The sequence below is a fragment of the Taudactylus pleione genome, unplaced genomic scaffold, assembly GCF_031769625.1.
Source record: "Taudactylus pleione unplaced genomic scaffold, aTauple2 ptg000010l, whole genome shotgun sequence".
NCBI classification, from domain to species: Eukaryota; Metazoa; Chordata; class Amphibia; order Anura; family Myobatrachidae; genus Taudactylus; species Taudactylus pleione.
In genome coordinates, this window is record NW_028284413.1 from 12,763,918 (window position 1) to 12,836,006 (window position 72,089).

Here is a 72,089-nt window from a genome sequence, read left to right on the forward strand (position 1 = left end):
TTACTAAAACATATAATATGAACAACCCTGCAAAACACGTGCCACGGTGCACTCCACAAACACGTAGATGCACAACGCTAACTAGCGTCTCTTCTTAATATCCTTACACTTACGTATTACATACTTACATAGAAAGGTTCCCTAGCATTAAGGTTAATATTCAAGGTTAAATTATGTTATGAATTCACTGTATTTAAGATCTCAGGTTTAGTACATGATAAGCAAACCATGTTTGGTGCCATTCTGAACTACTGTTTATTTGCAGATTTCCAGCTCCATCGGCGAGGAAATTGCAACATGCGTCTACAAATTATGGATCATAGAGCTTTAGGCATTAAAATGTACTCTGTAATGTAATGTTTATTAGCCACTTTAGACTTGTTCTTCGGCGGAAAAAAGGACACAAAGAACTGTTGGAGGCTGAACTATAACAATACAAACTGACCTATGAACTGTGGGCCTGATTCAGAGCCGGACACTATTTGCGTTTGCTCGTTCAGAAAAAGGGGCCGGATATTTAAATAGAGCGCTCGCTCTTTGCGGTCTGTTGACGCCTCTATGTCTGAACGAGCGAACGAAACATGCGCTCGCTATTTTTAAAAAAACGCCCCCTGGCCGCTCGCATCCTGCATCATCTCCGCTATTTATTAGATTAATCGAGTACATCGAAAGGCGTATGAACTGCTCGCAGTGCTTGTGGTAGGATTTCCTACTGCAATCATGCGAGCAGTTCAGGCTAAAAGACAACCAAGTGACGTGGTCGATGACGCTGCTTTGTTAATTATGCACACCATTAAAACGCCCGTTTTGACCGTTTGGCACGCCTGCGTTCGGATCTCCACTCCCCGTTTTCAAGCACCTTCCCCTGTTACCACCCACAAACGCCTCATCCTGTCACTCAAAATAGCAGGCATTCGCTATTTTGCGAGCACACAATTTCCGACTGCAATGACTGGTTCGCGCATGCGTATTACAACCCATACGTATGCGCAGTTGTGCGAACATCGCTCGGAGCAAACGAGCGGCTCTGAATCAGGCCCTGTGGGCCTGATTCAGAGCCGGACGCTCTGACCAGAGCGCTCGCTCTGAATCAGGACCCTCCTACATGAAAATGGAGCGGCCTTATGGATGCTCGCATAGCTGTGGGTTACCACCCACAGCTATACCGAGCATCCATGATGATGGTCACGATGGTCAAGACCATCGCGACCTTCGGGCTTGCGATGGAGACCCTGCGGTAGGGTCTCGCTGCCGCAAGCCCTGGAGTGATTTTGGCTCTATCAGAGCCAAAATCACTCCCACTGACATCACTAGTGATGTCAGTGGGGCCGGCTTCAGACGGTAGGCGTTCCCATGGGAACGCCTCCGTCTGGCAGCCACGCCCCCGGCACGCCAACCAAAGGGGGCGTGCTGTCACTCAACATCGACAGCACGCCCCCTTTGGTGCAAAACCCGGAGCGACGGAGAGCCCGGAGCTTGCCGGGTCTCGCGCATGCGCACAACGGAGCTCCCTCCATTGTGTGCATGCGCAGTAGAGCAACATCGACCCGCTTGCGAGTGTTCTGCGCTCGCGAGCGGGTCTGAATGACCCTCTGTATCGTAACAGAAGTACCAGGAAGAAGAACCAATGGGATTATGCCAACTTGTTCTATTGTATTGCCTATCTCTGCAAGGGTTTATATGCAAACACCCTGGATCTGTTAGTTAGTCATCTTTCTTTGCTGTTGACGGAGGTTTCATAGTTGATGCCGGGAATCTGGATTCAGAGCGCATGCATATGTATTCGACTGTACCTTGTGATTGTATAATTTGTTTGCACTAATTGTATTTAGATCACAGCGTGTAACTATATGCTTTTTGTTGAATAATATCTTTTTGTGCCTTGGAACCACAATCAAAGTCTGGAAAGCAATTAATTCTTGTGCGACATAACGCTAAATAGTGACATTTAACGTGTAGAGATCATTAGGAATTCATAGTGCGTATTAGCAACTGTATTCCTTGCTGAATCAGGTCCAGTTTGCAATCCTAATCCATTCAGGGGTGTCTGAAAGGGCGGCCTGGCAGGTCTGTTGCCTGGGGAACTGCGGCCTATGGGTGCAGCCAGAGTCAACTCACCAGCACCGCCACCGTCAACCTGCCAGCACTGCCACCATCTTAACTTCTACCACCAATCAGGCACTAGGACCCAGTGGCTCTCAACAAAGGCATGCCTGACGTGCTTTGTGCTTTGTGCGGCTCACTGTCGTATCTTTCCTCCATGCTGCACCGCTGAGGAAGATGGATATTCAGGCTGTCCAAAGAGTAGGTAAGTTGAAGGGGGTTGGAGTGACAGGTGGAAGGAGCATGGAATGACAGGGGGCATGACTCTGGGTGATGGAGCATGGAGTGACTGGGAGCAAGATGCTGGGGTGATGGAGCATGGAGTGACAGGGGGCAGGATGCTGGGGTGATGGAGCATGAAGTGACAGGGGGCAGGATTCTGGGGTGACAGGGGGCTGGAGTGATGGAGCAGTCTGTGTAAGGGGGCACACTGCATGCTGATGTATGCTGCGCTATACTCTGCTGATTAAGTGGCTGTGTTGAGACTGTGTCCAGACTTACGAATGGCTGTGCTGATTAAGTGGCTGTGTCCAGAGACTCACAAGTGGCTGTGCTGGTAAAGTGACTGTATAGGGGCACACTGCACGCTGATGTATGCTGTGCCATACTCTGCTGATTAAAGTGTTGAGACTCACAAGTGGTTGTGTGTACAAAAACAACGTTTAAAAAAGTAAAAATGAATTAATAATTTGGATTTGTGCACTTTTTAATTTGTCTTTTTTTGTCTGCAATAATAGTCTCAACAAGTAGCACCTCCCATTATTTATATTCAGGGTGTGCAGTCTACTGTCCTTTTCCATACCCTCTGTGTATACAAACAACGTGACTCCTTGGGCCTTAGCCCTCTGTGTACACAAGCACCTTGACTCCTTGGGCCCTCTGTGTATACAAGCACCGTGACTCCTTGGGCAGTAGCCCTCTGTGTATAAATTAAAAGCAGCACTACTCCTTGGGCCTTAGCCCTCTGTGTATACAAGCACCGTGACTCCTTGGGCAGTAGCCCTCTGTGTATAAATTAAAAGCATTGTGACTCTTTGGGCCGTAGCCCTCTGTGTATACAAGCACTGTGCCTCTTTGGGCCTTAGCCCTATGTGTATACAAGCACTGTGACTCCGTAGACCTTAGCCCTCTGTGTATACAAGCACTGTGACTCTTTGGGTCTTAGCCCTCTGTGTATACAAGCACGTGACTCCTTGGGTCTTAGCCCTCTGTGTATACAAGCACCTTGACTCCTTGGGCAGTAGCCCTTCATGTATAAATTAAAAGCAGCACTACTCCTCGGGCCTTAGTCCTCTGTGTGTACAAGCACCATGACTCCTTGGGCAGTAGCCCTCTGTGTATAAATGAAAAGCATTGTGACTCCTTGGGCCTTAGCCCTCTGTGTATACAAGCACTGTGACTCTTTGGGCCTTAGCCCTATCTGTATACAAGCACTGTGACTCCGTAGACCTTAGCCCTCTGTGTATACAAGCACTGTGACTCTTTGGGCCTTAGCCCTCTGTGTATACAAGCACGTGACTCCTTGGGTCTTAGCCCTCTGTGCATGCAAGCACCTTGACTCCTTGGGCAGTAGCCCTTCATGTATAAATTAAAAGCAGCAGTACTCCTTGGGCCTTAGCCCTCTGTGTGTACAAGCACCATGACTCCTTGGGCAGTAGCCCTCTGTGTATAAATGAAAAGCATTGTGACTCCTTGGGCCTTAGCCCTCTGTGTATACAAGCACTGTGACTCTTTGGGCCTTAGCCCTATGTGTATACAAGCACTGTGACTCCGTAGGCCTTAGCCCTCTGTGTATACAAGCACGTGACTCCTTGGGTCTTAGCCCTCTGTATATACAAGCACCTTGACTTCTTGGGCAGTAGCCCTGTGTGTATAAAAGCACTGTGACTTCTTGGGCAGTAGCCCTCGGTGTATAAAAGCACCGTAACTCCTTGGGCCTTAACCCTCTTTGTATAAAAGCACTGTGGCTCCTTGGGCCTTAGCCCTCTGTGTATACAAGCACCATGACTCCTTAGGCCTTAGCCCTCTGTGTATAAAAGCACCGTGAGTCCTTGGGCCTCAGCCCTCTGTGTATAAAAGCACCATAACTTCTTGGGCCTTAGGCCTCTGTGTAAAAAAGCACCGTGACTCCTTGGAACTTAGTCCTCTGTAAACAAGCAATGTGACTCCTTGGGCAGTAGCCCTCTGTGTATAAATTAAAAGCACCATGACTCCTTGGGCCTTAGCCCTCTGTGTATACAAGAACCGTGACTCCTTGGGCTGAATCAGGCCAATTGTCCTGAGGAAGGCCAGGCTGTGGCCAAAGTGTCGACTGCACTGAGATGTTATACCAATTTTGAAGAATAAAGTTTGTTTATAAAAGGTGGTCTTAACTCTCTGTGTAAACAAGCACCATGACTCCTTGGGCCTTAGCCCTCTATGTATAAATTAAAGCACCGTGACTCCTTGGGCCTTAGCCCTCTGTGTAGGTCCATAACCTTGGCCATGATTATACTAAAACCTCTATTTATTGCAAAATTTTATTGCAAAATGTTTTGTATATAATTAATAATTTAGAGTTGTGCACTTGTAATTTGTCTTTTTTTGTCTGCAATAATAGTCTCAACAAGTAGCATCTCCCATTATATACAGTATATTCAGGGTGTGCAGTCTAGGGTCCTTTTCCATATACTCCCCTATTGGTTTAAAGCAGGGAGTCTGGCATTGTGACTGCACATTAGTAAAACGCACAATTTAGGTAAGTCCTACAAATTTATATACTGTAGTGCAGCGTTGGGTTAATCTTTGGAGCGTGGGTCCCCTGGATTGCTTTGGTTGTGCAGCTTTAGGGCATCGCATTATAACACTCTTTTCCTTTTTTGCACTTTTCGTCACTTCTATTGTTTGTTATTATATATGTATTTTCACATCTCTATTATTATATATGCAGCAGTAGCTGCTCATATCTATCCAATTTTACACTTCACTTTTCTTATTAGAGTGATGCCCTGGGGTGGCTCAGCTGGGCTGGTTTGGAGGTGTTCTGCGATCTGGATTTTAACCTCAGTATGTTAGGGACCAACCCTTAGAGGTTACCATGAAGTGGTGGGTAGGCCCATAACCTAGCCCTGATTATGCTAAAACCTCTATTTATTGCAAAATGTTTTTTATATAATTAATAATTTGGAATTGTGCACTTTTTAATTTGTCTTTATTTGTCTGCAATAATAGTCTCAACAAGTAGCACCTCCCATTATATATATTCAGGGTGTGCAGTCTAGGGTCCTTTTCCATACCCTCTGTGTATACAAACAACGTGACTCCTTGGGCCTTAGCCCTCTGTGTACACAAGCACCTTGACTCCTTGGGCCCTCTGTGTATACAAGCACCGTGACTCCTTGGGCAGTAGCCCTCTGTGTATAAATTAAAAGCAGCACTACTCCTTGGGCCTTAGCCCTCTGTGTATACAAGCACCATGACTCCTTGGGCAGTAGCTCTCTGTGTATAAATTAAAAGCACTGTGACTCTTTGGGCCTTAGCCCTCTGTGTATACAAGCACTGTGCCTCTTTGGGCCTTAGCCCTCTGTGTATACAAGTACTGTGACTCTTTGGGCCTTAGCCCTCTGTGTATACAAGCACTGTGACTCTTTGGACCTTAGCACTCTGTGTATACAAGCATGTGACTCCTTGGGTCTTAGCCCTCTGTGTATACAAGCACCTTGACTCCTTGGGCAGTAGCCCTGTGTGTATAAAAGCACTGTGACTTCTTGGGCAGTAGCCCTCTGTGTATAAAAGCACCGTACCTCCTTGGGCCTTAGCCCTCTTTGTATAAAAGCACTGTGGCTCCTTGGGCCTTAGCCCTCTGTGTATACAAGCACCATGACTCATTGGGCCTTAGCCCTCAGTGTATACAAGCACCGTGACTCCTTGGGCCTTAGCCCTCTGTGTATACAAGCACCATGAATCTTTGGTTAGAAGCCCTCTGTGTATAAATTAAAAAAAACTGTGACTCCTTGGGCCTTAGCCCTCTGTGTATACAGTACAAGCACTGTGACTCCACAGTGGGTAGTGATTAGTAGATACATAATACTACTAGTAGTAGTAAGTAGTTTTTGTACAACTTGAGTGTTTTCATCAATATGGATCATGACAACCAACTGAGTGGAGAGCAGAAGTAGCAAGCAAATGCTAGCACTGCAGCTGCAGGAAGCAGTCATGATGACGATTCTAGTCCTTCACTATAATCTAAAGCTGATGCTCAAGGGCGTAGAGGCTTTAAAAAATTAGGGTATTTGAAATAAAAAAAATCAAGATTGCACGGCAGTAAAGACAAATAAACCTCTAAAGGTTAGTGCACAAAAACAGAAAATTGGCAACATACCATTCACCACACGCAGTGGCAAGGAAAGGCTCAGGCCTTGGCCTTTATATCTAAGTGGTGGTTCTGCAACTGTCAGTGAGGCATCTTCTGTCTCTCATGACAATGAAAGACCTTTTACTCAGACTATCGAAGAAGTGTAAAAAAACTGAAAACCATTAAGGCAGTACATCAAACTGTGCGTTCAGAAACACAAATGTCAGAAATCCCTGAGGAAAGTCTATGTGCGTACACAAGTGCTATGTGTGAGCCCAACCTTTCAAAGAAGCCGACCTTCCACAGTTTTTGCTCCCTCTGTATTTGTGGGGATGAGCAGCATAAGCATTCCGGATGACATAGAAATTGAGGATGCCAACGTGGAATTGCAAGAGGATGAGGGGGGTATTTCTGTACCTGACGCTGGCACTAATGAGGATATTGAGGATGAGGATGTTGTTTGTGTAATTCAGGCACCAGTGGAAGCAGCTTTTGGTCATGATAAGAAGAAGGCCATTGTCATGCCTGAGCATAGGACCAACAAATCTTCCTCTTATGTTTGGAATTATTTTTACCCAAATCCTGACAACATTTGTCAAGCCATCTGTAGCCGTTGTGGAGGTACCCCCCACGCTATTGCGTCATTTGCAGCGAGCTCATGAAAATTATTTTATAACATCAGAAACTGGTACTAAAAAAATAATAAAGGGGCAGTCCAGCATCAGCTAGCTCCCTTCTCTCTACTAGATCCCAGCATCTGCAATCTCCTCCGCCAACACCTTTATCCTCAATATCCACAGCATCCAATTTGCTAGGTGACTCATCCCCTTTCCAGGACTCCTCAGAAAATCCTTGAGCACTAGGCCTGTTGTTACTGCTGCTGCTGGGGATGGATCTTCATCCCAGAAGTGGACCAAGAAGACTACTAGTAGTAGTTTAACAAAACAATTGACTGTTAAACAATCTCTTGCAAGGGGAAGCAAGTATGACAGCTCTCACCAAGTCGCACAGCGGATCACTGACGGCATGACAGTTATGCTAGTATTAGATCTGCATCCAATATCCGCAAAATAGTACAGTGGGTTTTACAAAGTTAAATGAGGTCCTTTGTCCCCGATACCAAATTCCATCTCGGTTTCATTTTACCCGAAAAGCCATTCCTCCACTGAACCAGGACATTAAAAAGAACCTACAGTCTTGCCCTACAAAATGCCTTTGTAACAACTGTCCACTTAACCACAGATATGTGGACAAGCGGTAGTGGGCAAACTAAAGAATACATGACTGTGACAGCCCACTGGGTGGGTGAATCGCCTTCAGCAGCAGCAGAAGCAGTATCTAACAAACTGCCAGCTCTTTCAGAGGCAGGCTACTCTGTGTATCACCGGATTCAATAGGAGGTAAGAGGCATACCACTGACAACCTCTTAGAAAAACTAAGAGATGTCATAGAAAAATGGCTTACCCCACTTGGACTCTCCTCAGGATTTATGATTTCTGATAACGCCACAAATATTGTGAAAGCATTACAGCTGGGTGAATTTCAACACATCCCCTGTTTTCCTCACACGATCAGCTTAGTGGTGCAAGTTTTTTTTTTAAATGACAGGGGCAAGCAGGAGATGCTGTCTGTGGCCTGAAAACTTTCGGGCCATTTTCGGCATTCAGCAACAGCATGCAGGAAATTGCAGCACCTGCAAGAACAGTTTAATTTGCCCTGCCATCAACTGAAGCAAGAGGTGGTAATAAGGTGGAACTCCACCCTTTATATGCGTCAGCGGATGGAGGAACAGCAAAAAGCAATCCATAGCTATACGACAAGCCATGACATTGGGAGAGAAGGGGGAATGTACCTTAACCCAACACAGTGGAGAGTACCTTCTGTCTTGTGCAAGGTATTCAAACCATTTGAAGTAGCCACATGTGAAGCGAGTGCTGAAACTGCTAGCTTGAGTAAGGTGATTCCTCTAATTAGGCTTTTAGAAAATCAGCTGGAGAAATTGAAGGAGGATATTAAACAAAGTGAATCCGCAAAGTATGCCAGACTTGTAGATCAAGTCCTTTATTCGCTTCACCAGGATCCATGGGTGGCCATGATCTTGAAATCTGATCACTACATTTTAGCAACCGTGCTTGATCCTAGGTTTAAGTCATATGCTGTGTCTTTCTTTCCAACTGACTCAGATCTTAAAAGATGCAAAGAGCTACTGGTGAGCAAGTTGGCAAGTGTCACAAGTACTATACGTCTCCTTCTGTTTCTTCAGCAGCAGCCAGAAATAAATTTAGCTTTACCAAAAGACCCAGTGGTGATGCAGATAAGTAAACCCAACATTTTGACATCTGGTAGTGTCTAAAAGAATTGCCCAACATTAGTGACACCTCTACCGTAACTCCATCTTATACGATCAGCATCCAAAGAGGATTATTTTCATGACACCGTACAAATACACATGTCACAGAGTTCCTTCGAGTACTGGAAGGAAAAAAAGTCAATTTGGAGGCCCTTGTATGAACTGGCTTTGCATTACTTAAGCTGCCCACCCTCCAGTGTGTACTCGGAGAGAGTTTTCAGCACAGCCGGGAACCATGTGAGCGAACGGCATAGGAGGCTACTTCCTCAAAATGTGGAAAAGATGATGTTCATCAAAATGAACTGGAAATTCCATGAGGAAGACCTTTCCAGTAAATTACGTCCATAGTCTTCCGTAATGGTGGATTCCAGCGGGGATGAATTAATATTGTGTGAGGCTGATGTACACACTGATAAGGGTGAGGATGGCAATGATGGGGACATCTTGCCACTGTAGAGCTGTTGCCTTAAGCCGATTGGTAGCTTGTTTTGTGGGGGGAAAATAAACTAAGCACTTCAGCCGCAAAAGTGGCAGTCCTTTTCTCTGAAATGCTTGGTTTGTTAAAGTGTGCATGTCCTTTTTAATATCCAACATAAGGGTTGGTGGGAGGGTCCAGGGACAATTCCATCTTGCACTACTTTTCATTTCTGCCACTGCTGTGTGGCAATATTTCATAAACGTGCTTTAAACTGTGGTGTCTGTGCCGCTGCTCTGTGGCTTAGTAACTAGCCAGCTCACTGCAGCCTTTGGCCAATAATGGTGGAAACAATATTATAAGCTGTGAGGTGGTCTAAATTGACTGTAAATGACTGGAAATTAATGTTATTGAGGTTAATAATACACTAAGAACAAAAAATAGCCCAAATTATGTGATTTTAGCTTTTTTGGCAATTTTTGTAAAAAATCCAAATCCAAAACCAGTTACGGCAGGTTTGGCAAATCCAAAGCTGGACGACGAATCAGAGCCAAATCCAAATAAAGGAAAAATGGTCCAGCGCACATCCCTAGTTAACACTGATGTCTCATAGCACTGGGGGCCTGATTCAGACCCGCTCGTTAGGCTGCGTTTGCATGTAGCCTGCTGATGTTTGCAATGTGCGCATGCGTATAACATGCAGTGTGCTTGCGCAAACCAGTCCATGCGATCAGGAAGCGTTCGCATGCATCGCATAGCCACCTCGCTAGAATGAGTGACAGGATGAACCGTTTATGGGTGGTGACAGAGAATGGAAATGGGGGTGTGGTGGTGCGAACACAGGCATGCCTAAGCGTCTTAATGCCGTTTCAGAGGCGTGCATAATTAAGACGCAGTATCATAATACACGTCACATGGCTGAATTACACACTGAAGCACTCACAGTGCTTGCGGTAGGGTATGGTCATCCACAAGTGCTGCGTATGGGTCCAATGTTACGCGATGTTACCGATTGTTGCATACACTTCCTGGAGATTACGTGTATCACTAAGAGAAAGTGGACATCTTAAGACAGGCTGGTGGGCATCTAAATACACACTGCTATCGCACGCCAAGACATAGGGCCGTATTCAATTAGCTGCGATAAGTCCATTTCTGCAGAAAAGTATAGCAAGTGACGTAATTTCGCCATGCAATAAGTTTCCTCCGTATTCAATTCCAAAGTCTTTTCGCCAGTGCGGAAACTCAATGCAATGTGACCTGCGAAAAAAAGTGCAGAATTGGGTTTTTTCGGGTGCAAAGCAGCGGGAACCCCCCTGCACCCTTGGGACAGTCCCCAAAAGGTAAACCTCATCAAAAAAGTTTAAAAAAGTCCTTAGATCACCCCAAAACAGTACTTTTGTTTTGGGGGTGATTAGGTTCAAAGTTTGGGGAATAAGCTTAAAAAGTAGCGAAATAGACTCCAGGGGGGTCCCCAAGTATGCCCCAGGTGTTCTTAAGTTTGCAGGTACTTGCGGAGGGTGGATTTTTAAAAATTTTTAAAAGTTCACTTTAAAAACTTCAAAATATGCTAGCACCCATTTTCAGGTACCCCAAATTTGCTGGGTCTACTTATTTTGAGCAAAAAAACTGGTAAAAGCTATTCTTCACCACTTCTGCAAAGACGCGAAATAGCAGCTATTGAGAGCATTTAAGTACCCCAAATACCCTCAGCAGGGCTATTCGGGGGTATCTAGAGTGATCCCCAATGTCAGACCATCTTTTGGGGGGTGTCAGGCTCATTTCCCCAAATCTGACAGTACTTTTCGCATATTACAGTTTCGCGGCTCCCTTTTTCGCAGATTTCCAATTGAATACGGCGAAAAGCAGGCACGTACACAATACTTTTCCGCATTGAAAACAGGCAAAGTAGTCGAAAAGTCCAGCATCCGAAAAGTACGGGACTTTTCGCCGTGAATTGAATATGCCCCATAGTGGGCGTGCTAATGCCTTGCCATGCAATCGAGGGATTTGCGAACGCATCTAGCGAGCGCATCTGAATCAGGTCCTGGGGTCATAAGTTTAATTCCTAACCAGAAATCTATATGTGTGAAGTTTGTATGTCCTCATCCTGTCTGTATGGTTTTGTTCCAACTTACTGTAAGTGCTCTGATTTTCTCCCAGCATTTTGACCACAACTGACCTTAGTTCATATCAGGTGGCACAGTGCGCTGTCCAGTACATGCCATTTTATTATTTTACCATTTCCTTAGGACTACTACTTGGAACAAAGAGGACAGAGCACATCCCTGGATTTGAAACAAAGGTTTCAATTATTCCAAAAGTTCAAATGGAGTGCCCTGTAAGGCCTGAAAAACCACTGATAAATCTCCCAGAGCCACAGGAGGGACAAAGGGAGGTTGTATGCGGAGGACACCTTGAAGGAAGGTGTGGACATCCAGCAGTGAAGCAATTCTACTCTGGAACCAAATGGACAGAGCAGAGATGTGTACCTTCAGCGAAGTAAGGTGGAGTCCAAGATCCAATCCAGCTTGGAGGAAGGCCAGGACTCTAGAGACCTGAAACACATGATGGTCATAGCTTCTGGCATCACACCATTGGAAGTAGGTATGCCACACTCAATGGTAAATCCTGGCAGAGGCCAGGTAACGCGCTCTGAGCATAGTCTGGACCACAGAGCGAGAAAACCCTTTTAGACCTCAGGAGGGATGTCTCAAGAGCCACACCGTCAAAGACAGACAACTCAGGTCCAGGTGAAGACAGAGACCCTGAGACAATAGTCCGAAAAAAATACTGTTTAAGTTAACTGGCTAGTGGAGAGAGTCAAAGTACCAATCTAGCAGTTTCTAATTGTCATTTTACAGGCTGTGCTAGGAAAATGACAGAAGCTGATTGGATGGTACTTTATTTCTATCCATTATTTGATAAATTTACACCACATATACACACACAGACACACACACACACACACACACACACACACACACACACAATGGACTGTAAGCTCCAACAGGCCAGGCACTGATGTAAGTGACAAATATATCTCTACCGCAATACATAGGGATCTATTCATGAAGTATTGAAAAGCCCTCTTTAACAGAAAATAGGACTTGCTACTGCTTCATTCTATTTATGAAGCAAGTTGCTGTGGAGAAGTTCATGACTTTGTGGCTTAATCGCATTCCCATACACTACCGTAGTATGGGGAAAACGATTCATAGAGGAACAGAAAGCTCAGCTTTCAGTTCCTCTGCTATGTACATATTTGCCATCTCAGAAGAGCAGAGGAGTACATTTCTCAAATGCCAGAATATGGGAAAATTATTGAATTCCTTTATTTTTCACATGGAAATTTCTACCATAGAAAAATTTGCTAAATGTTTTTCAAAAACCCAAAGTTAAGCAGCCCTAGCACTATGAAATAGAGAAAACTTAGGGGTAAATTTACTAAGATGGGACTTCTATTAAAAAGTGATGTTGCCCATAGCAATCAACCAGATTCCAGGGGGTAAATTTACTAAGAATCGAGTTTGGGTGAGTTTGCAATCTCACGTGAGTTTAGGAATTTTTTTCAACTCGCATATTTACTAAATACAAACTGGAGTGAGTTTGGAAGAGAGTTCTCTCTTTTCACTGTTAAAACTAGTGTGAGATTGCAAACTTGAAAAAACTCACCATCTGCCAAACTAGGAAGTACTTTTCATGAAAAAGATGCAACTCAGGAATTTAATAAGATTCGAGTTTACAATCTCGGGTGAGATTGTAGCAAACTCACTGTTAAATTGAAGTTTCAAATAGACCACCTCCTGAGCTGCGAGTTTGCCAGAAACATACACAGATCAATGTGATTTGTGTATGTTTCTGCCTCTATACCTAATGTATACAGTTTTTTTTTAAATGACGTAGGGTCCCCCCCCAGAAGCCGTAACCAGCCCCGGACTTGTCAGCCAGTCCTGGTTCCAAAAATTACGGAGGACAAAACGAGTAGGGTTCGACCGTAATTTATGAACCACCACCAGGCTGCAGGTGGTTTCAAATATAGGGGGAAAAAATTGCATATATTTAACACCAGCACCGGGCCAAACAGACCGGGGTGTAATGCCAGAGCCAGGAGACCCTATTACCTGGTCTCCAGGGCCAAAGCATTCTCACCCCAAGCTGGTCAGGCCAAGCTGGGGATCTCAGGGGAGGTGGGGACCCCTACAAGAAGAGGTCCCCCTCTCCCGAAACCCCAGGCTTGGTCTGAAGCCCGGGGCTCTTCCCAACAACCCTGGGCTGTGGGTACGGGAGTAATAAAGTGTAAAATCAAAGTAAACTATTGTATTTTACGGTGGAACTACAGGTGCCAGCATGCCTGCCCTTTGGCACTTGTGGAACTACAAGTGCCAGCAGGCAGCCGGCACACGTACCTCTACTGTAAAATAAATAATTAAAAGACACCACACACACCTTAGATAGTACAAATTTATTACACACATACATCAATCACACATACGTACCTCTACCAGCCGGTCGGTCCACTTGTCCCAAGTAGAAATCCATGTGCATGGCCCTGCAAAAAAGATTGTATATTCACCTCCATCCTGGCGCTGATCTCTGTAGCATCCAGGGTCTTGGCAAAACAATAAAACAACTTACTCGAACCAAGCTGAACAGATGTATTAATATGCTGTTACATATACTTACACCTCGCGAAATTGCAGAAATCATCTGTAATTTCTCACGGGCCGCTAGCCAATCAGCGTCCGCTTTACTTGAAGCGGCCGCTCATTGGCTGGTTCCACGTGGTCCCTACATCATTTTTTTTTAGGGGGGGACCCTACGTCATTTTTTTATTATATTATAACCTGTTTTTTACAGGTACAACACAAGCAGCCTTCACATATCTCACTGATATGTGCAGGCTGCTTGTTTGGGTGAGTTTAGCAGAGAAAAGACACTGCAATCTCGGGTGAGTAATCTCATCTAAACTCGCAACTAGGGGAAGAAATCTCTATCTACTTCACCATTGGAAAACTCACTTTCAGCTAAACTCACTTCTTAGTAAATTTGCGAGTTGAAAAACTGAAAACTTACCCAAGTTTTGGCTAAGTAAAGAGTATTTAAAAAAAAAAAAACTCGACCAAACTCGATTCTTAGTAAATTTACCCCGAGGTATTATCTTCTAGAAGGTGCTAGATAAAGGAGAAGTAGAATCTGATTGGTTGCTATGGGCAACATCACTTCTTAAATAGAACTCCCATCTTAGTAAATTTACCCCTTACTCTCAACACTAAATAATGATCTTGACTTTCTACTTTTTGAAAATGCACATGATGGCCTGAAAAATTATTTTTAAATAGCCATAAACATTAATGTCTGTATGACGATGTTCTTTTGTTGCATTTGTAAAATCTTAGAACACAGATAAAAAGATCATTTTGTATGAAACATAATTCCCACTGGGCAATTAAACTGTTTGTAAAGAGAGAGCAAATTGTTCCATTTTCATTTTAGAAATTAAAAACTTTTTACTTGTGGTTTAACACTTTGCTGCCATCATGCACTGGGAAAAACATGGTAAGCTTCTAGTTCAATGAAGTCTAACAACTTAATGCTAATAAATTGTAGTGGCATAATTAGATTCTTAGCCTGTATCTAACATTTTTTTCCTGGTGGGTGGATGTGGTATATTTCTCCATTACACATACACACATACAGAGTATCTGTAACAGAGGCGGATCACGTCACAGGCAATCTCTACTCCCTCTTAGAGCCTAATGATTGCTGATGTGCCCAGATTACTCTAACCCAGAGGTTCCCAAAGTCCGCCATTACAGTCCACCTTTTAGGGATATCCAAGCTTGAGTCTAGATGGTTAAATCAAATGGATTGAGGTACTAATTAAGTCACCTGTGCTCAAGCATGGATATCCCTAAAACGTGGACTGTAATGGCGGACTTTTGGGAACCTCTGCTAACCTAACCTCTTCCTGTTTTTATTTGTTGAGACCAAATTACTCTTTGTTGTTAAGCAACATTGGAGCTGATTCAGGGCCGCTCGCAAGCGCTGTGCTCTCACAAGCGGCCCGATGTTTGCACCCTGCGCATGCCGGGTCTGGCGTGCGCGAGCCCCGCTGAGCAACTGAAGTTCAGTCGCTGCGGGGCTCGCAACAAGATGGGGCGGCTGTCAATGTTGATTGACAGCTTGCCCCATTATGTGGGCGGGTAGGTGGGTTGGCTGCACAAACGCAGGCGTTCCCTTAGGAGAACCTGCCGTTTGTTAGGCGGTCCAACCGACATCACTATTGATGTTAGTAGTGGACTTCCTGCTCTATTAGAGCAGGAAGTCCACTCAGCCTTGCGGCACCTAGACCCTACCCCAGGGTCACCCACAGCTTTGCGAGCGACCGGAGACCAAAAGAAAAAAAACACACCCACATTCAGAGCAAGCGGCCGCCAGCAGCAAGTGGCTTTGAATGAGCTCCATTATCCACTATCGCTGCAGCTGCCTATTGCTTTCAAATGCTTCCACTCCACTACTAGTCAGGGGCGCCGAGAGGGGGGGCAGGTACAGATTGCCTAGATCCGGGCTTCCTGAGGGATCCGGCGCCGCCCCCCCCTCCCTCACAGCAGCCCAGCACACAGCGTGTGCTGTGCTGCAATGGAGACTGTTCAGCAGCCACAGCAGTCTCCTATGCCTGTGGGGGGGAGCGATCACAATGATCGCCCCCCCCCTGGCTTTGAGCAGGGCTGCGGGGGCTCAGATCGCCCCCCTCCCCAGCGCGCAGCACCGCTGCAAAACGGTTTTATTTTTCCGGGAAGGGGGCGTGGCCATGCCGCCACGATTAGGCCACACCCCCTATTACCCGGGCCCGCCGCGGCTCTCAGCGGGCCCTGCTACCAGTGCTTCCTTGTGTGGCAAACTAGAAGGCGGGAAGCTGGTGCAATTAGCAATGCAAAACATTTGGATCCCTCCATGGCCGTAACTAGGGTGGTGTGACCTGTGCCATGGCACAGGGCACCGCAGGACAGGGGGCGCTGTTTGGGCCTGTCAGTTTTCTATTTATTATCATTCTCACTTGTAGCTTCCTCTTATTTTATCCCCAGCATGTTTTAGCTTCCCCTATCTCTCCCTGGCTCTTCCCAATGAGGTCATGCGTTATGTGCCTATTTGAAATTTAGGAGGGGGGGGTGCCAATGCTTTCTGGCACAGGGCACCAAAAAGTCTAGTTACAGCTCTGGATCCCTCACACTCTTGTTAAACATACCTCTTAAGGCTGTACTACACCGCTAACATATCACAAAGAGCATGACATTCACTCATTCACCCTCTCTACCCCTACAAAAAAATAAATCACAATCCCTCAGTCCTTACATGCTTTTTCATTCAGTACAATCCATGGCAATCTTCTTCTTAGACAGCCGCCAGATGGCCCTGCAATGACTGGTTCCCAGGGGCATTTTAATATATTAGTTTGCCAGCAACCCCCCTCCTCTCACCAGCACCTCCCTCTTCTCACCAGCACCCCTTTCCTCTCACCAGTACCACCTATCACCAGCATCCCCTACTCATCAGCATCCCCCTCCTTTCACCAGCAACCCTCTCCTCATCAGTGCTCACTCTCTCACCAGCTTCCCCCTCACACCAGCATGCACATCTCACTAACACTCCTCTTTTCACCAGAACCCCCTCTCATCGGAGTCCATCATCCCCTCACCAGTAGCCCCTCCCTTTGCCAATCGCACCGCCACCAAACCAGGATCCCCATCCTCTCACCAGCTCCCCCCTCTCAACAGAGTCCCCCCTCACCAGCACCCCCTCTCATTGCACCTTTCTCTCAACAGCACCCCTTTCCCCCACCATTATCCTCTCCTTTCACAAAGACCCCCTCACATTACACTGCTGATACACCAGCATCCCCATCCTCTCACCAGCACCACCATCTCCCTAGAGTCCTCCAGTTCCTCTCAACAGTGCCTCCACTTCCTCTCACCAGCATCTTCATTCTCTTACCAGGTTCCTCTCCTCTCACCAGTGCCCCCTCCTCTCACTAGAGAATATACTTCTAACTAGTGCCTCCCTTCTCTCAGCAGCACCCCCTCTCATTGCGCTCATCACCAGCATACACCTTTCTCTCATTGGCACCCCCATCTCACCAGCACTCACCTATCCTTAGAGACCTCCACTTAATCTTACCAGCACCTCCCTCCCCTCACTAGCAACCCCCTCTTCTCACCAGCAGATTTTCTTAAGCAGGAGGAGTGGTTTCTACCCCTCTATCCCCTGCCTTACACCACTGGGTTAAAGACTTGCACTCACTTCCACCACAGAGCAGTTACTCACAGTTGAATAATAGAAAAACTGTTGAGGTTTCTGCTGGGGTGAATTAATTACTTGTTGATGGGTTGACCAATGCGGAACTACTTGGCCAGTCTCTAGGCAAGTGTGGCTGGGTCCCTGTCCTAATGCCAGCTCCCCCCCATACAAACACACACACACACACATACACTCCCTCCACATGGCCTAGATGGCATTTAAGGGGTTAGTACTTCATTCCGTGGTGCCATTTTTAAATGGACTATTGATGCTAGGAGCTAATATCAAACAAATTATCAGCGCTAGGCACCATGTGTTTTAAAAAAAATTGTTTTATGTTAGGTGCTGCAGTCCTGGATCACCTACGGTAGTAATTTGACCCTGAGTACGCTGCACCGTGGAACAGCATATGCAAAACCCCAGCATTGAAATATGTGGACAAATGGAATAGGGCAAATGCAAGATTACATGACTGTAACAGCCCACTAGGTGGGTATATTGCCTTCAGCTGCACCAACAGCAGCAGCATCTAAGAAAAAGCAGCTTATTCAGAGGCAGGCTACTCTGTGTTTAACCGGTTTTACTAAGAGGCATACTGCTGACAACCTCTTAGAAAAACTCAGGGAAGTCATTGTAAAATGGCTTACCCCGCTTGGACTCTCCTCGAGATTTGTAATTTTTGACAACGCCACCAAGATTGTGAGAGCATTACAGCTGGGGAAATTCCAACACATCCCATTGCTCACACTATTAACATGGTGGTGCAAAATATAAAAAAAACTGACAGTGCAGCATGGCCCGCAAAATTTCTGGGCATTTTCAACAGCAAAATTTCTGGGCATTTAGAATGTAGAAGATTGCAGCACCTGCCAGAAATGTTGAATTTGCCCTGTCACCAGATGAAGCAAGAGGTAGTTATGAGGTGGAACTCCACCCTTTATATGCTTGAGTGGATGGAGGAACAGCAAAAAGCCATCCAAAGCTACACAACAAAGTATGATATAGGAAGAGGAGGGGGACTTTATCTTAATCAAGCTCAGTGGAAATACTTTCCGTGTTGTGCAGAGTGCTGAAGCCCTTCAAAGTAGTCACCTGTGAAGTGAGTTGAGACACTGCCAGATTGAGCTAGGTAATTTCCCTCATTAGACTGTTGGAAAAGCTTCAGAAACTAAAGGAGGAGCTGAAACTAAGTGATTCCTCTAAGGGTTGTCAGGATCTTCCAATCGGAGCAATATTTTTTGGCGACTGTGGGCCTGATTCAGACCCGCTCGCGAGCGCGTCGATGGTGGCCCAGTGCGCATGCGCAAGATGGAACTGGCTCCGTCGTATGCATGCGCGAGAGCTGGATAGCGACGGGCAAACCTTTGCTCCGGGTCTCGTACCTAATGGGGCATGCTGTCGATGTTGAGTGACAGCACGCCCCCTTTTGAGGGCGGGCCGGGGGAGTGGGTGCCCAAATGGAGGTGTTCCCTCCGTTTGGGGGCGGCCCCACTGACATCATGAGTGATGTCAGTGGGAGAGATTTCGGCTCTGTGAGAGCCGAAATCTCTCTGGGGCTTGCGGCAATGAGACCCTACCACAAGGGTCTCATCGCAAGCCCGATGGTCACGATGGTCTTGACCATTGCGACCATCTTCCTGGCCGCTTGTTATAGCTGTGGGTGGTCACCCACAGCTATGCGAGCGGCCAGGAGGCCGCTCTAAAAAACAAGAAGGCCGGCCATGATTCAGACCGAGCACTCTGTCAGAGCATCCGGCTCTGAATCAGGGCCTGTGGGCCTGATTCAGACCCGCTTGCGAGTGTTATGCGCTCGCAAGTGGGTCGATGGTGGCCCAGTGCGCATGCGCACGATGGAGCCGGCTCCATCGTGCGCATGTGCGAGACCCGGATAGCGACGGGCAAACCGTCACACCGGGTCTCGTACCAAAGGGAGCGTGCTGTCAATGTTGAGTGACAGCACGCCCTCTTTGGTGGGTGGGCCGGGGGCGTGGCTGCCCAGATGGAGGCGTTCCCATGGGAACGCCTACAGTCTGGGGCCGGCCCCACTGACATCACAAGTGATGTCAGTGGGAGTGCTTTTGGCTCTGGTAGAGCCAAAAGCTCTCTAGGGCTTGCGGCAATGAGAACCTACCACAAGGTTCTCGTCACAAGCCTGATGGTCGAGATGGTCTTGACCATCGCGACCATCTTCCTGGCCGCTCGCTATAGCTGTGGGTGGTCACCCACAGCTATGCGAGCGGCCAGGAGGCCGCTCTGAAAAACAAGAAGGCCGGCCCTGATTCAGAGCGAGCGCTCTGTCAGAGCGTCCGGCTCTGAATCAGGGCCTGTGTTCGAACCCAGGTTTAAGTCATACATTTTGTCTTTCTTCCCAATGGACACAGATCTGAAGAGATGCAAAGAGCTGTTGGTAAGCAAATTGTCAGCTCAAGTGGCACGGGATGCAGCGATGACTCCTTCAGTTTCTCCATCAAGCGTGGCTGCCAGGAAAAAAACTAAACTTTCCCAAAAAAAGACCCACTGGTGATGCAGATGAGTCAACACAACCAAGTTTTGACATCTGGTCGGGTGTAAAAGAATTTCCTACAATTAATGAGACCTCTACCATGACTCCAACTTGATACGGTCACTATTCAAAGAATGGTTGAGGACTATTTTAATGATAGGCTCCAAATAGGCATGTCAGACGGTCCGTTTCACTACTGGCAGGAAAAAAAGGCGATTTGGAGGCCTTTGCACAAAATGGCTTTGCTTTACTTGAGCTGCCCACCCTCCAATGTGTACTTAGAAAGAGTTTTCCGCACAGCCGGGGACCTTGTCAACGATCGGCGTAGGAGGCTACTTCCTCAAACTGTGGAAAAGATGGTGTTCATAAAAATTAACTACAATTTTCACGAGGAAGACCTGGCACCTGAGGCTGTAATTGTAGATTCCAGCAGGGACGAATTAATATTGTGTGAAGATGATGTACACATGGATGAGGGTGTGGAATCGGATGATGATGGCGACACCATCTTGCCTCTGTAAAGCCAGTTTGTGCACGGAGAGATCATTGCCAGCAATGTCAGTTGCCCGTTGGTAGCTTGTTTTGTGGGGGCCCAAACTAACCAATCGCTTCAGCCACAATTGGCTGTCCCTGTCGCTGAAGTGATTGGTTTGTTAAACTGTGCATGTCCTGTTTACTATATATAACATAAGGGTGGAAGGGACCAAGGACAATTCCATCTTGCACCTCTTTTCTTTGCATTATGCGCTGTTTGGGGCATTGCTGCCTGACATTTTTAATTTTATAGTTTATTAAACTGCCATCCTGTCTGCCACTGCAGTGGCACTCTGTGCCATGTTGGAAGCTGAACTGCCACATGTTAGTGCCACCCACTGCTGTCGCTTGGCTTATTCAGCCAGCTAGCTCGATGTAACCTTTTGGCCTAAACTGGATGAAATTAATATTGTGAGCTGTTAGGTGGTCAAAATAATGGAAATGACTAGAAATAAATGTTATTGAGGTTAAAAATACTGTAGGAATAAAAACAGGCACGCATTATGTGATTTCAGCTGTTTTTATGATTTTTTAGAAAAAATACACATCCAAAATCAAATGTAAACTACAGTATAAGTAATTACATATCACAAATCATTCAGGACAACTATACAAAACAAAATGGAAGAAACTGTGTCTGTTCTGTAAGGTTGCTGCCTATGGGCTGAGAGACAATGGTTCAAAACAATAGAAAATAAAAATCACAAAATATGGCCAAATGCATGCCCTTATAAGTCTCTGGTACACAGATAAAACAATTCTCCCTTTAAATAAAGATGCAACCCCATCAGCAAAACAATAACTTTCTATGACACTGGCTTTTAGTTTACTTTTAATGCAATAACTTGTCCCCAATCTACCTTGAGACACTGCGATGCACCCAGTATTATCTTATGCTGTCTAAAGATTATCAATGCATTTCAGGTGATTTATCTGTTTGCTGGAGCTTGCATTGTTGATCTGTAATGACCGGCCATGTGCGATGCTGCTTAGGACATCATGGCTACCAATACAGATTAAATTGACAGATTAAATTGACAGATTTGGGATGCTGCACATCTGGGCTTCCGGATAACGACACGGACACATTTCCACATCAATAAAGAGAAGAAACGGTATAGAATGAATCAACAGAGTGCACAGACAGAAATATGGAATGCTGTGCATTAGCACAAACAACATTGAAACGTGCACAGCAGGGGTCTTAGAACAATATAATAATACAGCAGATTGCATAGAGTAACTGGTGAGATGTAAAACTTTTAGGGACATATTCAATTAGCTGCATTATCTCGCAATTCAACTTATTAGGGCCAGCTGCACGGTTTTTACTATTCAATTAGGCGGGCAAATTTAGCCACGGTACTTTTCAATAGGATTTTATTTGGCTTTTTTCTCACAGCCCTTGAGCAGGTAAAAAGTTTCTGAAAATCCCAGTTTTTTTATAAGTATGTCGGGACTTGGCTCAGAACCCCTGAGACTCCCCCATCCCAATTATAAGTAGGCACTTATTAGATTATAATTAGTTTCATTTTACCAATAGTTACATGTAATTTTTGGGGTGATATTCTGCAAACTGGAGAATAATGGGTTAAAAGATGAGGGACAAATATATGGGATGCTGTATAGATGGGACAGGTGTTTTTAACTGTGCAGGTGGGAGTTACAGGTATGTTTTCACAAATTGTTATAAGTGGCTTCAAAAGACACAAAAATCAATTTACAGAAATTTTATTAAAAAATTCAAATATTAGCCATTTGAAACACTTTAAGAGCCCCAGATATTATTATTTTGCCCACCAGCAGACATCTATACTATTATCCAATACTTTATTGCACTACAGGGTGATTTCCCCAATTTTCCCCACCCTTACTGCTGCTATTAACAGCCAAAATTGCTGTGCGAGCGCTTGTTCCAATTGAATTTGTAGAGAATCAAGGCCCTCATTCAGAGCCGTACGCTCTGAGCAGAGCGCACGCTCTGAATGAGGGCCGGGCTCCATTTTCATGGAGCGTCCTCCTGGACGCTCGTATAGCTGTGGGTCACCACCCACAGGCTATACGAGCGTGCATTGTGATGGCCGCGATGGTCGAGACCATCGCGACCATCGAATTTGCAAGTCGGAGCCTGCGGTTGAGGTTTTCAACCGCAAGCTCCGGAGTGATTTTGGCTCTATCAGAGCCAAAATCACTCCCACTGACATCACTAGTGATGTCAGTGGGCCGGCTTCTGACGGGAGGCGTTCCCGTGGGAACGCCCCCGTCAGGGAGGCACGCCCCCGGCACGCCCACCAAAGGGGGCGTGCTGTCAATCAACATTGACAGCACGCCCCCTTTGATCGGACACAACGAGCGAAGGACTTTCCTTCGCTCGTCGCGTCTGGCGCATGCGCACGACGGAGCTCCCTCCGTCGTGCACATGCTCAGTCCATAACATCGACCCACTTGCGAGCGGATAGCCGCTCGCGAGTGGGTCTGAATCAGGCCCCAAGAGCGCTCATAGACGCAGTAATAGGAATTACCACAGCAAAAATGTTTTTACTGCGGACAAGTAAATATTCCCCTTAACTATTTAACTGGTGTTGTCACATGGGATGCGACCACAGCCAGCTGTGCTTTAGGTGACATGGTCGCATCCCATGTGACCCCGCTGTGTCCCCCAGCTTTTAAAAAGGAGATCAGTTCTGCACATGTGCAGAACTGATCTCCTCTGACTCCCCAGACCAGCAGGCAGTGATGCAATGGTCTGTGACTGCCAACATCAATATCGGAATTGCACCCCAGGATGCCATGCAAACAGCATTCTGTATAGCATGCGCCAGGGACAAAAGTGTCAGTGGGGGATCTTTGTTCCCCCTGAGCACTATTCAGCTGATCTCTGCAAGTGCAGAGATAAGCTTCAGCAGAGGGGACTTATACATGCTCCGTTGCGCTCTGCATGTGTGGAGGGGGAGGGGTAATGCCTCATGGGGATGGGAGTAATACTGTGGGGAGGGGTTCTACTTTCAAGCAAATGACAATCTCCAATTGGCTCCCAAATGCCGTAAAATGGACAAAAACTGTTGTTTGAACAAATTGTTTAGATCAAACATTTACAAACTTGTCTGACGCCATTTTCATCTGTTTTCATCTGTTTTCTGGCATTTAGGAGCAAATTGCTGATCATCAGTTACTCCCATACGTTACCAGATTTTCATTCCAACCAATCAACTAGTTGGCTGGTTGGTACAGATAATCTTTAGAAGTGTGGCCAGTTTTAGTTACTGTAGGAGAGATATAGTAGAGATTGAGTGGATATCCATGGAACTGGGACCAGGTAGACAGAGTTAGGTTTACAGATAAAGAGGGGTATTCAATATGGGAGCGAAAAGTCCGTGCTGGACTTTTCGCTCCACATCGGAGATTTTCCTGGGATAAAGTATCGGGCGCGCGCCCGCTTTATCCCAGTATTCACTATAAAAGCTACGAAAACGGCAAACTGCGAAGTGGGATCTGCGTAAAAAACCCGAATTTTTCCTTGAATAATTTGTAGGACCCCCCTAAAGTTGTTAAAACATGGGGGATCACTATGGGTACCCCCGTTTTAGCTTGCAAATGAAAGTCGGGGATTTAAATAGCCGCAGCAGGTGTTTTTCCCGACATTGAAGAAGTGTTGCAGAAGAGCACTTAGGTTATTTTTTTCGTTTCTTTAAGTGGTCCCATCAAATTTGGGGTACATGAAAATGGGTACTAGCATATTTTTATGTCCCTAAAGTAAGTTTTAAAAAATTCTGCAACTATGCACCTGCCGCTAATAACTTATTCTAGAAAACACCTGCCGCATATTTGCAGAATAGCCCTGAACCTATTTCCCTATTTTTAAACACTTTTTTCCCATTTTTTTTTTTACCCCAATTTTTAAATTAATTTTTTGGGGTGTCCCTATTTTTTTTTAAAACTTTTTTGACAGTTATTTTTAAAATGTCATTCCCAGGGGTGCAGGCTATTTTTTTAAAGCCTGCACCCCTAAGCCCCAATTCTGCACTTTTTTTCGCCACCTATTCAGTGGTGAAAAGTTATCCCCGTTTTTTTCAAAGACTTCGAACCTGCGAAAAGTCTTTGAAATTGAATACAGTGTAAAACTAAAACCTGCGATAATGACGTCGTAGGTGCGATATTAACAAAAAAAACGGAGTTTTCGCTCCATATTGAATTCCCCTAATAATATACTAAAAGAAGGAAGAGTTTTGAACCCTCCTCTAGACTTACCATAGCAGAGATTATTATAGGGATTTGTGGGATCATTTGAAGCTAGAGCCTATATTGTTATCATTACTATAATAACCATATCCTGGGACTGTGATCCACCTTTAGAAGGAAGATAAAATTGTGTTCACATGGATGCTGTTCAAGCAACACTATAATTTGGAGTCAGTATTACAATTATTTTATTTAGTCACTTTGCATTTGCAACTGTAACCGCAAACTCCATTATGAAAAGAAAAGATTAAATCAGATTATTTGTTATACTACCACAGTTCTAGCACAAGATACTTACCAACTCACACATGGAAGTACATTCCTATAGCCAAAGAGAGGATTGGATCATAATTTATTTGTAATTAATATATTACTTTTAAAAGGATACAAGCCGACTACCATCTGGGATCTTTTATCAAACTAAAACTGGTGCAGAACTGCTACCGATTGTTATACTGTATTTAAACTTCACTCGTTATACTTTGTGATAATCTTATGTTGGAACAGAGGAAATATGTTAAACTGATATTGTTGCTTTAGGAAAGAGGTTAGTAGAGTAATAGGTTGGTTTATATGTGATGGTTTAAATGTGATGCTATGTAGCAATCATATAAATAAGTACTGAATTTTATTATTCCTCACATGTTAAGATATTTAGAAGCACTTCAAATTGTCAAAGGGAACTACCATTTTGTTCAATGATCTGTTCTTTTATGTTATGCATATAGCGCATCTAAATCCTGAATATTAATGTTAATGTAATAAACTTATCACATCCATTTATTATCTAAAGTATATCTATTTAATTCTATGTCACTTACCTGATGGTTAAGGATTGATGGTGAAAGAAAAGGTCTGTAAGGAAAGTAATATACATTAGACCTCATCTCTTTTAAGTTAAATAATATTACATCTGGCAGACGTATTTGGGTCTTCCCAAGCAGGACCAAACCACAGTTTACTTTACTACCATATTTAGCTTGGGTGGAGGCACTGAAGTAAATACTTACCCTACTCAAAAAGGGGTTACAGGGGGATAAGAGGTAAGTTTACAATGTAGGCCAAATATAATTAATTAAATATATATATTTTTTATACTGAAATACTTTTTAAACTTCATTAAGTAAAATAATGACAATTTCTGACTCGTTTTGGGGGAAATAAATCATCAGTTACAGTAAGTGGTTATTAGGAATTACTGCTTGGAAGCATGTTGCCGGAACTTTATAGTCCAAGCCCATGTCTAAGTTTTTTTCCCCCATAGACCTAAAGGGAGGGAAATATAACATTAGAAGGATTTCACACCTCAGGCCATTGGGTGATTGGAACCTGGTTACAATTGTGGTCTCAGTATTTACCGTCATTGCTAAACCACAATGTGCTGTCTGAGACAGCTTCTGCAGTTGCCTCACTGTAGGTGCCACCATTGGATGCCTGATTTATCAGCTTCTCTGCAGTACCAAGGGTTACCTGTTTTTAGACAGCTGCAATGTTGTTTTATCAGTAAACAAGTGAAGTAACAGTAGTCTTGGCTTCCTGCCAAGTCGTTCTATTTTAATAACTAGGGAAGGAGGGGAAGTGAGAGCTCTGACACTCACATGAAATCTCTCAGTAGATAAATTAGAAAACATCTTTAATATACACTTATTTTTCAGCCAGAAGGCAGAAGATAAATGTGTAACAATGAATGACAATTTATCTAACATTCAACTGATTTTATTTTATTATTTATTTCATGTATGTGGAGATCCCTTTTATTAAATTGATTCATGGCACTTTGACCCACAAAAGCTTCATCCTGGTGATATCAAATTGACACATATACCCCTTTTACACCAAACAAATAACCCGGGTTATTGCCAGGTCGATCCGGGTTGAGGCTCTGTGTGAACGGCTCCCAACAAAAAAACCCGGGTTGATTTACCGGGCAATCTTACTCGGGTTGAGAGCAGGGTTGAAAACGGGTTGTTCCCGGTCATGAGGCAGTGTAAACGGGTGCTACCCTGCTTATTTGACCCGGCTAGCTCCGAAAGATGCTGATTGGAGCTTCTGGGGCACCAGCAGATGATGTAATTTGTCAGTGAGCTGCAGAGAGAGACGCACATGAAGCCATCGCTTGTCTGCCTAACCTCCTGCACCACAGCAGCCTGACCAGCAGCCACAAAAGCAGGCAGGCCAGGGCCAGATTAACAATGGGGCGGATGGAGCTACAGCTCCAGGCCTTTACATAAAAATAGGCCCATTGTCATGACAACATGATGTTGACTGGCCATCTGCTCTCCACACGGTCAGCCATAAATCATAAGTAGTAAAATTTGTATTTCTATTTACCTCACAAAATGAAGGATTTTTTTCCTTTACATATTTAGGGAGACATTGGAGAGTATAGGAGGTACTCCCACATGGCACTGGCCACACACACACAGCACTGGTCACGCCTCCTCTGCTTCTCATAATAGGCACTTGGTAATTTTCAGCTCCAGGCCCATGTGACCATCAATCCGGTCCTGAGGCAGGCACACAGCCTGCCACAGCCAGAACTGCAGCCTGCACCACAGCCTGACCAGCAGCCACAAACGCAGGCTGATACACAGCCTTCCACAGCCAGAACAGCAACCTGTAGCAATGCTGTAAGCAGTCCCCACCTCTCTCTTTTGTTGCCTTTTGTGACCATCTTTGTCAGACCTTAAAACAGACCATTTTTAATGACTTCTATAAAGAAAAGCAGGGATTACCCGGTTTCAGTGTAAACGGGGCAAACCCGGGAATAACCCGGGCCGAGTTGCAGTGTAAATGGGGTCTGAAGCAGAGTTCAACCCGGCATTGACCAGTGTTCAAATTCCAGGGTCGGACCCGGGATTTTGGTGTAAAAGGGGTAATACAAAGTTTGATGCACTCAAAGATTTTGTTGCAAACCGCCCCGCCCCCAAACTCGCATGCACACATATCAAGATATGTCCACCTGAAAAGCAGCAGTAATTCTGCATCAGATGGACAACAGAAGCACAAATGCATACACATGTGACCCATGATAGTGTAGAGGTCTTGACAGTAAATGTTAAAGTTGCAATGGCTGGGAGGTTCTTGAAAATCGGGTGCTTCTGGCCACCCAGAAAAGTGGGCAAGTCCCCGGCAACCCCCTCCACCTGTCTGCAAATTCCACATGCTTGCACCGAACCCCACATCCGTCCGCGGTTGCCCACTTACAGTCCACCTTTCCAACCGCCATGCCCCCTCTGTGCCAACCTGGCTCCCAGAAGAGGGTGCAGCAAGGTCGTTAAGTATGTATGTTGTACAGACTGCAGGGTGCGTGCCTGGAGCATCCAAAGGATACTCCAGGTGGCAGTGCAGCAGTGACACTGGCTACAGGATGCCGTTCCAGGCACCCAGCTAGCCAGAAGCAAGGGGTGTGGGGCAGTGACAGTGCCACAGCAGGGCCCTGCACTCTGTGCGACAGCACCACTTGCACACCTCTAGTTATGTCACTGGCTGCAATACCCTATGTTTACACTACATAGGGCAGGATGCACTAACATCGGAAATGCGATTTTCGGGGATCTGACCGCATTTGTCATATGCATCAAGCACCGGAATGTGATACATTCTGGGGCTTTGAAGTCGTGGCCAACTTAATGTGGTTATTAGGAATTACTATCCAATCCAATCAGATCCCTCCAAGCACCCTGCACCCATGGCGTGCTTCCATCTGTGCATGCACAGAAAGACACCGGAGGGACTTTTGGGTCTCTTACTGAGAGAGCTGTCCTGTGCGTGCTCCTTTATGCATACTGGCGTAATTAACACCGGCATGCATGCAAAGAGTAGCAGGAAACATCGCATCCCAAATGAGATGCATCATGCTTCCCGTCCACAATGTCACATACACAAGAATATTGTCATGACAGTGTTATCAATAAATGTTAAATTTGCATTCTCCCTATTAAATGTAATGAAGTACAGAAAACCCTGCAACTATTGTATACCCCTTTAATAATTTAAATGGAATTCCACTTTCCAGAGTAGGCAATATTGAAATGAGAAATAAATAGTCCAAATAGATGTCCACAAATTCAAACAATATGGCATTGACATATAATGAAATTAAGCACTATCGTCTGGAGGGGTCAAGCAGCCAATCAGGAGAAGCTTGATAGTTCTGCTGACATCATCATCATTATGTATCTTAAAACCAGCTACCAGTTTCAGCAAAATATATGCCCTAAGTGGTATATCTCTGAATGTGTACGAGTCTCATCAGGTTGCATATGCAGGGGGTGTACTACACTTGCATGTCACAAAAAGTGTAAAACACACAAATCTAAATGAAGCGCATTGTATTATCTGCACCTTACCCTCATTGATGTTACTAGAGCTCAGGGACGGCTTTTCCATTAGGCAGCTTTAGGCAGCTGTCTAAGGGTACTGGGACCTGAGGCGGTGGTGTGCTGATGCTGAAGACTAGGGGTCTCCAACCTATGGCATGCGAGCCACGGAGCCACATGTGGGTCTATTTTGGGTGGCAATCAGTGACGGCAGGAATGGATCTATGAGATTCGTTCTCTTTCTCCATTAACTGCTACTTGCAGGCTGCGACGACGAATGCGCTCACCTCTCTCTCTTCCAATTGGCCAGAGGGGACATCTGTGGGACTGCATTCGTATGTCAAATGGTCCCCTCATGTACTCCATACCATGACCTGACGCTCTCCTCCTGTACCTAGAGCTCTTCCAATCAAGCTCAGGGGACAGCAACTTCCACCGGGACCCCCTGCACGTTAAGATGAACACTGGGATGAATTCGCTGCTGCACAGCTTCACCCTGTACTCTGAGGTGGTCATCGTGCTCCTCCATCCCAGCAGCTATCCGGGCACCAGCAGGAGACTCACGAACAGCAGTAAGCCCCTGAGCAGCACCATATGGACTCAGGTGAGTGTGACAATGCCAGCGACACTGAGCGTTTCCTCCTCAACAGCTGGAGCCTGGCTTGCTGTCTTATACAGTATCCTCCCTCACACACCGTTACTCTTCCCTCTCCACCCATGCCTTCCATCATCAGTCTACCTCTCTCCAGGGCTTCTAACTTTCCAATGCATTATTATTTATCTTTTCCGGACATAGTGATATCACTCCTGTCACATAGTTATCAGCTGCTCATATGTCTAGCTACACTGTGTAGTCAAAAATGATTGAACGCTGACAGCAAAAAGATCTATGAGATTTGATTGATGTCAGTACTTTGTAGGTCCACCATTTGCAGTGATTACTGAAGACATCCTTCTTGGCAAACCATCCACAAGTTCCTGGACAACAGCAGGTGGTATGTTTTGCCATTCTGCCCTAAGTACAGTGACCAACTGTGACCAGGGCCGGCGCTACCACTATACAAGCTTAGGCAGCTACCTAGGGGCGCCGGCCCCTTGACGGCGCTTCTGAGACCGCCTAGCAATGGAGGATGCAGGGGGTGTGGTTGCTATGGGGCCCACCAGCCCAGCAATCGCACCCCCTGCACCCTCCATTTGCCAGGCACTCGCTGAGATTGTGTTACCAGCGGACGCCCCATTCCTTTTCTCCCCCCCCGGCGCCAGCAGCAGCCGGAGGATGGAGCTCACTCCTGAGCTCCAGCTTCCAGGTCCCACAGTGCACTATGGGAGTGACATCATGACGTCACTCCCATAGTTCCGAGGAGCGGGAGCCGGGGACGGACGACAGCAGGCACTGGAGCGGGGTTTAAAGTAAGTATTTTTTTTCGTGTGTGTATGTGTGTGCGCGGGGGGGGCTTACTACAGGGGGCACTACAGGGGCTTTACTACTGGAGGCATCATATGGGGGCACTATTGGGAGCACTACAACTGGGGGGCACTACAGGGGCCCTTACTACTGGAGGCACTTCAAGGGGCATTACTACTGGAGCACTGCAGGGAGCATTACTATTGGGGGCACTACAAGGGCATTACTACTGGGGGCACTGCAGGGGCATTACAACAGGGGGCACTACAGGGGCCCTTACTACTGGGGGCACTGCAGGGGGAATCATCCCTTTAATTCGGGTCATGTGAATATTATTAGGGCGCTGTGTATGTGTCTGTGAGCTGGTCGGAGGGTTTGGGGGAAAACAGGAGCGGCATTGTGAACCTATTCCTAAAGTGCCCTGAAACCTTGCACCGGCCCTGACTGACACTGAAGAAGATTGAGTGGGCCTAGAATGCACCCGTCTCTCCAATTCATCCCAGAGGTTTTCAGTTGGGTTAAGACCTGGAATCTAAGCTGGCCAGTCCATCCGGGTAACCGAATGTTCTGTATACCAGTCCAGCATCGCCCTGGAAACATGACAGGTGGCATCGTCGTCCTGATAAAAAACACTTGTTGTTTCCATAGAACTGCAAGTACATGGGCCTCCCTACAAAGTGTTCTTGTCAAAACTACCACATTGGTGAGCATTTGGAACTCATGTGCAATGGTATGCACTTCACTTGCGCGGGGATGTTCAATCACTTTTGTCTACATAGCGTAGTAAGGTTCTCAGCTTGGAATTGGCCACATTTTTCTAACGCAACTGCATCTGTTCTAATTCTGCTTATTTGTGGAACTTCTAAAGCTTCACCTCCACACTTTCACACGAGGGGCTGGAAAGTGAGTATTAATGCTAATAAGGCTGGGTCGGTAGGCTGAAGTTTTGCCTAGGGTGCCGAGAAATCTTGCTCCGACCCAGCTGGAGCTATAGCATTGTAACATGCCAGACTTGGAATACATTCGGCGTTGCTCTGTATTGCTGACTGAGAGGCTTCCTGGTTCCCATTTGTCTGCAATCAGCTAATTGCTGATGTCACCAAGGTGTCAGTTTTCAATCTGCGGTGCTTAAATTATCAGCATTTTGGGTGATTCTCATGTCCTTGTGATCAATTAACAGGTTTCATAGGTTGGCTTAATAGTGACCTCATTCCTGTTTCCTGATTTGGTGCTATGTTTTCCAAATCTTACCCAGTCAAACTATCTGTCTTAAAACCAGTTAGCCAAAGAAAGGGACAGCTGATACAGCTCCTAGAAGCTGATTATTGTGTGCATAGGTGCTTTTCTTTTTCCCCTCTCAGATTTCTTTGGGCATGTGCACTTGGAACGGGGTGGAGGATGGACCAAGGCGTCGACTTCAACTGTAGCCTGGGCATCCCCTCTTCCTTAACAAGAAGGAGCTGCCACTGCTATTTTCATCACACCTCTTTCCATTATCATTAATAATCATTTTTACCATTTGATGGAATGATAATGCACATTACAGACATTGAGCTGATACTTTGGATTGCAAAAGATTTGGCCTTCTTAATAACAATGTGACTTCTGACAATTTTGTTTCTTCTCAGGTCATTCAGAGTTTATGGTGGCTTACCAGTGCTAAACCACTTAAAAGATGTAGATGCAAATTAATTAATACAGTCTCCGTTTTCCAGAGGATGCTGAACGCTTCTTCAATCCACCCTCCCATTATTGCTATGTGTATGTTTGTTTTATACTTATAATAGTGTATATATACAGTCAGGGGCATAAATATTGGGACATTGATAGAATTTTCATATTTTGGCCTCTATTCACCACCACAATGGCTTTGAAATGAAACAAACAAGATGTGCTTTAACTGCAGACTTTCAGATTTAATTTGAGGGTAATTATATCCAAATCCGGGGAACGGTGTAGGAATTACAACGGTTTCTATATGTGCCTCCCACTTTTTAAGGGGCCAAAAGTAATGAGACAAACTAAACAATCCTAAATCTAACTTTCACTTTTTAATACTTTGTTGCACATCCTTTGCAGGCAATTACAGCCTGAAGTCTGGAACGCATAGACATCACCAGACGCTGGGTTTCATCTCTGGTAATGCTCTGCCAGGCCCCTACTGCAAATGTCTTCAGTTCCTGCTTGTTCTTGGGGCATTTTCCCTTCAGTTTTGTCTTCATCAAGTGAAATGCATGCTCAATCGGATTCAGGTCAGGGGATTGACTTGGCCATAGCATAAATTTCCACTTTTTAGCCTTAAAAAGCTCTTTGGTTGCTTTTGCAGGATGCTTCGGGTCATTGTCCATCTGCACTGTGAAGCGCCGTTCAATGAGTTCTAAAGCATTGACTAAATATGAACATATAATATTGCCTGAAACACTTCAGGATTCATTCTGCTGCTTTAGTCAGCAGTCACATCATCAATAAATACAAGGGAACCAGTTCCATTGGCAGCCAAACATGCTCACGCCATGACACTACCACCACCATGCTTCACTGATGAGGTGGTATATTTTGGATCATGAGCAGTTCCTTTCCTTCTCCATACTCTTTTCTTCCCATCACTCTGGTACAAGTTGATCTTTGTCTTATCTGTCCATATGATGTTGTTCCAGAACTGTAATGGCTTTTTTAGATGTTGTTTGGCAAACTCTAATCTGGTCATCCTGTTTTTGTGGCTCACCAATGGTTTACATCTTGTGGTGAACCCTCTATATTCACTCTTGTGAAGTCCTCTCTTGATTGTTGACTTTGACACATATACACCTACCTCCTGGAGAGGGTTCTTGATTTGGCCAACTGTTGTGAAGGGGTTTTTCTTCACCAGGGAAATAATTCTTCTGTCATCCACCACAGTTGTTTTCCGTGGTCTTCCAAGTCTTTTGGTGTTGCTGAGCTCTCCGGTGCATTCTTTCTTTTTAAGAATGTTCCAAACAGTTGATTTGGTCACAACTAATGTTTTTGCTATCTCTGATGGGTTTGTTTTGATTTTTCAGCCTAATGATGGCTTGCTTCACTGATAGTGACAGCTCTTTGGATCTCATATTGAGAGTCGACAGCAACTGATTCCAAATGCAAATGTCACACCTAGAATCATTCCAGACCTTTTACCTGCTTAATTGATAATGAAATAACGAGGGAATAGCCCACACCTGTCCATGAAATAGCTTTTCAGTTGATAGTCCCATTACTTTTGGCCCCTTAAAAAGTGGGAGGCCCTGGATAACGCTACCTTCAAGTGGCGTTATTATCACAGGGCCTCCCTACGTATTTTTAATTTTAGTAACTTGCACACAGATCGCATTTCCCATTACAGCGTCCGGCTCTGAATCAGGCCCTCTGTCCCTGCGAATTCCGTCCGCACACTAGTCACGGTATTTTCGCAAAAAATACCGTGACAAAGTGCCCGCACATGCGTCGACCGGCTACCGTTGCTACGCCCCCACCGGCGCTAAGCTCTGCCCCCGGCGCTAAGCCTTGGCCCCGCGATTGCGGACCCCCCCGCAACCACCCCTCTCCCTTAATTACACTTACCTGCATGCTCCGGGCCTCCGGTGATGTTCTCCATGCCTCCAATCAGGTGATCTCCCATACTGCACTGGGACCCGATCACCTGATGACCGGGCCGCAGTGCACTATGGGAGACCAGCTGACCAGAGGGGAGACATCACCGGAGGCCTGATCACCTTTCCCTGGAGTCAGATAAGTGACAAAAAATTTTGAAATTTTTTTTTTGTGTTTTTTACAGTAATCAGCTTGCGGTCTGTTTAGACCACACAGCTGATTACCGGGACCGACTCCCGGCTCTGCTCTCCCCGTTAGAGCAGGGCAGGAGGCCGGTAACCAGGGGAGACCCTGGATAACGCCACCTCCAAGTGGCGTTATTATCACAGGGCTTTCCCCGACATTTTTTTACAATTTATTTTTAGTAACTTTGGCGCATGCGTGGGGCACTAGTCACGGTATTTTTTTGCGAAAATACCGTGACTAGTGTGCGGATGGGATTTGCAGGGACAGACCTTTCTCGCAAGCTCTGTCCCTGCAAGGGATCTGTAGTAAATCCCTGTAATATTGCCTGAATTCACAATGCGAATTCAGTCGGTAATATCACCCTACAATCTGCATTACCAATGCGGATTGTAGTAAATAGAACCCATTGACACTTAAGTGTGCTTGCAACTGGAGAGGCAGCATAGGGGAGAAAAGGGGGCAATCTATGGTAGGCTGAGTACAATAAATGCATGGTATGTTACTGTGAACAGATGCAGGCCTGCACAGGGACGAATACACGCCTGACAAAGCCAAATCAGTTGCTGCTGAAGATGACAGTTGACAACACTAGTTGTTTCTGATAGTGGATTCACAGCTTTAAAGGCGCTTTCGTCATAGCTTAGGACTATGTAATATGATTTTGTGATTGTTTTTATGGTGCATACACACGGTCAGATCTGTCACACGAACGACGAACGATGATCTACAAACGATAAACGATGAACTAGTCGAACGATTTTACCAACGATTTCATGAGCGATTTTTGACAGTATTAAAATGAATGAAAATCGACCAAATCTAACTGCAAACCAGGGGTGTATCTATAATGGGTGCAGGGTGTGCGGGGAACACGGGCCCCTGGGTCCAGGGGAGCCCCGCACCGCACACCCTGCACCCATAATATTACTTACCTCTCTGAAGTCCCACGTCGGCGCGGGCGTGTGGTGCTGTAAAATGGCTGGAAAATGCCCGCGGCAGCCATTTTCCCTTCGTTTGCGCATGTGCAGTACAGGGAAAATGGCCACCACGGCCATTTTCCCGGTGACCTGTGCATACACTATAGACTCTGGGCACACTCTAGTGCCCAGAGGCCCTGATTCAGAGCCGGACGCTCTGACAGAGCGCTCGCTCTGAATCAGGGCTGGTCTTTTTTTTTTAGAACGGCCTCCTGGCCGCTCGCATAGCTGTGGGTGACCACCCACAGTTATAGCGAGCGGCCAGGAAGATGGTCGCGATTGTCAAGACCATCGCGACCATCGGGCTTGCGACGAGACCCTTGTTTTAGGGTCTCGTTGCCGCAAGCCCGAGAGAGATTTCGGCTTTAACAGAGCCTAAATCTCTCCCACAGACATCACTCGTGATGTCAGTGGGGCCGCCCCCAGACGGAGGCGTTCACATGGGAACGCCTCCATTTGGGCAGCCACTCCCCCAGCCCGCCCAGCAAAGGGGGCGTGCTGTCACTCAACATCGACAGCACACCCCCTTTGGTATTAGACCTGGAGCGACGGATTGCCCTTCGCTATCCGGGTCTCGCGCATGCACGTGATGGAGCCGGCTCCATCGTGCACATGCGCTCTGGGCCACCATCGACCCGCTTGCGACTGGGTCTGAATCAGGCCCAGAGTCTATAACTCCGGCACTGGACGCGCACAGCTCAGTGCGCTGCCGGCCGCCAGGCGGGGAGGAGGGGGCCCGTGTCAGAGACTGCACACGGGCCCCCTCCTCTCTAGAAACGCCCCTGTTGCAAACACTTCAGATGTCAGATATCATTATCTGACAAACGGGAATGCGCATCGTTCATCGTTGCAGGAACACATGTCAGATTTTCTTTCAAATATGAATGATTTAACGATCTTTAAAATCGTTATTGTGCAAATCTGAAGGAAAATCTGATCGTGTGTATGCACCATTACATTTTTATAATACAAGGGAGGGAGAATCATACCTGTTATATTTGAGAGGGTTTTTTTTTTACTCTTATTCAACCCTAATTTTTAACCTGTATTTCACTAACAAAACAGATATATTAAAAATTGTGAATAGTAAAGAAGAGAGAGGTCTCATGAAATGTGTGAAAACACTATGGGGCCTATTCATCGATAAACACTAGTTTCCGCAAATTTTATTTACCGGGCCACTCGTCATCAGGGGTCCGATAGACCCCCTGATGACAGAAACTCCGAAAACTGAATGTTTTTAGAGTTTGCTCATGAGAACAAGCGCCATCTTCAGACAGCGCTTGTTTTCATAGCCCCGCTCATTTCTATGGGAAGGATTTCCGTGGATGCGAAGAGGGATCAGAGCGGAACCCTCCGCCGCCTTCTCACTGACTCCCTGGTGGCTGTGAGCATGCGTGACCTCGCTGCGATATTAACCGATATTAACTGAGGGGACAGCTGCTTTTCAGAGTAGCTGTCCCCGCATCGGAGAAATGATGAACTGCTCCGGTTTAAACTATCCCCCCCCTGCGAGTTAGTTTTCTTATATATGCTTATGTTGATTTTAAATTTAAATACAAACCTTTTTTTATGTTATGCAGGTTACATAATTTCTGGTAATATTACAATTATTATGAGCATAAGTGTTTATGACATAGGTGAATATTTATCACATTTCGCATCTTAGACGCAGATGGTTTGTGATGATATCGCCCAAATTTGCATTGCTATATATGAATACATCGCAAGGCTGTAGCAAATATTTCATAGAGGGACAGAGCTTGCGAGAAAGCTCTGTCCCTGTGAATCTTCTCCACGCAGTTCTCAGGTTATTTTTCACAAAAAAACACCAAGAGAGTGTGACTGTGCATGTGCTGTCGCCAGCTACCACTACCGTCCCACCTCCCAACCACCCTGTCCCTCCACTTGCACTTACCTCAGTGATCACTGATCTGGTGAGCTCCTCTGTGACCCCGGTCATCTGATGTGTGCTGTAAACTGAGATGACAATTTACAGCACACGTCAGCTGACCAAAGGAGTTCACCTGATCACTGGGTGCAGGTAAGTGGATTTTTTTTCTAACTGCTTATTTAAAATATTATTAGATTTTATAAAGACAAAATACAATTAAACTGAGTAACAAATTGTATTTTGTCTTTGTTAAAATAATATTTAAAATTGGTATTTAAAAGGTAACTTTTCACTGGTGTTTGTGTATAATTTTAGTATTTTTGTATTTTCTCTTTAAATATTTAATAAAGTTTACTTTGTATATGAATACATTATGTGGATTTATCTGGTGTTTTTATTTGTGTTTCACTCCACCAAGGTTCATATAAGCATATTGATGAATAAGAGTTGATAGAGAAATTAATTTATTACAAAAGGCCTGTTCAATGCAAGCCCTGGATGACAGGGTTCAACATTCTGTTTAAGTCGGGCATTAGTTTGGTGAATTTAATGTGAAGTGATATCAGTTATTAGCTATATGAAAGTGTGTATCTTTTCACGGTTATCTGACTGGACAATGCATTTGTTCTCTACATGTGTTTGTTAATTAAAAAGTGAAATAAAAAGAATTTAATTAAAAAAAGATTTAATTGCACAACAAAGAACTTGTATTTGCGACCTTCACTGTACGGGTGTACGTGTCCTGGTTTACATACTGTTTTACTGAGACAGATGAACAATACCAGATTAACAATTAATAATCCCCACTCCACTTATACTTTAAGTGACTATTTATATACACAGATTAAAACAGTAATCCTTGCAAATAATAGCAGTTTCATATTTGCATATTGAAAACTGGGGTTTCAGAGTGTGATTCAAGCATATGTTTATCATTTATCATTTTATGGAATCAGTCTATGGCCAGTGTAATGATTTTGCCAACAAAGCCCCGATAGAAATGGCAATGTAATAAAATGGTTTAAAAGGCTGCAAATTTTTTTTTTAAATGTAATATTTATTGAAAACAAATACTGTATACCTATTACCTAGGTCTGGCACCACCCCATGTCCATAGTCCCCCATTATAAAATCACTACCCATCCCCCATTGGCAGTAGACCCCCCCAATAATCAAAACTACTATGAATCGTACCCTTCCATACACCCCCTTAGTAGTAAAAGAATCCCTGTTTTATAAAGCAACCACCCTCCCCCTGTAAAGAGTCCCTGTTTTTTGCATACCTCGCCCCCTTAAGCATCATATTACTTTATTTTGCCCTTCCCCCACCCCCACTGATGGGAGACTCTCCCTGGGGTTTACCCTCCACACTCCCATGGGTATTACTCCTCCCTGCTCACATGAAGAGCTGTTATGGTCTACTAGGACTCACCGTGTAAGACCTCTATAATCATTGAGACGAGGTCTTCACCAATAACAGCCACCCACTGTTCCCTTAGAACTGGACACATTCACCGGTACTTAGGTGGCCTTCTGGACTTAACTTGAGATAGTAGAGGCTTACACGGTTATCCTTGGGCCACAAGATGTTATGCTGTAGGACTTCAGGAGGGAGTGAGATATGCAAGGGAAGAATTGACAGGGTGCGGCTTTAAGAGCTGATGGATATTTTGGCTGAGTAGCAGCTTCGAGGACTGAGCTCTGGCTTTGAGAACCGTGATACGGTAGATACTCTGATGGCAATGTGGCCTTGAGGGCCAGGAATTGACTTTAAGAGCCACATTGCAGCTTGAACAGCTGATAGGAGTACAGACTGAGGTGCGGCTTTGAGAGCAGAGGTGTAACTGCGAGAGCCTAGGTTCCGGCAGAAATGTGGCCTTGAGGGCCAAGGTGTGACTACAAAAGCCAAGGTGTGGCTTGCGAGCTGAGGTGCATGTGGCTTGACAGCCAGGGTCTGGCTTGACAGCCGGGGTACGGTTTAACAGCCAGGTTGCGGCTGGAGAGCCAAGATGTTAATTGCAGAGATGCAGCCTTGAGAGCCGAGGTGTGGCTACTAAAGTCGAGGTGTGGCTTGCGAGCCAAGGTGCGGCTGGAGAGCCGGTGTGCAGCTGGAGAGCCTAGATGTTAAATACAGAGATGCGGCCTTGAGGGCCAAGGTGCAGCTTGCAAGCCGAGGTGTGGCTTGAGAACCGGGGTGTGACTGGAGTGTCGAGATGTTAACTGCAGATATGCGGCCTTGAGGGCCGTGATGACAAGACCCAGAGAATACCACAGCTCGCAGAGAAACGGAACTCTAGATGATGAAATGAGAGCAATTGGTGAGAATCTTCAAAGCACAGGCAGTAGCAGGCACAGACGGGAAGACACACAACTGGCAGGAACGGGAAGCACACGTTAGAAACGCTATAGCCAGCAAGCCGTTACAAACTCCTACCAACTTTAGATGCTGTCCCAGTATGGCATGTATGTTTTCCAGGAGCAGGGTGCCGGTAGTATGACTGGCGACCTGGAGGAGAGACACCCGGAGCACGAGTAAGTAACAAGGCACACTGGCGACTTGTAACAAAAGCACAGCGGAGCGTGTGTCAGGGAGGACTGATAATCCATTTTCCTTGCTGTAGCTGACCTCTGCACTTGCAGAGATTAGCCAAATAATGCTCAGGGGGAAAACTAAGTTTGCCTCCTCACACTTCTGTACCCGGCGCATGCACTCCAGAATGCCATGGCACAGCATTCTGGAGTGCTTCTAGAAGTGATGTCAGCAATCACAGACCACTGTAGGGTGTCCAGGGAGTCAGAGGAGATCCATTCTATATTTGTGCAGAATGGATGTCATTTTTAAAAACCGGGGGTAGTCAAATGTAATGCGACCTTGTTAGCTGAAAAACTTCTGGCTGTGGTCACATATAAATGCGACGATGCCGGTTAGGTGGTTAAAAAAAGGAAAGGTATACAAATATAATTCCAAGCAATAGGTGTTTACAGTGAATACAAACTTCTGATATTGTCATGGTATTCAGAGAAAAGTTATCATGTTTACTTCCTGAATTTAGAGGCTCATGTAGAGTTGGGTGTGTCTGTAATTTGCGTAAAATATACATTTCTGCACTGCAATGGAATACCATATTACACATGCACACCAAATAATACCTCTTTCAGACATACGACCCGGGAAATTTCCTGCTCAAACCCGGGAATTTCTCCTGTGTAAAATCCCAGGTATTTGGTTGAGACCTCCCTTTCACACTACAGCTTCTACTCGGGACATTCCCGGTAGACCCTTTTCAGACATAAGCAGGGTTTTTCAGTTTTTTACACTGGATGTCTCATAATAGCTGGTGTTGTAAGTGCTTATTGAAAGTGAGATGGCTGAGACTGCAGTGTGAATGTTTTAGGATCCTCTGCTCCTGCAGCTTCCTCATCTCTAACGTCTTCTCTGGTGGGACAGCGCCACAGCCTATTCCAGACATGTCACCCGCGATATGCTAGGGGACAGCGGAGGACTAGCCAGGCTAGAGCTGATACCGCCATCTGTAAGGGGTCCCACAATTGGAGCTGGGATGATGCGCTGCGCTAGAGCCATGCTCGGTGACCCCAGAAACCCTTCCCTAGTGACCTGGAGCAGCAGAGCCGCCTCTTCCAGCCTCCCTGGGTCTGCCCCTCGCCATGTCCAAGATGCCGGCGAAGAAGAGGAGCTGCTGACACACACGTACCGGCCAGACTTCAATGATGGTGAGGCAGCGTCTCTGTCAGTCATGTCAGGAGTGACCGTCAGCTAGCCAATCAGAGGCTGCTTGGTGCAACCCAGGAGTAAATTCCCAGGTAGCACCATTCAGACATGAGCTGGGTAATTTCCCGGGACTTAATTCCTAGGAAAGTCCCTGGTCGATTGAAGGGTCAGCTACCCAGGAAGGTGTTCCCGGGTAGGTACCTTTCAGACATACGCGGCAACCCGGGAATTGGCTGAGGGAGGCCAAATTCCCAGGATTTTTGGTATGTCTGAAAGGGGTATGAATGTACTCATAAGTTCATATGCAGAGGTTGTCACATGTTGCACTTACAGCTGCTCATAACTGGAGACACAATATGAGGAGGAGAGGGGCAGTCAGCATAGACTAAGTACAGTGAATGTGTGTTCAGGTACTTACAAATGAGGCAGACCTGGATGCAGACACATACTGTAAATGCCTGTGAGGAGGAGGTGTATCTCGTGCTGGTGCTGGAGTACTGCTGCACTGAGATGCAATGATAACAATTAGTAGCAGTAGCTCATCGCTCCTGTTTGGCTATTTGTGAATTAATCCCTCAAGCTGCTATTACTTAAATCATTACTGTGGTTACTTGTAGTTGTCTATTCGGATTACTTAAATAATGCTTCCATTTGGTCTGTGGCAGGAAATAAATTTCCATTTAATTTTTAAAGGGGAAAACAACAGATGTTTGTATTCAGTTAAAGTTAATTGTGTTTATATTTTATTATAAGTTTACTGTTAACGACTTTGTTGAATGACATTTATTAACTATTTACTGCCAGAAACTTGTCCTGAGCACTTCAGAGATTGAAGTGCTGAGAAAATTTACCAAAAAATCTCCTTCTTAAAGTTTGATGACGCCATCATGGTGGAGCCAAAATAACATCATTAAGCCACGACTCTTTCAGGATAAACATTGCAGAACTTTTAAACAGCCATGAAATAGGAGATAGAGCATTAAAAGTGCTCTATCTCCATCATCTTGGCACCCACAGACTACACGGGAAGATTTTCCTGAACGATATTAACGATAACGTTATCGTTGACCGATATATCGTTCATATCGTTCATTTTTAAGCAGTGAATGATCGACGAACGATGCGCGTTCCCGCATGGTCGATAAAGATGTCTTTCATCGTCCATCCCTGTTCAGAGATGTGGCAGGATGACTCACTGACAGATATCTTTGAACAATCTATGAACGATATATTTGAAAGATATCTTTCAAGTCGTTGGTGGTACAGATCGGAAAACTGATAATTTCGTCCAAATTGGCCTGCATGCATGGACGATGAAAGATATCTTTATCGTTCACTACCTAAAAATTAACGATATGAATGATATATCGTTCAACGATATCGTTATCATTCACATAGTTCAGGAAAGTCGTCCCGTGTGTATACAGTAATTCTGCATACACACGGAATAGCTTGAACAAACATAGATATCGTTGATAGATTTCCCTCCAACTTTCTGTAGTGCAGGGCAAACGATTTTTGTTGTACACACTGATAGATATCTATGATAGATATTTCAGTGAACCTATCTTTTTACAGGCAAATTTTTACAAAATCGTCCAAGTTGGCCTGCATGCATGAAAGACCATAGATATCGTTATCGTTCATTCGAGAACGCGCATCATTGGTCATTGGTTGATCGCTCACTTCATAATAATGAACGATATGAACGATTTATCGTTGAACGATATCGTTATCGTTCATATCGTTCAGTTTTATCGTTACGTGTGTATGCACCTTAAGAGGGACTCTCATTTGAAAGGGTAGATTGTGACAGCTGTGAAGCTATTCCGTGGGCGTATATATAATGGGTGAAGGGCATGCATTGCACACGGGCACATACCACAACCTGCGCTCATTCACTAAACACAACTCCCGTTCAGTGCCGCAGATGTTGCTGGGAACATGGTGCAAGTGCCATACGCACTACAAAATCACCGGAAAACTGGTGCTCATGCCCTTTTTCAAGAGATTGGTGCACAGTGCCAGAGATTACTGGGAACATGCACCGGTGAGAGAGTGGGGACCCCCAAGGACACTGCATATGCTCCCCCCTCTGTTGAACTGCTCCTGTCCCTATCTTTCCATCCTGGCTTCAATAAACTCATGGGCAAGCTCATTTGAAAGAGTGACTCCTCTTTCAAATGAAGTAGCCCTTTTGTGGTTATTATTTGGTGATCACCTATCTATCTATCTATATGTGTATTGGTGATCAGGGCCGGCTCCAGGGGTCTGAGCACCCTGTGCCGGCCCGGTACATAGCGACCAAAATTGGGGGCGTGGCCTCATTTCCATAGGCCATGCCCCCTGTGTGATGTTATTTGGAGGTGTGCCCGCATGGCACACCTCCAAGTAACGTCAGGCTGGGGGTAAAGCCCAGCCCTCCGTCACTGGCTGGGCTTCCCCCAGCCATCTGCCATCAGTGAATGGATGTCGCCTGCATGCGCGGCATCCATTCACACTCCGGGGGTCCAGCACCACTGCACAGCTGCAGCGGTGGGGGTCCCCAACCTCCCAATTTGACCACCTGTGGGCCACTTCGGCCCAAGGGTGGAGCAGCGGGACAGTACTATCCCGCTGAAATTGGGATGTTGGGGAGGGATGCGCTCTCTATGGGTGGCGCCCCTGTGCGACCGCACTGGTCGAACACCCCTAGAGCCGGCCCTGTTGGTGATACATGTATTGGGAGGGATGAGTGGGTTGTGTGAAGGAGGGGTCGAGGAAGATTGAGGGAGGGGGCCCCCCAGAGATATCCATGTAATGGGCCCCAAGATTTCTGTCGCTGGCCCTGACAATAACACCCTGTGCTATAGAAAATGTTATGAAATCCATAGATGGAGGTGTTCTAATACACAGATCACTCACATCCTTGCATTAATAAACAGAGGAGTATTTGTTGTGGTAGGTTGTCTATTTTCAAAATAGCATGCCTTGTTCAGCTGCTATATTATTCCTACATATTTTTTGAGTCTGATTCAGAGCCGCACGCAAAGCAGATGTTCACGTAGTTCAGAGATTTTTTTTTATATGTTTTTATATTGCGCGTGTACGAAAATCCTTATAAACTCTGACAGTGCATGCGTTACACAGAGTGTACACACAAAGGTGCTGTTGCGATCAAGACAAACTGTATCATAAATGTCTTGGAAAGTGTAAGGTGTTCCTGGGTGGTTACTGGGAGATGGCTTAGAGCACGTGTACCATGATAGCCTATCTAATGGATGTGTTATGGGACAGACAGGGCAGACAGAAAGTCGGTGAGATATAGGCAACTTAAAGTCGAAATACACTTTTTTTTTTAAAAGAGATCTTAGTGACAAATATTGACAGTTTGTGGAGCTTTGTGTATATATATTACACAACAAGGAAAAAACACTATTAGGTAATGGGTATTATTTGAATATATTTAATGTGCATTTTCAAAAGCCAATTAACCACTCATTGATGCAGATAATAAAATAAAAGTTTGGCTTGGCACAGTTTTCAACATTGCCTACAGCATTCATAAAAGTTAACTTTCAGTAATATGTTTTTATAATCAGAGTTATGTGGAACTGTTCAAGTACACAGTGCACTATGCTGCAGGGAAGCTTTGAGAGAAAACTCTGTTACAGCGAGGACAAAATACAAGGTTTTTTTTATACTTTAACTAGAATTGTTTTTCAATACTCATGTGTGTGTACCTTTAAAGCCTACAGGTGCGTACACATGGACAGATATATCGTTACGATATGAACGATAACGATATCGTTCAACGATATATCGTTCATATCGTTCATTTTTATTCAGTGAATGACCAACGATGCGTGTTCCCACATGAACGATAACGATATTTATGACCGTCCATGCATGCAGGCCAATCTGGACGATATCGTCAACTTTGCATTTTCAGAGATGTGGCAGGATGACTCACTGAAAGATATATGAAGACTATATGGTCATAGAAATCAGAGATATTAGTTGCATGCATTTGCAAATACATGGGAAGCTGCTAGGCCACGTCACGGCTTCTCTGTCTCTAGCAGTCCCTAACACTAAGGGGTTCACATCTGGGGCACAGTGTACCCTGAAAAACGTCCAGCCCTGGACGCCCCCAGGGCATCACACGAAAGATGGAAAAAGAGTGACAGTGCAGTGTAAAGTATAGGTGTGTAAGACTAATTAATGAGTCATAGAAATCAGAGATATCAGTTGCATGCATTTGCAAATACATGGGAAGCTGCTAGGCTACGTCACGGCTTCCCTAACACTAAGGGGTTCACATCCGGGGCGCAGTGCAGTGGGGTAAGCGTTCGGGTGTAAGACCCCCGGGGCTGGTCTGGCTGGGCCCCCTCATGGCATCACCACTTAATACACATAGTTGCTTTTTACATCACATATTATGTTTGTATTTTTTTCATGTAATAATTCACATATATTTTAACCCCTTTTTCCAACACTCATTAATTAATCTTACACAGCTTTACTTTACACTGCACTGTCACTCTTTTTCCATTTTTCGTGTGATGCCCTGGGGGTGTCCAGGGCTGGATGTTTTTCGGGGTGCACTGCGCCCCGGATGTGAACACCTTAGTGTTAGGGACTGCTAGAGACAGAGAAGCCGTGACGTGGCCTAGCAGTTTCCATTGTATTTGCAAATGCATGCAACTAATATCTCTGATTTCTATGACCATATAGTCTTCATATATTGTTGCACGTACTATTCAGTGTGCTGAGGAACAATAGGGGGTTACACCCCCCTCCTTTTTCTACCTAGTATGACCCCTACCTTTCATGCACCTGATTAGTGCTGCTAGATTGATTGAGCAGCTGCCATTTTTTGTTTGTTTGGTGTGAGTGGCATGAAGGAGCCAGCATTAGTAGGGCATGCTGGTTCTAGTAGTGCTAGTTGGAGTTCCCAGGGGTGACTCCCAGGTAAGCTGGCTCTCAATGTGGATGCATTTATGTATGTGCCTTTATCAGGAGGCCTTACATTTGACAAAATTTATATGTGCCTTTACCATGAGGCCTTATAATTGGTATAATTTACATTTGGGGTGAGCGTTCGGGCGTAAGACCCCCGGGGCAGGTCTGGCTGGGCCCCCTCATGGCATCACCACTTAATACACATAGTTGCTTTTTACATCACATATTATGTTTGTATTTTTTTCATGGACCCGGCTCCATTGTGCGCATGCGCGAGACCCGGATAGCGACGGGCAAGCCGTCGCTATGGGTCTCGCTACAAAGGGGGCGTGCTGTTGATGGTGTGTGACATCTTGGGCAACTTCCCAATAAGCCCAATGGAAGAGATGGTCCTGCTCTCAGTCTCACCATATGCCCCAGACCCTGTCTCTCAGCCTCACCATATGCCCCAGACCCTGTCTCTCGGCCTCACCATATGCCCCAGACCCTGTCTCCCAGCCTCACCATATGCCCCAGACCCTGTCTCTCAGCCTCACCATGTGCCCCAGCCCCTGTCTCCCAGCCTCACCCTATGCCCCAGACCCTGTCTCAGCCTCACCATATGCCCCAGACCCTGTCTCCCAGCCTCACCATATGCCCCAGCTCCTGTCTCCCAGCCTCACCATTCCCCAGATTCCTACAATCCTCTGTCTTCAGCTCCAAACCCTCACCCCCCACCCCGGCAGGCAGATTTATTAGATAACGTTTACTTGGCAGGTCGACACTGTCTCCAACATCTCTTTGATTTCTGTGTGCACTTGTGGCAGCAGCTGCTGTGCGTGCAGGGAAGGCTGATGGAGGAAGGCCACAGGTGACGGAGGCGGGCTGTGAACATGCTGGAGGCGGATGGCTCTGCAAAGGCTTATGGGAGGTGCTGCTGCGGGTGGGCATGCGCAGCAGCTTCCCCGTTGGCCATTTTTGTTTAACTGCTGTAACGCTGCCCGATCGGAGCTGAGCTCCTTTCGTGGTAGCTGCCATCCTGGCCGGCGGCCTGGAGCAGAGCATAGGAGAATAAAGGGTGGTCACACAGGGACCAGCCCAGCGGGAACCGACCTGGTGTCCCGTCGTCCCAATCCGCCCCTGTCTACAGAGGGTGCAGGCTTTACACTGGGTATAGGTGAATGAGCTGGAGTCTGGGCACCAACAGTTAAGTTTCTTCTTCCAACAGCCCAGGTTCCCTCTCCCCTATGGATTGTTGAGCATTATTGCCCAATGGGTTCATTGGATAGAATGTTCTGTGTGCATGTTGTAACTGTGTAGCCCTGTAACTGTGTAGCAGTGCATAGGTTGAATAGACATAATCTGATTGGTTGTGAACTGTGATCTCTGACTCCGCTTCTTCTGAAATTTCTGGGCACAGAACCTTATATGTCAGCTTGTTAACTCGAAAACTCATTATGGTGCTCAACAGAGGCTAATGTAGAGCCTTCATGGCCTCCCTAGATATCCAGGATGCCTATTTACAGCACATATTCCCATCAGGGTCAGTCACCAGTGCTTCCTCAGGTTTGCAGTATGGGACGAACACTTCCAATTTTAGGCATTGCCATTTGAACTTACCACGACTCCTCGTATCTTCACTAAGGTCATGGCGGTCATGGCAGCATATCTCCGATCTAAGGGGGTTTAGAATACTGCCCTATCCGAATGATCTACTCTTGGCCTAGTCACCAGACGTGCTAAGGGATCCCATCCATCTCGCTATAGACTTACTCCAGTCTCACGGATGGATCATCAATTGGCGAAAATCAACCTTGACTCCGTCTCAGGAGATACAAATGTGTCCTGCTACATCTTTACTCCAACAAAGCTTCTGCAGGGTCACCTGCTGATTGGCTGACGAAACCTGTAATTCGTTACACTATACAGAAGTACTGAACTGAATTTTGTCATGAATCCAGAGCTGCAGTTCACTGCGTAATAAAGGATAAAATTATTCAATGTGTGAATCCTGTGATTTATAAGAATACGTATCTGCATTGGAGTGAAGATGCACGCGCAGTATTTCATAAAGACAGAGCAATTCAAGTTCAATATTCTTAAGGTACTCTGCCGTACTTAATACATTGCTCCAAACTTGCCACCAACTTTATTTTCTGTGTTATGCCACCCAGCTGCATTTTACTCTAAACCGCTATAGACCCAGCCATGTCTTTCTGGCTTCATTGAAGGCCTCCATGCTTTGAGGAATCCACTCCAGGTAGAAGCACAATGCAATGCACATGTACAGACAGTCATCGCATTAGTCAGCAACCCATCGGAAGCCACATTAGACTGCTGACAGCTCAGCAGAGGATGCTGTAAAGGAGGAAGACAGTCCTCTGAGTGCACTCCTGTGCCAGTGTACAGACTCCCAAACCTTACTCCAGCGTTCTCACCTGTGATACTACTGCTCGTTCCTGACCTTGGCTTTATTCGTGACCTGACAGTCTCCTCCCTGGTACTGCGCTTGGTATTCCGGTTTTGACCTTTGGCTATTCTCCGTGACCTGCATACATCTGCTCCCTGGTACCATCTTATCTGTTTGGTTCTGACCCGGCTTGTCGACTATGCTGTACGTCTTAGTCGTACTCTACTCCTATCCAGAGAACACCAGCACCTGTATTAGGGAACCAAGGGGTCTATGTACTAAGCAGTAAGCAGTGATAAGTGACAGAGTGAAAAGTGATAAGTCTGTGATAAGGTGCCAGCCAATCAGCTTCCAACTGTCATCTCACAGGCTGTGTTTGAAAAATTACAGTTGGGAACTGACTGGCTGGCACTTATCACAGACTTATCACCTTTCACTCTGTCACTTTTCACTGCTTAGTACATAGACCCCTAAGTCTGAGAGTCGCTACCTACGTGTCGGATGCAGCTAAGTCCAAACCTCTTTGCAGGGGTCCCTGGTGAATACCGCTGGCACGTTAGACTCTGCACATCAGAACTAGGTCTGACCAATCCCGAAATACGAGTTAGCATCCACTATCTATGCGTGAGTTGTAACAATAGTCAACCGTCACTATACAGAGTTGAGTACTAATGTTTCAGTTATGACAGCAGCAGTGCTCGAAGTGGGAATTTTGAAGTGTGGGTATGGAATTTTTTTCATAACAGGATATATTGAACAAACTTTGCTCATCTCTCTTATGTCTTTCATGTATCCCTTCTGCTTTCTCTTATTTGTTTCCTTTGCCTGTCACTCTCCTCATGTGCCCATATCTTCATTCAACCGTCTTACTCCCTATATACTCTCCTTTGTGTCTAATCACCTGTGTCTTTCTCTCCTTTACTAACCCCCTGCACCTCTGACTGCCTGCTACTCTTTCAGCACATGCTTCTATCTCACCCCTGCACCTCTTTGACCCCCTGCCCCTCTCACTAAGTTATTCCCTCTCTCACCCCTGCCCCTCTCACCAATTCCCTCTCTTATCCCCCTGATCCTCTCACTAACTGATTCCCTCTCTCACTCTCTGCACCACTAACTACCACCCCTCTGCCCCTTCCACTAACTGGTTTCCTGTATCACTCCCTGCCACTCACTAACTGCTTCCTTCTCTCACCACCAGCAACACATCTCTGATCTGCGCTGAGAAGGAGCATTGGGTCCCAGGGCCGGCCAGTGCAGAATGTGGTGACACTGCAGTTTAAACTTGGCAAGTGGCCTATTGAATTTGACGCTGCCTGCGAGCGGACTACTAGCCAATGAGACGCTGCCACCACTGCTGCTTATGATTGGCTGCCAGTGCGCAAGCTGCAATTAGCTTGCTGCCAGCATCAAATTCAGAAGGCTACTGCTTCTTTTGATTAGTCGCCGGTCCGCGAGCTGGTATTGACTCGCAACTGGTGCCAAGTTTAAACTGCAGAGCCACCGCATTCTGCACTGGCCAGCACCAGGACCTGATTCTCCTTCCCAGTGCAGATCAGAGATGTGTCCCCAGTGGGACACATCTTCACACAATGCTGTTTTTGTTCCAGCGCTTGGATCTATACCGTCATATACTGTCCCATTTTGAGCACTGGACAGCAGTCCGAAGTTAGGGCAGAGTGCCAGGGGCCTATTTATAATGGGTGCAGGCAGGGCCGGATTAAAGGGGGGGTGACAGGGGCGATCGTACCTGGGCCCCCACACCTGAAGGGCCCCCACACCCAGCCATCGGGATTAAAGTGAATCGGAGAAGACGGAACCAGTTCCGCCTCCAACCGGACACCTAACCCCGGTGCCGCACGGAGACACCAGGCGCCCGCTGAGATTGTAACAAGCAGGCGCCTGGCTCCCTCCCTGCAGCGGCAGCCAGAGCCGGAGACTAGAGCTCACTCGTGAGCTCCGGCTTCCGGCTCAGGCAGTGAACTATGGGAGAGACTTCATGCGTCTCTCCCATAGTGCAGAGGAGCAGCCCCAGCCGAGCGGATCAGAAGGCAGCGGAAGCGGGGCTTAAGGTAAGTATGATTTTTTTGCTTTCTCTTTAGCGCAAGTGGCTTTTCCACTGCTGGGGGGGACATTACTCGGGGAGGGACATTACTACTGGGGGCATTACTCGGGGGGGGGCATTACTAATGGGGGCATTACTCGAGGGGGACATTACTACAGGGGACATTACTCGGGGGGGACATTACTACAGGGGACATTACTTGGGGGGGCATTACTACTGGGGCCACTGCCACAGGGGGCACAACTACTGGGGTATTACTACTGAGGGCATTACTATTGGGCACACACAGGGGGCATGAGTACTGGGAGCACAACTACAGGGGTATTACTACTGGGGGTAATTATACAGGGGGCATTACTATTGGGAACACTACTACTTGGGGTATTACTACAGGGGGCATTGCATAGGGGGCACTGCTTAAGGGGTAACACTCCTGGGGGCACTACTACTGGGTGCACTGCATAAAGGGCACTTAATAGGGGCCCCCACATGTTTGTTGCCCAGAGGCCCCCACAGCACTTAATCCGGCCTTGGGTGCAGGGTGTGCGGTGCACCCAGTATAGTGTAGTGCACTATGTAGTTGACAGCACACAGTGTAGTGAAAAGGCTAATCGTGACTAGCATTGCATTGTTTAGTACCTGTGAAACAAAATGTTATTCCTAGCTGGCACCTTAATAATGGGCTGTGTTAGTCCTTGGCTAAAGCCTTGAAGGGGAGAGAGGAACTTCTCAATATACTCCAAAGGGCATACATAAGGCAGCTGTATTGGACACAACCGTGAATTAATTAAATAAGTCCGAACTACATGTGGAACATTTTGTAACGTACTTGTAAGTAAGTGAGCTGATTGCCATTAAAAATGTTCTCTAGTCTTAATTTGTTCAAATAAAATGTTCTTTATTTCCAAAGATGATTAAAAAATACAGTGCTTTGTAATGGAGTATAAATCTCCTTGAGACAGGCAAAGCAGATATTTAAATGTTCATTATGACATGGTTACTGCAATGTCATTAGTATACAAATGTAGCATAAATCACAGTATCACAAAATTATAGTTTTAAAACATAAAAATAGTATCAGTCAGTGTATTAACAGTATCAGATAAAACATTTTAAAATGCAATAAATATATTTGATGATAATAACATTCAAAACACTTAAAACTAGACATGTTTAGAAATAAAGCATAAAAGTAAAAGCTATGGGGGTCATTCAGACCCGCTCGCGAGCAAAGTTCCATCGCAAGCGGGTCGATGTTGTGAGAATGCGCATGCGCACGACAGAGGGAGCTCCGTTGTGCGCATGCGCGAGACCCAGAGAGCGACGAGAAATACGTCACTCTGGGTCTCGCACCAAAGGGGGCGTGCTGTCGATGGTGAGTGACAGCACGCCCCCTTTGGTGGGCATGGCGGCCAGACGGAGGCGTTCCCATGGGAACACCTACCGTCTGAGTCCGGCCCCACTGACATCAGTAATGATGTCAGTGGGAGTGACTTTGGCTCTGATAGAGCCAAAATCACTCCTGGGCTTGCGGCAGCGAGACCCTACTGCAAGGGTCTCATCGCAAGCCCGATGGTCGCGATGGTCTTGACCATCACGACCATCATCATGGACGCTCGCATAAGCTGTGGGTGGTCACCCACAGCTATGCTAGCGTCCATAAGGCCGCTCCACATTTAAATAGGACGGCCCTGATTCAGAGCGAGCGTTCTGCTCAGAGCGTTCAGCTCTGAATCAGGGCCAATGTGAAAGCTTTCTGGGGCCTATGTATAAAGCTTTTTTTTTTTTTAAATTATGTAGAAATCTGCATTTTTTTTTAATATATTGTACCTATATACTGATATCACAATGTGGGAAATTTCACAGAAATCTCCAGCAGAGTGCTAATTAGCAATGCCAATCGCAGTCCCTATTATTATCAATGGGGACTACGATCTGACCCCTATGTACCAAACTCCAAAAACATTTTGGAGTTTGGCCATGATAGTTTACATGGTCTTCAAATGGTATAAACTGCTTTAAACCTATGGAGGCTTAGGAGCAGGAGAGAGATTTCCCCATCTCTCTCCCGCAGCCTCTGGCCAGCGACGAAAGCTTTAGCATCCTTCTGAGAAGTTTTTCAATGCTGTGAAAAACTTCTACAATATGCCGGGGATATAACTCGCAGGTACAGCAACATTGTATCCTTTTATGGGCTTTTCTCTTCTCAGTTGCTGAAACCACTCACAAGGCTAGGTCTCAAATAAAATGTTCTTAATCAATCAAAATGCTTTACTTGCCTTCCACTACATGTTCCACCTCAATTTCCCTGTACTGACCTCGGGCCTCTGAGCTAGTTCCTTTCAAACTCAGACTCTCTGGTGCACATCATATATGTACTACAGAGGTTGTTACTCAATTAGGAAGGAAGGAAAGGGGGTAGTAGGGCCAGCTTCTCTTGCAACCCTTGTCAGGAATCATTGGCTATATTATTCTTTTATGGCCTGTTCTTCTTAGTTGCTGAAAAACAGATCTTACATGGCCACGTCTCAAATTAATAATACTCTTAATTAATCATACTCTTAATTAATCAACCAATTAATCAACCAACCAACCAATGATTTGCCTGCTTTCCATTATATACTCAACCTTGATTTCCCTGTAGTTCCCTTAGGCCTCTGATCTACTTCTTGATTAATGAAAACATTCTTTCTATGAGGTACAGTCAGGTGCATAAATATTGGGACATTGACAGAATTTTCAGATTTTGGCCTCTATTCACCACCACAATGGTTTTGAAATGAAACAAACAAGATGTGCTTTAACTGCAGACTTTCAGATTTAATTTGAGGGTAATTACATCCAAATCGGGTGAACGGTGTAGGAATTACAACGGTTTCTATATGTGCCTCCCGCTTTTTAAGGGGCCAAAAGTAATGGGACAAACTAAACAATCCTAAATCTAACTTTCACTTTTTAATACTTTGTTGCAAATCCTTTGCAGGCAATTACAGCCTGAAGTCTGGAACATATAGACATCACCAGACGCTGGGTTTCATCCCTGGTGATGCTCTGCCAGGCCTCTACTGCAAATGTCTTCAGTTCCTGCTTGTTCTTGGGGCATTTTCCCTTCAGTTTTGTCTTCATCAAGTGAAATGCATGCTCAATTGGATTCAGGTCAGGGGACTGACTTGGCCATTGCATAACATTCCACTTTTTAGCCTTAAAAAACTCTTTGGTTGCTTTTGCAGTATGCTTCGGGTCATTGTCCATCTGCACTGTGAAGCGCTGTGCAATGAGTTGTGAAGCATTTGACTGAATATGAATATATAATATTGCCCAAAACACTTCAGAATTCATTCTGCTGCTTTTGTCAGCAGTCACATCATCAATAAATACAAGGGAACCAGTTCCATTGGCAGCCATACATGCTCACGCCATGACACTACCACCACCATGCTTCACTGATGAGGTGGTATGTTTTGGATCATGAGCAGTTCCTTTCCTTCTCTTCTCTTCCCATCACTCTGTTACAAGTTGATCTTTGTCTCATCTGTCCATAGGATGTTGTTCCAGAACTGTAATGGCTTTTTTAGATGTTGTTTGGCAAACTCTAATCTGGTCTTCCTGTTTTTGTGGCTCACCAATGGTTTGCATCTTGTGGTGAACCCTCTATATTCACTCTTGTGAAGTCTTCTCTTGATTGTTGACTTTGACACATATACATCTACCTCCTGGAGAGTGTTCTTGATTTGGCCAACTGTTGTGAAGGGGTTTTTCTTCACCAGGGAAATAATTCTTTTGTCATCCACCACAGTTGTTTTCCGTCGTCTTCCGGGTCTTTTGGTGTTGCTGAGCTCTCCGGTGCATTCTTTCTTTTTAAGAATGTTCCAAACAGTTGATTTGGCCACACCTAATGTTTTTGCTATCTCTCTGATGGGTTTGTTTTGATTTTTCAGCCTAACGATGGCTTGCTTCACTGATAGTGACAGCTCTTTGGATCTCATATTGAGAGTCGACAGCAACTGATTCTAAATGCAAATGTCACACCTAGAATCAACTCCAGACCTTTCACCTGCTTAATTGATAATGAAATAACGAGGGAATAGCCTACACCTGTCTATGAAATAGCTTTTGTGTTGATAATCCCATTACTTTTGGCCCCTTAAAAAGTGGGAGGCACATATAGAAACCGTTGTAATTCCTACACCGTTTACCCGATTTGGATGTAATTACCCTCAAATTAAATCTGAAAGTCTGCAGTTAAAGCACATCTTGTTTCTTTCATTTCAAAACCATTGTGGTGGTGAATAGAGGCCAAAATCTGAAAATTCTGTCAATGTCCCAATATTTATGGACCTGACTGTATATAGTTTATTCAACTGCCATCCTGTCTACCACTGCTGTGCTGCAATGTTTCATAGATATGCTATAGTCTTTTAAACTGCTGTGTGTTTGTGCCCCTGCTCTGTTGCTTAGCCAGAAAATGGGCCTCAGGCCTTATTATAGCGGTGCCTTGGTGTGGCTTAGCTGGGCTAGTTTGGGGGTGTCCTGCACTCTGGATTTGAACCCTAGTCTGTCCAGGAATGATGATGTTTGTCCATGCAAGGTGACGTTTTGCCTCTTTCAAAATCCCCTTTTTTTGGAGGGAAAAATCCGAACTCGGCGTGCAAACTCAAACCTATCCGAGCCTGCACATCCCTAAAATATATATATATTAGGGGTGTGCACCGGCCACTTTTCGTGTTTTGTGTTTTGGTTTTGGATCTGGATCTTTCTTCGTGTTTTGGATCTGGATTGGTTTTGCCAAAACCACCCTTCCGTGTTTTGGGTTCTGGGTTTTGTGTTTAGGATCTGTATTTTTTTTAAAAAAAGCATAAAAACAGCTAAAATCACAGAATTTGTGTGTTTTTCTGCTCCTATGCTATTATTAACCTCAATAACCTTAATTTCCACTAATTTCCAGTCTATTCTGAACACCTCACAATAGTGTTTTTATATCCAAAAGGTTGCACCGAGGTAGCTGGATGACTATGCTAAGAGACACGAGTGGGCGGCACAAACACGTGGTCCATCTAGGAGTGACACTGCAGTGGCAGACAGGATGGCAGTTTGAAAAACTAGGCCCCAAGCAGTACATAATTCAAAGAAAAAAAAGAGGTGCAAGATGGAATTGTCCTCCCACCCACCCTTATGTTGTATAAACAGGACATGCACACTTTAACAAACCAAACATTTCAGCGCCAGGGTCTGCCACACGACTGTGGCTGAAATGATTGGTTCGTTTGGGCCCCCACAAAACAAGCTGGCAATTAATCTGTCCCTGCACAAACTGGCTCTACGGAGGCAAGATGTCGTCCTCATCCTCCGATTCCTCACCCTCTTCAGTGTTGTGTACATCCTCATCCTCACAGAGTATTCATTTGTCCCCGCTGGAATCCACCACCACAGGTCCCTCTGTACGTTCTGGAGGCTGGTCTCCCTGGAAGAGTTGATAATTAATTTTATGAACATCATCTTCTCCACATTTTGTGGAAGCAACCTCCTACGCCTTTTGCTGACAAGGTTCCCGGCTGCACTAAACACTCTTTCGGAGTACACACTGGAGAGGGGGCAACTCAGGTAAAATAGAGCCAGTTTGTACAGGGACCTCCAAATTGCTTCTTTTTCCTGCCAGTACAGGTACGGACTGTCTGACATGCCTACTTGGATGCTGTCACCAATGTAATCCTTTAACAGACAGACGCACGCTTGTCGCTGCTGCTTTAAGGATGCAGGTGCGGCTACAGCCCACACATTTCACAAAGACAGAAAAAAAAATAAGAATTTTTTAATTGTTTGTGGAGCGCACTTTGAGGGTTAAACCACCCTTTAACAGACAGACGCACGCTTGTCGCTGCTGCTTTGAGGATGCAGGTGGAATCTAGACGGGATTTGGAACCGGGGACACACTACCTCCATCAATTGTCTAAATCCCACTGCACTAATGGCGGATACCGGACCAACGTCTAACACCAACATAGCAGTCAAGGCCTAGGTTATACGTTTTGCTTCAGGATGACTGCTGTCGTAATTCATCCTCATCGCTAGGGACTGTTGGAGGGTCAATTGTTTAGTAAAAGTGGTGGTGTTCCTACTTCCTCTCTGGGATGATGAACAACTCCCAGCAGCAGCAACAGCACTAGGAGGAAGTGGTTCTTGATCTTTCCCTATTTTATTTTTATCAGAGAAAGTTTGGTCCTCCATTTATGTTATATTGATATATACGTGCGGCTAAAGCACACACAAACACAGAAAATATTTTTTTATTTTTGCTGGAGAGTAGTGCACTTTGTGGGTTACACCACCCTTTAAGAAATGAGCCAGCCGGCTCTTTACTTATGGGACACAGGCGCACGCTTGGCGCTGCTCCTTTGTTGATGCACGTGCAGCCACAGTGCACACAAGTCACAAACACAGAAAATATTTTTTTTTTTGGTTTGGACTGGAGTGTACTTTGGGGGTTACAGCACCCTTTAACGGTCAAGCCAGCCGGCCCTTTACTTATGACACAGGCGCACGCTTGGCACTACTTTGTTGATGCACGTGCGGCTACTGCGCACACAATTCACAAACACACAAAAAATATTATTTTTTTAGCACTTGGGGGGAGCACCCCTGATGGACAGAGCACCCCCTGGACAACACTACAGCACCCCTTTAGGACTGGGACACTGCACAGGACTTTGGAGTGGACACAGCCCCTATGGACAACTGACTGCACAACACAGTCCAGCCAGCCTCTATGGACTTTGAAGTAGTGGACACAGCCCCTATTAACAACAGCAGCACAGCACAACACAGCCAGCCCCTATGGACTTTGAAGTAGTGGACAACAGCAGCACAGCACAACACTACTCTGCACTACACTACACTATACTACACAGCCCAGCCAGCCCTAACTCCCACCCTCCCTCTTCACTGTCCACAGCCGAGTGAGAAAATGGCGCCGACGCGGGTACCTTATATAGGATCCAAAACCCGCGAGACTCGGAAGGCGGGATGATGACGTTTTGCCTCGATTTCAGATCCGAGTCAGGCGGGAAAAGTCGAGCCTGACTCGGATCTGCCTCGGATCGGGGGGGCTCAGGGGGGGTTCGGATTTCAGAAATCCGAACCCGCTCACCCCTAATATATATATATATATATATATATATATATATATATAAAATATATATATAGACACACCTACAGCCATGGCCAACAGTTTTGAGAATGACACAAGTATTGGTTTTCACAAAGTTTGCTGCTTCAGTGTTTTTAGACCTTTTTGTCAGATGTTGCTTTGGTATACTGAGGTAAAATTACAAGCATTTCGTAAGCGTCAAAGGCTTTTATTGTCAATTTTATTGTTTATGCAAAGAGTCAATATTTGCAGTGTTGACCCTTCTTTTTCAAGACCTTTGCAATTCACCCTGGAATGCTGTCAATCAAATTCTGGGCCACATACTGACTGGATGGCTGCCCATTCTTGCCTAATCAATGCTTGGATTTTGTCAGAATTTGTGGGTTTTTGTTTGTCCACCCGCCTCTTGAGGATTGACCACAAGTTCTCAATGGGATTAAGGTCTGGGGAGTTTCCTGGCCATGGATTCAAAATGTCAATGTTTTGTTCCCCGAGCCACTTAGTTATCACTTTTGCCTTATGGCAAGGTGCTCCATCATGCTGGAAAAGGCATTGTTCGTTACCAAACTGTTCTTGGATGGTTGGGAGAAGTTGCTCTTGGAGGATGTTTGGTACCATTCTTTATTCATGGCTGTGTTCTTAAGCAAAATTGTGAGTGATCCCACTCCCTTGGCTGAGAAGCAACTCCACACATGAATGGTCTCAGAATGCATTATCGTTCATATGCGTTAATATCATCCAGTATCTATGCAAGACATCGGTGACGATGCGCACTCCCATCGTATCTTTCATTGGCCGAACTTGCAGAACAATGTGATGACATCGTCATCTCCTGCAAGTTCGGGGATGTAGCCAGTGACGCCCTTGAACGATATCGTTCAGTGTGTATGCTCAATGTCGTTAACGACATTGAGGCCGGCAGTGCAGGGGAAAATACTTAACAATATTGCTCATGGAGCATATCATTAAGTTTGTGCCCGGCATTGGGCTGCAGTTATTATTAGACTGCAGTTACTTTATGATTACGCTGCGGTTAGGGTTAGGCTGCAGTTAAGGTTAGACTGTAGTTAGGGTAGGGTTAGGATTAGACTGCAGTTAGGGTTAGGATGTAGTTAGGGTAGGGTTAGGATTAGCAGCGGTTAGGGTTGACTGCAGTTAGGGTTAGGCTTCATTTAGGTTTACGGTGCAATTAGGGTGAGCAGTAGGGTGCATTTTAGGTGAAGGGTAGTGTTAGTATAAAATTGCATTGTCAACATTTAGACTGTCAACATCCAAAAGCATTAAGAGATACAGCACTGCAGATAGAGGTGTTTCTCTAGATGCATTGGGGGGCCCTGCATTTGAGGTCAGACTGGCATGTGTTTTAGCTTGTGCAGGCACGTGGGCTGGTCAAAGTAGAATGGGGGGTTGTCAGAGTGGCGTGTTGTGGTATGTGGTAGCAGGTGGGATTGTCAGATGGGTAAGTTTGTCATTTGGAAGCAGGTGGGGTAATTTGAGTTACATCTGGAGACACGTGAGGGAGTCTGAGTAGTATGTGTTTTGCCATTCTCTTTTTAAGATATGCGGGTAGGGTCACTTTGGTGTTGGCTCCACCTACAGTTGATTCGGTGCCGCCCACGTGAGGCCACTTCCACAAATTTTTCCAGGGCTACTTTTAGTTCCGAATCTGGTGACAGTCTAGGTTGCTAGGGGAAACCATTATGTTCCTTGAGGAGCAGAGTCATTAACATAAGGAAAGGGGAATGATTGCTGGCTAGGGGCACAGTCCAATTTATATTAACTGTATCACCAACGCAAATACAAAGCATGTACCTAACTTTATTTTATAGCGGAGCTGAGGTTTTCTACCCAAATGATACACATATATGGTATGCCCAGGACTTGGGGTATTACAGCAGTACATATACTTGAAGAGTGACTGGTGTTAACCCCTTCAATGCCTTTCAACGGTGTACGCTGGCTAGCTGCCTTTATCACAAGGCTGACTCTGTACCCTTTTTCACCTTTATTATGTCAGCTGTGGATAAGTCAAATTTGCTGGTGCTTTAAGATTAAAAAGGTTTTGAGCTTTTAAATGAACTTACAAGTATCACTGCTTGATAGGAGAAGGGTCGATTTTATTTGCAGAGTCCTATCCAACTCCATTTGAATTCCACGTTGCACAGCACAGTCACTGGTGGGACGGAACTAAGTTTTGTGACTTTATAAGGGCATTTATTATGTGTGGCATGTCTTACAAGTTGCATTACAGTGTGGCATAATGTCTTATAAAGGGCATCACTGTCTGTGGCATAATATCTTATAAGGGGCATTACTAGTGTGTGGCATGTCTTATAAGGGGCATTACTGTGTGTCATACTATGAATTGGGGGCCCTGCTGTGTGCTATGCTTTGAATCGGGGGCCCTGGTGTGTAGTATAGGCCTGCTTGGTGGGGTAGGTGGACAGTGATATCACCTCAGGCTCCAGCATCAGGCCTGCTGTCACTGTGTGATTCTGGGATCAATGTCGCACTCTGCAGACCCCCTCACAAGAGTGCAGGTATGACTGTGTCATGTCTGCTGCCCGGGTGAGGGAGAGTGTGAGTGCGGCTCCTTCCCACATGCCACTGAGCAGGTAATACAGTAGTAAATGCGAGATCAACTCTGTATATTATTATTTTCAATCCAAATGTTTGTTTCATTTGTTCCCCTTGTGTATCTTTAGAGGTCTCGCTGGGCGCACATTATGCTGTGGTTTGGGTTAAGGATACTGGATTTCAACCTCTATATGCACCTACCTATACCTTCTAAACCCTGCCTATAAACCTCTAAAATTGATGCTATTTGCATACGCAGTCATACAGTAAATTAAAGACTTTAGACCTTGAACATGTGTTCCAAAGCACAAAGTATTATTCAAGTAAAGTACAGTCAGTTACATGCTGTGATCTAACTACAATTTAGCACAAAGAATTATACAGACCCAAGATACAGTCATACATACGCACGCGCTCTGGACCAGATACCGGCATCAGCAAGAAACCTCTGTCAATCAGCAATCAGCAAGAAGACTAGAAACCCAGGGTCAGAGCACACATATTTATACCCCCCCAGAAATAGACAACACAATAGAGGAGTTTGTTGCTAATCCCATTGGTTCCCAGTGCGGGTGCATTTGTTACAGGGCATTTAACAGGTTCATTCAAATGGCCACAGTCCAGCCTCCAACAGCTTGTTGCCTTCTTTTTCCCACCTCATGCAAATCTAGACTGTTGATTTTACAAAGTACATTTTGGTTCTTTATGTCTTTACGGTCCATAAGTTGCGAACGCATGTTCCGATCTTCACACCGATGATACCGGAAAGCTGTGGATAAAGTACGAATCAGTATAATATCAAACACGGCTTACTTATCACGTATTAAACCTTAGATACCAAAATAGTCTTTATTTCACAGCATATGTAATAAATGAATAAAACTTGGATCTTTTACTTTATAGCTATGGAACCTTTTGTGTAAGTGTGCATTATGTAAGTATTAGGGATATGAGAAAAGACACTAGTTAGGTTTATCTGATTTGGGGCAGATGTGCACACATGCAGCTAATAAACAGCGTTCGTATGCAGGTTATTGTGCATTCGCTACTGAGCGTCATGTTAGCAGCGCAACTGTGCGTAATGTGCGGTGTTTATGCATGAGATTCTATCTATGATGGACTTAACACATATATATATATATATATATATATATATATACATACACACATACATATCTCATTCCTTACTAACAGTTTCAAACTGCAATGCAAATGTGTTACGGGCAGTGAGCTTTACTTCTCAAACAAGGTAGATACCCCCAATTTCTGGGTTATATTACAATTGCCACAACTATACTTGTCTATATACAGGGATTCCCAATTTATATGTAAAAAACTCACAGTATTCTGGTGTATTGTCTATTCTATTTACTTTTCTCAGGAGGCTGTTTTTCTAGCTGTTTTTGGTATTTCTCTATTCAAGGTTGTCCCCAGAATGGGCCTGACATGGCTTCTAAAAAGATTATCAAAAACACTGCCATCTGTACTTAGCTCGTGAGTTGTAACTTAAAATGGCACTGGTCGCAAAATGGCGTCTTGCAGATTCTTGTTTCTAAAATGGAGTCTAGCTGCCATTCACAAGATGGCATCGCGCACGCTAATTTTTACGCTGATTCCGTCTCAGCCACTAATCCAGCTTCGACAGTCCACCCTTTGATAGTGAACAACATGATTTAAAATTAATTTAGGCATACATTTATATATTACTTAATGTTATTAGGGGATGGCACAAGGTGGTTCTTAATCCATCAATAATGTGTCTCTAGGAGGGTAAATAAAACTACCATTATACGCACACCGCGGACCTTGGGAGATCATGTGAAAAATGTGGGGATGCACCAGTCCTATAAAGGAAGTTTTGATGGGGAATTAGGGACTTACATTATTTGAGGTGTTTTTAAAATAACATTTTGATAATACTTTTTATGCACATCTAAATATAATACATTATATGATGGTATTTCTAGTTCAGGGTTGTAATGCAGTTCTACATTTACCTCAGTATTCATATGGGTACTACTAACCAACATCATAATTTTGCTCTTCCGATTTACCTTATTTTTACATTTTCCACACTTCAACACATTAGGAACACACTTGACACATATGCCAATTACTATGATGACAACCAATATAAGGATCAGGAGTTTACCTATGCTTGCGATCATTTCCTGGATCCACTCCCCTAGACCTGAGAACCACTTCACGGGGTTCAACCATGACACCCATTCCTCTACCTTTTCCTCTACTTTAGTCACTGAAGCGTTACGGTTCTTCCGAAATTCCCATTTTAGCTGCAGAATTTCATCCATCTTCCGGTCTATCACCTCCTTTGGGTCACTGGTGTTATTAGTAATATATGTGCAGCACTTTACATCAAACTGGGTGGCCAAAGTTACGCAATACCCTCCAGTGACAGCTGTTAAATAATTTAGCATTAGTCTGTGTTGCACCAGTTCTTTCTTGTACGCTTGCAATTCCCTACCTGTATACCTGAAGGTGTCATCATACATCTCGGTGATATTATCTATCAATTTAGCAAGATCTTGGACATATCTAAAATTTTGCGTACCCCGAGCGATCCTGGTGGGATCCAATGCGGCTAGAACTTGAAAGCCAGTTGTCTCACTAATTAACTGAGTGGCTTTATGCACGTGACCAGGTATCATATTTCTTTGGTCTCTGTGTTCATACTGTGTGTGAAGATATGGTGATGGTGTGTTTTTATGAATACCAAGCATTTCACCATGAGTAAGGGTCATAATTTCTGGAAGTAGTCTTCCCAAATAACATAACAATTACGGTACTAAGATTGGTCAGACACTCCCCTGATTTGGCATAGCACTCCTCCTCCTGACTCCACTCCATCAGCACTGCCATCAGCTCCCATCTCCGCTATCAGTCCTCCATCACAGAAACTCGGTATCCCCAAACAAACCAAGATGACGGAAACTCTGGAAGAAGAATACAAAAATGAACACAGCAGAACAATCCCTTGCTGCGACACTGATCTACAGTTTTCTTTTAGCTCAGGTTTCTCACTGTCACCTTTTTAATCCTCCCGGCACAAGCTCGCAATCGACAGGTCCACGTTATCGGCCTCGTCTCCACCTTGTATCTCCACCGGTTGGTTAACCTCCATGTAGTGAATGGAATGGACCGTCGTATCTTCCCCGGTCAACCTTTGAGGATGTGGTACTTTGTCAACAACGTCAGATACGGACCTTTCCACCGATTAGTCCGGCAACCTGAACATAAGAAATTATTGGATCATAACGGATTCTCCAGGTTTAACATCATGAGAGTTTGCTTCAGTCATGTTAGTTAATAACATTTTCAATTTCAGTTGTTCTTACTCATCTTCGTGAGACACTGCACAGTAACCTCATTATCATATTTTCACATGAGGCTGCCTGTTAAACAGTATCTCAAAGGGGGACAGGTAGACAGATGGTCTGGGATGATCTTGATATTAATACCCATCACCTTACACAGTATCCCTCCTATATTCAATTATTCTAGGGATACTGTATTTGTACACAAATTCCTGCAATTTAAATTCTATCAATATCTACTGCTCTAAATATTGTCTGGGCCCCTGGGTTGGACAGTATTCCGAGTATTTGACCTTAGCCTGGCATGGCTGCCGTTTGTCCTTAGCGACCTTGTGTCTTGTGTGTGAGAGATAAAGCACAACAGTTTAATATCATTTAAACATGACCTAAATACAACAATAAATTGTCCACATTTTACATTAGAACAGATCCATTGGCAGGTTGAAAAGATTGTAAACAGTCATATAAGGCCTGGGAGAAGATACTGGGGTTGTCTATGAACCCATGGGACACTCGTGTCCATGTGTAGTGTACACCTCCCCCTAGGTGGGAAAAAAAAAATACTGACAGTCAGTGTGTTAGGGCACAGGGAAGAAAGCAGAACAGAGATTGGGTATCAGTTACATCAATTACCATTACCAGTTTTTCCCTAGTACTTCCCGTCAATCTGTCTATCTGCAGACCACAAGTATGACCCGACTCCTAGCATTGGCTCCCACTCTCCAATAAAGCATTAACGGCCACAATTGGAGCTGGTGCCTGTTGGACTAACGATACTGGATTAGAACCTCTATATACCCCTGCCTATACCTTCTAATATCCTACCTATAAACCTCTAAGGATGACACTAATTTGCGTACGCAGTCATACAGTAAATAAAGACTTCAGACCTGGAATCTGTGGTTCCAAAGCACAAGTATTATTCAAGTAAAAGTACAGTCAGTTACACGCTATTGATCCAGACGCAATTCGGCGCAAAGGAATTATACAGACCCAAGTACATTATACATACGCAGCGCTTCCGGACCAGATGTTAGGCATCAGCAAGAAACCCCTCGTCTATCAGCATTCAGAACGAAGACTAAAAACCCAGCATTTGAGCACACATATGTATACCCCCCTGGAATAGACAAAACAATAGAGACGTTTGTTGCTGATGTCATTGGTTCCCAAGGGGGATACATCTGTTACAGAGCGTTTAACAGGCTGATTCAAATAGACACAACCTAGCCTCTAACAACTGGGGGTCTCTAGATTCCCGCCTCATGCAACATCCTAACAGTTATTCATATCATATACATTTTGTTGCTTGAAGTCTCTGCGGTCCATAAGTCGAGAATGCATGATGTGATCTCCATACCGATAATATAGGAATTCTGTTGAAAGAGTACGCATCAGTACAAAACCAAACACGGCCTACTTAGCAAGTATAAAACCTTAGTTACCAAATAATCTTTATTTCACAGCATTTATACTAAGTGAACAAACTTAAATCTTATACCTTAAAGCTTATGGAACCTTGTATGTGAATATGTAATGTGTGAGTATACGGGGTTTGATATAAAGACACTAGTTAACTGGGGCCAGATGCGTGCGCATTTAGCTACTAAACAGCGTTTTCATATAGGATCTTATGCATTCGCTAATATGCGACTAGTTAACAGTGCAATTGTGCGTATTAATGTGTATATGAAAAATGATGAAAGATGCAATCGTATGGTGCTAATAGTAATATCGCCATATGTACTTAATTGTGAGTTTATCTAAAATGGCGCTTGGGTGGCCATTCGCAAAATGGCGTCTTGCGATCTCATTTCCAAGATGGCGTCTTGCGGCCAGTCGCAAGATGGCATCACCACGATTCAATTTTAAACTGATCTAGTCTCAGCCAATACTCCAGCTTCGACAGTCCACCCTTTGATAGCGAACAACATGCTATCACAATCTGATTTTAAAATATACATTTATATACTATTTAGTGTTATTATGGGATGGCACAAGGTGGTTCTTAATCCATCAATAATGTGTCTCTAGGTGGGGACATAAAACTACTATTATACGCACACCGCGGTTCTTGGAAGATCATGTGAAAGGTGTGGGGATGCACCAGTCTTATAAAGGCAGCCTTGAAGGGGAATTGAGACTTTACATTATCTAAGGTGTTTTAAAAATAACATTTAAATAATACATTCTATGTATTTCTAAATATGGTACATTAAATGATGGTATTTCCTAGTTCAGGGTTGTAATGCAGTTCTATATTTACCTCGGCATTCATCTTGTCATTTCTGACCACCATCATAGTTTCCACACTTCAACACAATAGGAACACATCGGACACATATGCCAATTATTATGATGACGATCAGTATAAGGATCAAGAATTTGCCTATGCTGGCGATCACTTCCTGGACCCATTCCCCTAGACCTGAGAACCATTTTACTGGGTTCAGCCATGAAACCCATCCTTCTATCTTTTCCCCTACTTCAGTCACTGAAGCGTTATGGTTCTTACGAAACTCCCATTTTAGCTGCAGAATTTCATCCATCTTTTGGTCTATCACCTCCTTGGGGTCGCTAGTATCATTGGTGACGTAGGTGCAACATTTTACTCCAAACTGGGTGGCTAATGTTACGCAATACCCTCCAGTAACAGCAGTTAGATAATTCAACACTAGCCTGTGTTGCACCAGTTCTTTCTTGTACGCTTGCAATTCTCTCCCTGTATACCTCAATGTGTCATCGTACATCTCGGTGATATTATGTATCAATTTAGCAAGTTCCTGAATATATCTAAAATTTAATGTACCCCGAGCAATCCTGGTGGGATCCAATGCGACTAAAACTTGAAAGCCAGTTGTCTCACTGATTAACTGAGTGGCTTTATGCGCGTCACCAGGTATCATATTTCTTTTGCCTCTGTGTTCATATTGCATGTGAAGATATGGTGATGATGTGTTCTTACGTATACCAAGCATTTCAACATGTGTGAGAGTCATAACTTCTGGGACTACTCTTCCCAGGTAACACAAATCTTCGGAACTCGGGAAGAGCCACTTATACGCTTTTCTTCCACATATAAAATATACATTATCAGGGAGAACATAAGGGATGGTATGCATCATTATCATTAAGCACATTTCTCTTGCAAACAATCCTATTTCTGGGTCTTCCATCTGGTTCATGCAAGTCTCTGGCTGTATTATTTTAGCACAATAACCATCTGGCACCTTACCAATAATTTCTTTGGTGGAACTCAATGTATACCGATACCTAAAATGTTTCCCACTAGATTTAATTGAGCATAACAGATCATGGTTTATGTACTCATTATCAGCTCTTTGTGAGAAGGTCATCGTCTGATTATTCCCTGTCACTTCCCAACTCCCGGGTTTATTGGGGTTGGTTATGTTTAAACACAAAAGTGATCTATCTACTTGGAATTGATAGCTTGAAATGAGGTGGTTTGGATGAGAGGAACCTTCCATCCAATGTTTTCCCTTTCTGTAATTCTAAAATTTCCGTGATATTCAGCAGAAATGGCACCAACCCTATGTTATGCTGTCCCTGTGGCACGTGTGAACACACCCAGCAATCAGTTTGATTTAACACTTTGCCTACCATGCTATGATAATCCGCTAAAGGATACCCACCCCAGTACGGGTTATATTTAGGTTGGCACCGTTGGATACAGTTCTCATCAACTAAGGACCCACAAAGCTCACAAATACAGGAATCTTCAGACGATAAACCTCCACACCATCCCTGAGTATCCAGAATGACAGCTCTCTTAACAATAACAGTACTAAGACACTCCCCTGATTGGCATTGCACTCCTCCTGACTCCACTCCATCAGCACTGCCATCAGCTCCCATTTCCTCAATCAGTCTCCCATCACAGAAACTGGATATTCCCGAACCGGCAAGGATGGTGAACACTCTAAAAGAGAATATGAAATGAACACAGCAGGCCCGTCCATTGTCACAACAAGACCTGCAAATTTCTCTTAGTTCAGGTATCTCACTACGACCTTTTCAATCCTCCCGGAACAAGCTCACGAGCGACAGGTCCACGCTATCAGCCTTGTCTCCGACTTGTTTCTCCACCAGTTGTTTGACCTTTTTGCAGTGAGTGGAATGGACCCAGGTATCTCTCTCGGCCACCTTCAAAGATGTAGTACTTGTCAGCAGCACCTGGTATGGACCTTCCCACCGATCAGTCAAACAACCTGAACGCAAGAAATTTCTGATCATAACATATTCTCCTGGTTCAACATCATGACAGTTAGTTTCAGGCATATCATGGGACAACAATTTCAGTTTCTGCTGCTGTTGTTTTAACTGCTTACTCATTGATATAAGATACTTTACAGTTACCTCGTTGTTACCATTCAGGTCTTCCTGTGGACTTATAATCAAATGAGGTTGTCTACCGAACAGTATTTCAAATGGGGACAGATTTAGAGGAGGTCTAGGAGTGGTCCTTATGCTATGTAGGACCAAAGGTAACGCTTCTGGCCATCCTAGTCCAGTCTCTGTCATGATTTTACTTAACTTATTTTTAATAGTCCCGTGCATCCTCTCTACCTTGGCACTGGCTTGCGGTCGGTAGGGGGTGTGAAGTCGGCTATTAATACCCATCAGCTTAAACATATTTTGAAAAACATCACCTGTGAAATGAGTACCCCTGTTACTCTTGATGATTTTAGGGATACCGTACCTGCATACAAAATCTGAACTATTTTCTTGGCAGTAAACGCAGCAGTATTAGTGGCTGCTGGGTGGGCCTCAACCCTATTAGAAAATACATCCGTGCACACTAATACATACTTAAGGTTCCTGCAGAGTGGTAATTGGATTAAATCAATTTGTATCACCTGGAAAGGTCCATCAGTCGGTGACGGTTCGGTAGGGATCGCTTTCCCTATGTTCTTCCTCAAGCAGGTCAGACAGGACATTGCTATCTTTTCTGCTTGTGAAGAAAAACCTGGTGCACACCAGTATGCTCTCACCAACTTGCACATACCTTGTCTTCCCAGATGAGTCAGACCGTGTGCTGCCTCAGCCAGGCTGGGGTAATATGCCTTGGGGGCTACTGGCTTACCTTGTCCATCCCTCCAGAGCCCGGAGGACTCTTGCCCACATCCTTTCGACTTCCAAATGGATTTTTCCTGAATTGAACACAAATGTTTTTGTGTAAGGACACCTGCAGCACATCCATCGGCTTCCGTACAATACAAATCAAAAGGTTTTTCATAATCAGGTATTCCCAATGCAGGAGCTTTTGTCAGACTATCCTTAAGATTAAGAAAAGCCTGCTCTGTTTCCTCTGTGTGTATGACATGATCGGGCTTTGAGGAAGAGACTAATTCCTGTAAAGGCAAGGCCAAAATAGAAAAACCAGGGATCCACATTCTACAGTATCCACACATTTAGAAGAAGGTATGAATTTGCTGTTGATTCTGCGGCAGTGTCATGTTTTGTATTGCCTGGATTCTATCATTTGTAAGATGTGTTAACCCCTGGGTTAGGCAGTGTCCCAAATATTTTACTCTGGATTGGCACGGCTGTAGTTTGTCCTTAGCCACCTTGTGTCCTGTATGCGAGAGATGAAGTAACAAAAGTTTTTAGCATCATTCAAACATGACATAAACGAGTCAGAACATAGCAATAAATCGTCCACATATTGAATTAGAACAGATGCATTGGCAGGTTGGAAAGATTGTAAACAGTCGTGCAATGCATGGGAGAAGATACTGGGGCTGTCTATGAAACCTTGGGGTAACCATGTCCATGTATATTGTACACCTCTGTATGTAAATGCGAATAGATACTGACAGTCAGGGTGGAGAGACACAGAGAAGAAAGCAGAACAGAGATCAATGACAGTGAAATGGGTTGCATTTGGTGGGATCTGCATCAGGATGACAGCTGGATTTGGCACTACAGAGAATTGGCTCTCTACCACCTTATTAACACCTCTAAGGTCTTGTACCAGCCTATAACCCCTCCCACCACTCTTCTTCACTGGAAAAATGGGACTGTTGGCTACACTAGCTGTACGAACTAAAATTCCCTGTTGCAATAATCGCTCAATTATTGGAAAAACCCCTAATTCTACCTCCTGCTTTAGTGGGTACTGGGGAATTTTTGGAGCTTTCCTACCGCTTTTTAAATTTACCATTACAGGGCTTACGTTTGCCAATAATCCAGTGTCCTGTCCATCCTTAGTCCAAAGGGAATCTGGAATTTGGGACAACATTTCATCTACCTGAGATGGATTTTCATTTAAACTTGTAGAGTGATACATTATCCTTTGGGGAGTGTCCAATATATCCAGCACCTCGTGTGCAACTCTCTCTGGGATATCTAAAAATACACCATCAGGGGTGCAATATATAACACATCCCATCTTACATAACAAGTCTCTACCCAGCAGGTTAGTAGGAGCTGCAGCAGCCAGAAGGAAAGAATGCCTGGTATGCAACAGCCCAATTGTAACCTCCGTGGACTTTGTTAAAGGATAATGTTCCACTTTACCTGTTACACCCATTGTTGGTACTGTCTCGTTGGTCACCTGTAAATTAACGGGAGATTTCATCACTGACCTGGTCGCCCCTGTGTCTACAAGAAAAGGATATTCAATACCAGTACATCAACCATCATGACCGGTTCTTCCCTAGTACTTCCTGTTAACCTGACTATCTGTAGACTACAGGTATGACCTGACCCCTAGCGTTGGCTACCATTCTCCAATAAAGCATTTACGGCCAAAATTGGAGCTGGTGCCTGCTGAACATTTGCTGTTCTCTGTGCATATCCCTTATGGGGATATCCAGGTCTTCCCTGATTTGGGGTCCCTACTCTTTTTATTGTACAGTTTCTACTTAAGTGTCCGTTTTGCTTACAATTAAAACATGTCCGTGAATCGGTTACCGTCATTCCCTCCAGAGGTTGAATACTGACAGCCAATAGTTTTTCGCTCTGGGCCTCTCTTTTTTGAGATGTTTTTATCATGTTCTATGGCAGATTCTATGAGGGTATCTATTGTGAGTCCCCTCCAGCCAGGCTGTGAGGTCTGAACCCGAGTCTTTAAATTCTCTTTCAGACCGTCCATTAGTACCGTGACTATCATTCCCCTGTGGTGAGTGATATCTTTAATATCTTCTATCCCAGTGTACTGGGTGATAGCCTGCAGAGCCCGATCGCAATAATCTTCTGCAGTTTCACTCTCTTTTTGCTTAATGGTGAAAATTTTATTCCAGTTAACTACTACTGGAAAATATATACCCAATTGAGTTACAATGCGGGAAATGTTACCTTGGTTTACTTGGTCTGTTAAGGGAACGTCACCATCCAATACACAATCCGTGATAAATTTTGTCACGTCGGTATTGCGTGGCAGACAGGCCTTTAACACCACACGCCAATCTTTATTAGTGGGCTCATGTGAACTACGCAAATTTCTCAAAAATCTTTGACATTTGGCTAGTTCCTTATTGGGATCGGGGAAATCATTTATTATGGAATTTAGTTCTGCTCTTGTCCAAGGACAATGCATTACCACTTCCCTCGTGGGCACTATACCGTTCACATCTGCATTTCCATTCGGAACAGTTATTGTCCGAATGGGATGCAGACCACAGCGCTGCTACCTTTGACCTGGTTACCTGGCTGGGGGTTTAATCTGCTGCTGCTACGTATGGTATGAACAACTTCCTCTACAGGTGCAGAGGGTGTTAGCACTTCCCTTGCTGTTACAGATGGAGATGGCGGCATCACCCGTGATTGTGGTGATGCAGCATCTATCATTTGCACAGCATGGGAAATGGCAGACATTACAATAGGCTCATCATCCACATCATAAACATTTTCTTTATGGTTGCTTAAGAGAGGGTACAAATTGCTTGTTACATTTTTATGGGTATTTTTGGTAACAGTACTTGCACCTCCATCCACATAAGGTGGGGGAGGTGAGCGTGAACTGCTGGTAATACTCTCCACAACGCTACCTTGCCGCACGTGCGCGGCATTTTGCGGCTCGCCCGTATTGCAATTTAGCGTCGCAAATCTATTCTCTGGCAATGGGCTTACGACGCTAGTTTGCGTCGCTTGCACATTTTTAAGCCACGCATCCCCTTCATGCTGCCACAATTTTAAACATTCATAATATGTAAACTTTTTCTCTCGGGAACGCATCAGACTGATGTGATCCCGGACATTATTTAATACACCTTTATCAAAACTACCAATTCTGGGAAACGGTCTAACACTCTTCATCGTCATTTTAAACCATACATCACAATACCTTATCGCATAAGTACCGTACTTAGTATGCATAATACGACGAGCCGATCCGATCGGCGCCTCCATTAGCAGCACATCATTGTCTAACATCTCTACTGTTTGCGCGGCTCCCATTCTGAGACAAAATCCTACGCTTTTCAATAAAGATTTAAACTTGTGAAAGACAATCAAGATACTTTCACTTACCTGTAGATGATTTAAGACGGCGATGCCCACACACCTGGGTAAGATTTGAAAAAGGCAACTTCCACACCCGGATAAGATTTAGTAAGGCAACTTCCACACCTATGGAAGTTTGTATGTCAGCTACTTCCACGCACCTCTCTACAACAAAGACAACATGTACACCTGCTACTGTGTATAGAACGGTAAAGCTACTTACCGAGCGGCTAGACTAACCCTTGCACCTAGCCCTTAAGGATCATACGATACCCTT